Source organism: Apteryx rowi, unplaced genomic scaffold (assembly GCF_003343035.1).
Source record: "Apteryx rowi isolate R43461 unplaced genomic scaffold, aptRow1 scaffold_417, whole genome shotgun sequence".
In the NCBI taxonomy this organism is placed as follows: Eukaryota; Metazoa; Chordata; class Aves; order Apterygiformes; family Apterygidae; genus Apteryx; species Apteryx rowi.
In genome coordinates, this window is record NW_020450655.1 from 209,958 (window position 1) to 282,046 (window position 72,089).

Sequence of the window (72,089 nt, forward strand, 5' to 3'; positions counted from 1 at the left end):
CCATATGAGGTTGCAAACCACTCAGCTCTACAATAGGATTTCATTGCTCATAACCCAGCTGCAAGAGTAAAAGGATGTCTGGACTTAAAGTTCTACCAAGCCAGCTACGAGAATGCCACTCATCTTACTCAGCTTGCAGGATTACTAACTTTCAGTCAAAAGGCAGACCATACATACCATTTTAGAACAGGTAAGAGCGTTAATTCAAAACTGGAGTTCTCTTTGATGATGGCCCTTTGCTTACCCTGCTGTTATTTTTTTGCCTGTTCAAAGAAATCAAGTATTGATGGCAGTACTTGTTATCTGGTGAGAGAGAGCTGAGCTTTATGACTAAGTAATAATGAAATATTAAATTCTTGTCCATCACTATTTCAAATCTTTATAAAAGCATTTGATTTATTAATTAAGCTAAAAGACTATTTTAGTATTTATAATCTTTCTTGCATTCATACTTCTGTACTTGATGATAAAGCCTTCTTGTATAACTAGATGATCTACACCCACTCTCTTCAGGAAAGAAGATAAGGGTTTTTTTTTTTTTAATGTCAAAACATTTAATTATAAAGTTGATCATGTTGCTTAAGTAAATCTTTTAAAGGGTAAGAAAAAGATTAAAATTTATCTTGAAATTCTTACAGATAAAATAGGAAACAGACATGTAATCTAAGGAAGAAAGTAACTTGGCAGTTTGAGGTAATTAATGAATTTCTTATACTCTCTGATGATGAGAATGACTATAATATCCAGAAAAAAGAAAAAAAACCCTGTAATGTGCTAGAAAATTATGCCTGATAATGAAAGCTGATTTAAAAACATACGCAATTAATAATTTGGTTCCACTTTTGGGCATAGTTTTGCACTTCCCAACAGCTAAGAAAAACAATAAGATAAATAAAATAAATTTGCATAGCAGACCTGGACAGAAAATACTGTTATTTTCATCCATTAATTTTTTTTGGGGGGGGGGCACTAACTGCGGATAGATGACCACATAGATGTGCCACAACTGTAATTATTAATAGGGTGGAAATTGCTCTCAATGAAAGTTCTAAATAGCTTGGTTGCAATTCTGGTGTAGTAACTATGTGCAATTTTGGTGGCTTTATTAAAATTAATAGATAATTTTCATAGGAAACAATGCACAGAGACATAATTTGATACAGTATCTAGATATAATGTAGGGGAAAAGAAAGGGAAGCTAAAATCAGAGTGCAAAGTAAAGATGATATTCTGGAAGCAATCCACAAAAACAGTCAGCTAAATATGAGATCTTGTAATGAAAAATAATGCCAAACGAACAGATGTAATAATTATTAAATATCAAAACAAAGAACAAGTGTCTAGCTACTTTGTGAAAGATTGGATGAACATTGTTTTGGGCAGGAGAAAGTAAAAAAAGGAATGCTTGATCTAGATGCATTCAAAGGACTTTTTACATGGGTAAAGAATATCATTAGAGAAATGAATACTGATCTTGAGTTCATACCAGGAGGAAAGCTGTCACAGCTACAGGATTTTGATCTAGTAGTGAATAAATCCTTTAAAGACTATTGGAAGTCTTTATTCAGAACAGCTCCTGGTAGGGGACCATGGTCTAACACATATAAGGAAAATAAAGAGTCTTTGTCTGATATTTAGAGTAGCCTTCCCTTTGGGTTGAAATGGTGGTTGTTTTCTGAATCAGTGTAACATTGTCGTACATGATGTTCTGTGGGAATGGTCTCCATTGGAGCTAACACATGTGTGTACTACACCCTTTTGTTTGTTTTAGGCCTGCCACCCACTAGTATCATTTTTTCAGTCTCAGCATTTCTCCAAGAAAGCAGAGAACAAGTGTTTCTTATTCATGTTCTCCTTGTAATTCATGGTTTTATAGATCCCTTTCAGGGTATACCATAGAATATGAGTTGGAATGTTACTGTTCTGCGCTCCTTTTCTATTTCTATTATTATTATTATTATCATTATTTTATTTTGAGAAACAGATAGAATTAAACATAGGATTCACAAAGCAGGTGCACTTTAATATTTATGGTAGCATATTAGGTTTCCTATTTTGGTTTCTATTCCTTTTCTAATAATTCCTATCTCACTGTTTGTTTTTTTGAATTCTCTTATTGAGCTGAAATTTTCATAGAAGCATGTATTATAGCACTAATATCGCATTCCTGAATGGAAATACCTAGTTTGAAGACTGTCATTATGTATAAGAAGTTAGACTTTTTTCACAGTTGATCACCTTATATTTATCAACATTGAATTTTTCAGCCATTTCACAGCACGCACATGTGTTTATGGCATGAGTGGTTCCACTAATTCCAGTGAGTTTACCTTTATTAATTAAATTTAGCAAGGGCATAAATCTATGCAAACTCAGGAACCTGAGTTATACTGACATTTTCAGTCTAGCATCAGTGACATGAACATTTCTCATTAAAAAAAAAAAAGAAAACACTATACACAAGAATACTTATTCTAATATGTACCTATATTACAAAGGGTACAAAAAATCTTTTTTTTTGTATACAATTTTTGAACTTAAATGCCATTTTTCCTCAAAGCTTTCTGAAATTACTGTGACAAAAATTTTGCAAGAGAACTACTTATATTAATGATTTGTAGGTCATACCATTGTACAAGAAAGCTAATTTATTAATAAATTTTACTGCAGCTCTACTGGCTTCAGTAGAATTATGACCACCTTAAACATATCCACATTTCAAATACTTAATTTTTTAAGCAGTCATTATTAGCACTTTTACTTATTATTAGTTTAATTTTCACAACAAGAGTCCCCTCACTTGGCCTGAACAAAAGTGTTTTGATGACTCTGAAGTATTCCTCAAAAGAAAACTTTTAGAAGATTAAAAAAAGCCGTCTACTACTCATGAATTTTCCAAATGTATTTTTTTTTTTGGTAGTTTCTGACAATATACAATTTGTGAAATACCTTTTGATCTTTGTTACTGTTTCAGAAAATTATAAATGAGATTTTGTAATTATAAAATACCTTATAAAATACATTGTGTCTTAGAAAATTAATAAAAAGAGAAAAACAAAACAATAAATGGCCCTGATCTTCAGCCAGAACAAAACACCTTGTATTATAGATTATTTTTTAAAATATCAGTGTTTTCTGAACGAGGACATGTCTCATTTCACTAACTGAAACAATTGCAATAATAACTAAAAAGTAGCTCTCCATGACACACCTGTTACAAAATAGTCAACATTTGAATGTTCATGTTTAAATTAAGTTGGAATTACTGTCATGTTATGCAGAACTACCCAAGTAATTTTTAAACTAACCGGACTGGCTACAGGTATCCTTAAGACATGGCCAGTCAGATCTCAGTAAGGGATCACTGGCTGCTGAAGCTGGTTGAGTTCCACCAGCCTTAGCCTGGCAGCATGGGCATGGCACCAATTAAGGAGACAAAGACTGGTGTGATAGGAAGATTTCAGTATGTGAGCAGATCAGCTGTACTACATCAATACAATGGACTAGTCCTTTGACTGGGTGGGGGCTAGAACTCAATTCTGCTGCTAGCAGATTTTCTCAAATAATTTATATAGAAAAATGTACTGAATTTTCCCAGTCATTTCCTTACATCCCTTGTAAAAAGAGTGGCAATGTGACATAGACTATAGCATCCAGTGACTTCTTAATATTTTAAAGAATAAATAGTTTGATTAAATATTTAATCAAAGTTGGATAACTTTTGTTTAGCATAGATGAAATCCATGAAATGGTAGACTAGTACTATCTGAACTAGCAAATTATATATTGGTTTAAATTGAAGGTTGGAAAGTAAAGATAAAAAACATATATTAAATTTGTAAGGCCATTGTAAATAGCAATGGAGTAGAAATTCTTATCTTTTGGTTTTCTTTTTTCAGGTGAAGATAATAGCTCTCTTGATTAGATTTCACAATGGTCCCAGTGGTCCTTTGTTCTGAAAGACGTACAAGATCTTTCAGTGGTGTACAGGTAGAAAGACCTACAATTGTCTTACAAGGGAAGGTTAATCCAAGAACTAAGAATTTCCTTTGGTAGATGATCTTGTTTACTATCCAAAGAGTTTTCCTTTAGTTGAAGTAATCAGAATGTATGCTTTTATAGCTAAGGAACATAAGTTCAGTTCTCACTGATGGCAGTGGAGTCCACATGAGCAGTCAGAACCACAGGTAATAGTGAAGAAAAAGCTAACAGTCACCTAAATTTGTCAATATAATAATGAAAACAGAAAGAGTAGTAATAACAACCTTCACCACAAGTCTGTCACATTTATATGACACGGATGGTTAAAAGAGGATTCTTTAGCCCTGAAATCTAAGCCCAACCCAGTGACTGTCAATTATGATTTGAGCACACCAGCAATTTGGAGGTAGCTGGTATGTCTTGCTAAAGTTCATTTCTGTCATGAGATTGGTTTAGAGATTGATAATTTAATGAAAAGGATTTTAGGACATATTTGTCTTAGAGAACAGCATGAAAAAGGAGCGACTCAGAGGTTGTCTGCTCTTCAGTGTGTGAAGGCAATATTAAAGGCATTACTGCCTTTAAAGGCTCAGCCAAGTTCCAGCCATCAGGGTTACTCTGTTACTTAACTTGTTTTGTGAGTTTCTCATAAGGCAGATTAAAATTCTTTCCTCTTCTTCGCAGTATAACGGAAAGGGTGCTGTAGCGAGCAGCTTTATGCAAGAACCCAGTGGTGGATTCAGTTGCATAAACCCTGGTGTCTAGTGCTATTTGAGCTGTCATAGGGAATCTGCACGTTTGGCAGATTTGAGAGTTTGGCAGATTTTAGACCAGATTTCTGGAAAGCTATAGCTTTCTGAGGCAGTAGCTGACAGGTTCTCCCACATTTAGGAAGCTGTATATCAACCCTAACTCCTCATTGTCCTCTATCTTGCATTTTGATATATAGGGTCTTTTCATCCTTGATGCATCATATTGTTCCAGATGATGAAGCCCTGTAGGAAAGTCTGTCTACACATTGTCCTATTGCTACTAAGTACTTTCATAACAGTCCCTTCCTTCCTTCCTTCCTTCTGTCCTTTCTTCCCTCCCTCCCTCCTTCATTTTGTCATCCTCAGTATTCCAGATGCTTCAATTTACTTTAATCTCCCCAATATGTCTTTCTTTGAGCACTTGTTTACATTCTATGACATCACAGAACACTCAGTTTTCTCTTTTCTTGCATCCACAATTGCATCATAAACGTGGATTAAGGCGAAACAAATGTCCTGAACTGTTTGTCTTCTTTCTGGTATTTAGCTTACAATCATGCTGCTGACTGTTTGAGGTTTCCTGTTTTAATTAGACCATATCATAATCCATCACATTTCTCCCTTTTCTATCCACTTGTGAGTTCTTTAGTTGTTCTTCAGTTCAGTAGTGAGTAAAGAAATACTGTATGCTAACTGATCTCACATATCATTTTAATCTTCAAAAGCTGTTTCATTTTCAGTATACTTTTTCACCATCAAGAATCTGACTGCAGCCATGGAAAGACATGATAACATAGAAATGAGTCAGGTTCTACACCAACAATTCTGATGTCAGACAAAACTCTCATGCAGATTCATCATCATGCTCAGTTCTTTTGCTTTACTTCAGAATTTTCCATTAATACCTTATTTTTTTGGATTGATAAATGATGATGCCACTGGAATTCTCTCCACTACTTCTCTTATTTTCACTGAAATTTTTTACATTATTAAAAACAACAATCAATTATTATTTCTGAGGCAAAAGGACTATATATGTCACGGTCATGTCACATAGGAAAGCAGAGGATCTAGCTGAGACTTGCATCAGACTAAATAGAGTGTAAGTACACTAATGTGAAAATCTATATTGAGATCAGAATTGAGTCTTTATGTTTCTCTCATAAGCTTCAAAATTCAATCATGATATGCAGAACAGAGAATATTAACAATAAAAATGTGCTTTAAGATATGCTAGAGAACTCAAAGAGCAAAACCTTTATCCTACAAATCCAGATTTTTATCAGTCTAAACAGCAGAATATGTATCCTATTCTGTCTGTCACTCACACGGACTTTTCTTTCAGGCACAATGAAAATCTGTTTTGACACTTTTTCCTTCACTTCATGTGCAATAAATATGTATATGTACCTATATGTGTGTGCATGTGTGTGTGTGTTTCCTTCCGCAAGTATATACTTTAAGATTACATGACCACAATTTGATTTGACTAAAACTACATATACAAATAATGTTTACTCACCAGACAAATTAGGAGAAACCTAAAGCTTTTTAGAGTTTTTTATTTTTCTTGACTTTGCTCAAGTAAACATGTTTTGTGGAAATAAAATTGATTTTGACAAAGATGCTTCAAAAGCAAAAAAAAAAAAAACAGTCAAAAATGTTGACCAAATTTACACATAGGAATACACATACAGGAAGATAGATTGTGAGAAGGGTCAGCATTCAAGATCATAAAGAAACATAATTATTACTTACATTTTTCAAGATATATCAGATCTTATGTAGAGGCTTTCATTTCTTTTTTTTCCCTCATTAATTATTAATTTTTTAATTGGAAAAAAAACCTGTAACTAGACAAGGAAGAAAACTTGCACATAAATGTATTGGTTTCAATTTCTTCTTTAAATTAGCAGAAAAAACCTGTAAAAATGGATAATAAAATTAACCTTTGGAGAGATGGACCTTTTCCATTCACTAAAATAATTTAGTAATTAGTGAATTGATAAGAAAAGTTTCCAGTTTTCTTTTTGCAGAGGGAATGTGGCCAATATTCAGACTTTTCAGAGTGCTCTTTTGATTCTTCTGACTTAAAAAAAAAATGCATCTGTGAACCTCATTTACAACACTATTAATATGAATATTTAGTATGATTTATGATTATTTTTTCTTCACTGAATTATAAAAGAAAAAAAATCCTAGTTTGAATTTTCTTTCTTGGCCTACTGTTTCTTTCTGTTGCTGTAATATTTCATTCATCTACTGCCACTGCAATATGATCATCACAAACCTGTCTAACAGTGATTGCACGTTGTTTCTTCCTTCTAAGTAAAAGTCATAAAAAAAGAGAAAAGAATAGAGATATATTCACATGATTTTTGGTATTTGAAAGTCAGATGTCTCCCAGGTTAAATTGTTTTCCCATTGAAAATGGGTCAAATACTTAAGTATTTATATACATTAACATTTGCTTTTTAGAGGGAATTTTACACTGCCTAGACAAACACAGACGCTCCCAAAGGCAGAGTTAGTGATAGTAAGCATTTAACTTTAAAGTGCTCTATAATTATTTATTTGTAATTAGCCTCTACAAATTGTTTTTTGCTAACTTCAGATTCCTGATTGTTTAATTCAACTATCTATTTTTTGTGTACCATTCCACTATGTACTAATGGCTAATTAACAAATTCACTTTTTCTAAAAACATGCAGAAGAAGGTTTCTCATGTAAGAGGATCCATGTGAACTCTGTAGCAAAATAAATATCTCACTACTTTCAGCTCAGTTATTTGTATGCAGACTTCAAAAAAAAAAAAAAAAAGCATCAAGAGCTCTATTTCAGCATTTCAGTAAAGGGAATCAGGGTACTCTTAGCATCCCCCTGCCTCACAAAGTATTCAGCAATTCATAAGAAGCATGGTTTAAATTACCTTTTAAGTATACAACCCCTATCTAAAAGTGAGATTATGTTGAATAATTTATGATTCAGAAGTGATTAAGCATGTCCCCAGCAGTTTAACTCCCCTGGAAAAAATAATTATGCTTAATGCTGACAAAATAAAGTCTTCTGATCATCTTCCTGGATTTGGATCTATTTTTTTTGAAAAGTGATGACTTCCAATGGCAAGGCAAAATATTCACACTGACTACTAGTTACTGTAAAAAGAATACCTAGCCCTTTTTCTTTGTAACAAGGTGGAGTTCCCACTTTACTTCAAATAAAAGTTCCAGTCTATCACTTTTCTGTCTACCACAGAGTTTGCTGATTCTGCTCCAGTCAACATCATGCAAAGTTTCATGGCTGACTTTGATGGGAGGAAAAGTTAAACAAGCACTGAATGTGTAGTTGAATGCCACCTTTCATCTAATCATTTATATAAGTTTAAAGGGGGGTTAAAATGTTAATTTAAAACTGATAGCATTTTATGCTCATTTTCTACTACTCCAAAGGACTGCAGAGAATTGATGTACACGACATCTGAAATTCATAGTTGCTGAATATGTTCAGGATTGCTCAATTCTTGTATTTGACATTATTAACAAGACATCCAAAACAAGTATCATAAGATCTTTCCCAAGGCTGCTCCGTAATGTTTTTTGGTTTTCCCACAAAAGCTTTCCATAACATAATCAGGCACATTTTAATATCATCCACACCTATGGAGAAACAAAAAGTCTAAATCAGATATTGGTTAAAAGGGATACCTTCATAGACGTAATCTTACTTCTATAGTTTCACAAATGAAAATGGTAGAATTATTAGTAGAATAATTTACTAATATATCAGTCCTTTTCACATTTATTGCATACAGAGGATGAGAGGTGAAGAAAACCATCTGATGTGGTTAACAGTACTTTGTGGAAAGACTGAAGCCAAAGCATTTGCTTGTCCATCTCCATGTCAGCAAAAATCTCCTTCCATTTTAGGAAGACTGAGTGAAGCATGGATGCTATCATTTTTAGGAGCTGAAATGGAGGAAGCTTATCTTCCATCTTCTATCATCGGGCAAAGGAAGATACTTCACAACAGAATAACCATCTAGGGCTCAGTTTATACCCTTTTGAATAAATACCTGATTCCTAGTTACTCTGAGCAGGGCTCAATTAAATAAAATAAACATTTGTGATGCAGAGGGATAAGGACTGGTCACTTTTGAATCAATAGAAAGAAAAAGATGGCATTTCAGAGTGTACTTCTCATCTTGAAGTGGAAATCTAAATAGGTCAGATAAATGTAACTCCAGAGTTCAATTTCTCTCCACTTAATTTAAAAGGAGCTTATAGCAGTTAGCTCAGATATAGGTAATGACCCAGTACAGCATGCAAACTTTGGTGAAATTAATCACATTCTCTGACTCCAGGTTTTCATTAGACTGTCTTCTATATCCACCATCTGTTGTGCTTGAAAAACTGCTCAGCCACTGAATAAAAATACATAAACAGATTCCATTTCCATCTCCTTCACCTCCTGAACATTATGGCACTTTTCTGTGTCTCTGAGAACACTGGACTCTCTAAGAATGCTTAAAAGCTAGCTTTGGGGGATTGGGCCTTTTCACTACTAAAAAAAAATCTTTCTGATTGTGAACTGACAGGAATGTGTTAAGAATGTGTGTTATATGGCCACATGCTACTCTTGCATAGGGTAAAGGTAGACATCTATTTCTCACACTGACATTGGCTCATGATAGCAAGAGAAGCATGTGGAAGAATTACCAGTGAATGATTGAAGCTGGAAATCAGGTGCATATGAGGTGCTTTGTGAACCCAACTTAGGTTGCTATTGGAAGAAGATCAAAAGATGATAACCTCAGCTGTGGCTTTACTCCTCTTTTTTTCATCCAGATATTCTTCCTCCATTTTTTTTTTCTTGCAGCCCTTATTTATCAAAAAGTTCATAGAATAACAGAAATAAATCTTGAAGGGTCCCCAAGAGATTCTATGGACAGCCCCCTTTCCAAAAAGCAGATCAAGAATATGTTTCCTGTCGAGCATCTCATTCATACTGAAAGGTACATTTAAAAAAGAAATCTCCCATTCTGCTTTGCATATGTACAAAAAGCCAGACACATGGTACAATCTGCACAAATATATATGTATGTATATGTATAACTTTATATTGTACTCTTTCTGCATTTATTTTTTTTAAATATATATTGCCCTTCTGTAGCAGTGGTTAACCTACATCAATACTCCTAATACTGCACTGGCAAGAGCAAATAATGCTAGTGCACATAATATTTTTGCATTATAAGGCAATATTATAAGATTAAATTGTTTATACTTGTAAATATATGAGCTCATCTGAAAAGGGATATTCACAGGCATGTACATTAGATACAGGTATCAGAAACAATTTGTTCCCAGAAAATGCTGAAAACTAAATAGAAATCAAGGCTGAATATTTATTTAGATGAATTTGAGCCTTGGCACTAATGTATTTGCTGTTCTTTTATGCTGTGGAATAACCCTTGGCTGTCTTTTTTTCCTCAGCATCCAACACCTGGATGGTTCCTTTGCCAGCCAGTTGGGTGTGCTGCCTTTTCCGCCCTGTAAGGGTTGTCTTTGTGCTGCTGTCACCGCTCGCTCCAAGCCTGTTGGAACCCTTGTCTAATTCCAGATCCAAGAATTAAAACGGACAGAACAGCAGGTTGCTGCAGGAGCACCGTGCTGTGCCTTAAGTATGCACACCTCATGGCATTATAGGAACCCAGTTAATGTAGTTTTTGTTTTGAAGAGCCAGATAGATAATACCGTTTTAAATGTGCTAGTGAACGCTGAAGCGTATTGGAGAAGCTAGGAGATTCAAGAGCGATATAACTTTGGAACTCTATGCAACTTGTGGCTGGTGACATTGAATTTGTAAGCTTGTTGCAGTACCTGTTTTTCTTTAATTTCCATTATCATTATTCCCAGGGGACATGCTTGTTTCACAAGCCTCATCCACACGATAACTAATATCAGCAGCTGTGTGAAAGGTTAAGCATAGGGCAATTGGATTTCTGCATTACCATCCCAAAGACATTTAATAGGACAAAGTCTGCACAAACCAACCTCAGAGTAATCGATACTGAGTATGCAGACATTCCTATAGAGTTCATAGAATATAAATAGGAGTTCAACTGAAAAAAAAAAAAGGAAAAAAAAAGCCCTTTCCTTATTGGAATACGTTTCAAAAAAAAAAATCTTTGTTGTTTGACTGAGATTACAGTATCTGACTTCAGGCTGCCTATGAACACATCCAAGCTGCTTGCCTTAGTGAAGGTTTAACAAAACACAGAAAATGCAGCATGTTAAATATTAGCAACCTTTCCTTAAGATGTTCTTTTTATTCAACAACTATTTCCCTAAATTAAGAAAACAAAAAAAAACAAAAGAAACAACAATAAAACCCGCTTCATTTTCTAAACCATGTAAATGTTTCGTGAGAATGATTTAATTAGCACAATATGTGCAGCAATGGTTTTAAGTTTGTGAAAATGGACAGTTCACTTTCTAACTGATTATATGAATTCACGGCTATCTGATTTAGAGATATGTTTCCACGAAACTGATATGCAAATTAAATAGGCAATCACACATCTGGGGATAAAGTTATCTCATGCTTAGAGTAGTGGAAATACTGAAATAGCAATTACAGTTATGCTTGAATTATAATGGGATTGGGGGAAAGAACCTGGTCTGAGCTGTTAAAAAAGCAAAACAAAACAAAACTAAACAAAAACAGACCCCACAGCTTAACTGAACAAAAGTATTCAGGCATCCAAGAGCTTACCAAATCTCATTTTCAGTGCCTACAATAAAATTGTTATTTTAGAAAATTCAGTTTAGTTTTGAAGGCAGATAAAATCTATTAACTTCTAAGTTTTCGGTACTAGACTTCTTTAGGGCTCAAAACACTTATTTATAGGCATTCTCAAAAGTATTTAATTCATACTTACACAAAGCAGTTCAGTTTCAGCTCATACCTACAATGACAGTAAGATCTGCAGACGAAGCATTTCTTCACCTGTGTGCCCCTTGAGGCTTGATCTGGTAGTCATAATTTAGACCACATCTTAAAAAAAAACAGACTCTATACAAAATTGAATGGAAAAAAGGAACCACTTAGGTTATTTAACCAACATGTTGTGGCTAGCCTATTCACTCAGGACACAGAACAACAATTTTCTCTTAACACAGTTCATATCCATGGCACAACTCTTCTGTAAAGAGTATCATACTTTTAAAGCTATTGTGCTCTGCACAAAAAAAAAAAAAAAAAAAAAAAGGAGACAAGGGAATTCACATTCTTTCCCCATTAGCACTTCACTGTTTTAAAATTCGATATTCAGGAAAACAAGGATTTAAAACCAGGCTACAGCCCTAAAATGCAGTCTATAATCAGGTCAGGTTAAAAAAAAATGAACAAACAAACAAAAATCACAAAGATTCATATGAGCAATACAAACCAATAGGTAGAAATCATATATTGCCATTATACATTTTCTATGCTTAAATTCAAAATAATGCAAATGTTATAAAAATTGCTCTGAAGAAATAACCAGAACTTGGGGGCTTTCTATTCTGTCTCTGAACTTTGTTTACAAATACTACTTACTGGCAAACTGCCCCCGAAATAACTCTGCACTGCAATGGGAAACAGATGTGGAGCTTTGTCATTTGCTTTGCATTTCCTGAGATTGTCAGCTTGTGTGAGTTTTCTTCTTTTCCTTTGGCTCCCCCACACCATCTTTTTAAAATGTGCATTACTTATTTAGAACTTTTTAAAAATGCATGTCACTGACTTGAAAAACTGCTCCAAGTTCATAGCTGTGAAAATTCAAACCAAGGGATAAATTCTAAGCTGCAAGTGTCTTTACCAGTTTGGAGATCCTAAGCAATCTAGGGACATAAACTGATTAATGCTTTGCGCTCTATAATAACCATGGGGGGGAAAAAAAAAGAATTGATTCCCATTGTGACTACTGTGTGGATATAGGCAGATTCTGTGATAACCCTAAGTACATAGAAAGGGAAGAAAAGAGTGTGGTGAAACTGCAGATTTAATTCTTTTTCATTCTCTTTAGTCAAGTTTAGAGCAGATTGTATCTATCTGAAAGGAAGCTAAAGGTATCAGTGCTGAACTAGGTTATCTAAGTCACCCCACGGATGTTCTTCTTCACATCAGTCTTCAATGGAGAAAAGGTTTAAAACTGCAAATTATGTTTTTGGTCCTGCTTGTTTTACACGGTATGGAAATAAACGAAAATTAGGCAGAAGAATTGCAAGTGCAAAACATTGAATCGCATTGTGCAAAACAATGAAAAATGTATAGCTGAGATGGTAGGCATTTCTAAAAGCACAGGCCAAATCCTGCGAGCACTTAGGGTTCTAAAATTCTCAGTGGATATGAAAATTCAAGGACACTATGCAGGAATACACTCTTTAGCCTACTAAGATGACTGTGACACCCATCATGCATCAGGTTTCAGGCAAAAACTTTTCTGGCACATAAAATTATATGTCAGTAAATCCTCCAAATGCTCATCTGTTTATAATGCAGATTAGATCAGTAGCCATCTCCTCTGAAAAGGCATAAAATAGTTGTCCTTTCACAGAGCTTGCTGGGAATGTCCAAATTTCTAGGCAAATTTAGAGCATGCCTAGCTCTCTCAGACTACTGGGTGAGATAGTTAGATAGTAGTAAGATAGTAATCAAAGCTCAGGAAGTGTGAGACTCACAACTCTTTTGGAAGCTGAGCCACTCACTGGACTGTCAGGAACAAATCCAACAGAAAAATGGGTAAAATATAACACAACCATAATCCAGTTGTGTGTGCTTATACAGCTAGGATAGCAAATAGGTATTGGGAATAGGCAGAAGAGTATTCTATTTTTCGAAACATTGCTGGGTTTTCCTCCAGTAGCTTTTTTAATAATACAGAAAAAAGTATGCCCAGATGCCCAGTTCCTCAGGGCTGATCTTACATCTAAGTGACCATTAAAATGTGGGCATCACCCTCACTAGCTAGCATCCAGGTTTTAAATGGATGACAAGCACCTGTCTTGACTGTAAGAAATTTTTAAGAACTGTGGGAATCCTCTAATTCTTAATCTAAATTGAGTAGCTCTTCCAGTGGCAGGCAGGTCTAGAAGTTGGGTGAGATGAATTATTACCTGCATCTTGAGCTTTTAGGAATTTAAATCTATATTTAGATGAGATTTAGATCAGTAAGTTTGTGCAAAGGATAGATTTTCAGACAGAGTTTTTTTTTTTTTTTTGTCTGTTTTAGGCTTCTCTCATCAAATAATAAGCTGAGCGCTGTAAATCCCAAATTTATTATTCCTTCTTCCCAATACAGTCTGCATTAGTGGTAGAAATCTAAGTCAGCACTGGCAAAGTTTGTTTCCCAGAACTGGATAGTTCATTTTTAGCTGTTTCACTATCAAGTATCGCAGCACCTTATTCTTTTTTTGTTGGATCTGATATCTTAGACTCAGATTCAACAGAGCATTACTCCCTTTTAGTACCTAACATTTCTGAAATCTCTGGCCCATTTTTTTCTGTTTAATTCCCATTTTTTTCAGTTTTGCTTTTCATGTATAGGGGGCTTGCAGAACCTTCAGCAGAACAATGCTGTGTGTTAAGTCATTAAAATTGTAAACTGATGCCACTTATTCTCCACTCCAGCTATCTTTTATGCAGAAATCTTTTTAGTTTTTTAGCTGTTGATATCAAATATCTAGTTTTGAAAAGGGACATGTAGTACTGGCTTAGCTCTCCTTTAAAAGGCAATACTATGTTGTTCTAATTGTTTTCAGAACAACAATGACAGAATCAGTAGCAAAGGATTTTTAAAGATTCATGATTAAGAAATAAAATATGCAACATTACTTTTTCTGTAAGCACTGACTGTAACACAAATAAGAAGCCTCTCAAATATCTACAAATTAAAAACTGGACAAAAAATATAAAAAGGGGGCTGATATAGAACTGAATGTTATCTTTGGCAAAAGATTAGGTTGTAGCACTTCCCAGTACAGTATTCAAGAAAATGGTTTTCAATTGTTTTCTGTGGCAATCAGAATGAGAATAGGAGGCAACCCACAGCAATTTTTTAGTAACTGATAGGCTCTCCGTTGTAGATAAGAAGGTCTCTTGCTGAAACAGTTGAATGAAAGCAACAGAGTGCAGGAAAAAGAGCGGGTTGTGGCTACTTTGCAGTTTGATGCTACTGAACACTATTATAGTGTCATTCTAAACCCTCATAACTTGCCAGTGAATGCAGAATGAAGACTATCAGGTCTAAATGTTTCAAAATTTTAGGGCAACACTTTCGCATTAGTATTTACGTTAAACTTTTTCAACAAAAGCTGGTATAAGAGCCATATCAGTTCAAAGGAAAAGCTGAATAGGCTGTTGGAGAGTGATTAAAGAAACTGTATTCCCATCTCTAGAATTATGCAAATAAAATCTTTTTAGCATTCATTGGGTGTATAAGATGTATTTAAGTATAAAAATATGTCTTAATCCATAGAGAGTTGCTTCTGTAGAAATAACTGGCAAAAAGACATTTTTAGAATATTCTAATTTATTCAGGGTAAATCATGATTAAACTATAAAGCAAACCATGTGTAACTAAGAATGTTCTGGGAATTCTGGATAGTTTGAACACATCCAAATATTTTACTTTTTTTTTTTTTTGGTAGATAATAAAAAAGTATGATATTTAAAATTTAGAAAAAAAAAACTTGCTGAAGAACAGCAGTATTTACTTTAACTGAAGAGGGGATCTTTGTTCCTAATGTGTTCTATCATGTTTTTTTCCATGACAGGGTTGGAGATTAGTTCATCACAAAATGATGGGTTAGTGTCTGCTGTCTCAGAGGTGATGGCTCAAATGAAAACCAATACTAAACATTCTGTATTAACCTCATTAATAAAAATATATATAAATGTCAAGTTTTATGTTCTGAATGCAATGCACAGCTCAGTGTTGGAAAAAGTTGAAATGTGAAAAATGCCTAGTGAGGCAGAATGGAATGTTTTAATTTACAGTAGGTGAACATGTTGCTGATAGCTTTCTAAGGCCCAAAGGACTCTTAAGGAGGAACTGAACCATAAAAAATGACTGTTTGCCCAAACCCAGGCCTAGGGAGGTTTAGGTGGTAAAAAAGAACTGACACTGACTGTGAACCTATTATCTTGTGAACTGGATGCAAAAAGGACGAGAGACCTTATGCATCTGAATTTAAAGTATGTTGGCTAAGAAGAACATTTTTTTCAGCATTGTCATGTGTGTCTTTGTAGTCTTGTAAATATCTCAATCTCTGTAGTTTTGTAAAAAAATATATATATGCATTGCACAGGGAGAACTGGGCACTTCAGAAAGGGGATCACAATAATCCACATGCAAAGTGAAGTCACTAACAAATACTGAGGAAAATGTGTGTCTTAAAGCCTTTCTCCCCAAAGCTTAGGGGTCTAACTCTGAACTTCAGTAAATTGATTATGTTGATTTAGGATTCATAGTTCACACTTGTAGACTAAATGCTATTCCTGTGAAAAAAAGAGTGGAGATCCCTTGCTTCCATAGGACAGTAAAAAGTTGTAGATTTGAGCTAGTGTCGAATGTCTTGGGAGAGTTCTTGTACTTATTTCCTCCTTCTGACCAAAGAAATAGGTAATAATTCTCTTTAAACTGACAGCCTCAAGAAGAGTGCCTTCCTCACCCATACCTGGATCCATACTGTCTCAGACAGAGGAGAAATTTAAACTGTGCCTGGATGTCAGTCTGTTCTACTGGAGTGAGCAGACACAGAGGAACTTTTAAACTGTGAAGCCCAGAAAGGTTTTAAACATGAGCTATGCAGCAAATTTCTTTAAATGGTCAAGGATGAAGTATTACTGGATCTGCCCAGAAAGATCCCTACATATCTAGGGGACTTAATTATGCATGAGGTACTTAGGGAAAGAAGAACACATGAACTGAACAGACATTTGCGTTTGCACATTTCAGATTCACATATATAAGGCAGTATTTAGATTCTTAAGTCCTAAATAAGACTTTTTATAGATTTAAACTGTGGCCAATACACTTAGTTTCAAGTCAGGTCTCCCAGAGAGCTAGCACATATAGTACTGAAACAGCTTTCCTTTCCAGTATAGACAAGAATATTAATTATTACAGAAGACTTATTTTTGTGTGTTTTCTTTTTTTTCCTAATTGATACAAATGAATCAATAAATAGTTAAATTCCAGACAATTTTCATTCATTTATTCTTAGGCCTTGAAATTTTTCATAACAGTGTCACAGCTGATGATCTTTATGGGAGATCTTTAACATGAGATTTGAGGCCATTTCAACTTTACATATTTTAATAAAAATATGGGATTTTATATATTTCAATATCCTCTTAAAACACTAAATCATTACTGTATCCACAAAGAAATCCCGTTCAAAAAATGGATCACTGAAATGTTTAAGTGCATGAGTAGGGAAATTAAAAAAAAAAGTATTATAGGTCTGCAGTCCTCCTGCTATTTTGTGTCTTATCTGTGTTTAAATCTATGCATAGAAAATCTGATAATTAGATTTGTACCTCTATCTCACAGTAGAAAATGTTATATCTTTGATTTGTGCAAGCCTATCATATTCCACATCTTCAATTTCCCCGAAGAACCAGAAACTCATTTTTGAATTTATAGTTGAGATATAAAAAAGATATACTGTACTCGAAACTAAGTATAAATATGGAATGTCCATACATATACATACTACAGATATATTCACACATTATATACACTGCATGCCTATATCTAAAATATAAATTTATATATACTATATATTTAAAATATATCTGTATATATTTATATATATCCTATGCAGAGAATATATATATTTATGCACACACAAACATGCTTATATTACATCCATGTGTTGTATTTATGTAGTTAGCTTTATTTTACATACTTTGGAATATATGAATAAATAATTTTCTAACCTAAGGAAAACTCTTTTCTTTTAAAATATAGCCCATTTATAGATTTTTATATTTCCCTTTTCCATTATACAATGGACTTGTGGTTAGAGCTAAAAAAAAATTAGGTATGAGATTTAACAACCCCCTCAGCCATAGTACCTTCCAAATTCACAGAATGCTGTAGCCAAAGACTAGCGCCGTCATGGCCCTCTAATCTATTCTGGACTGTGCAGCAGTTGTTCGTTCTCTGTGGTTCCTGGTGAAGTTGTGTCACTGTGCATTAAAATATCTCAAAGTGAATTGGGTGCTTGGAGAAACACAAAGAAGCTTCTCCTCAGCACAGAGGACTTAAATCCTGTTTCCCTTCCAGGCTGTTTTAGTATTTAAACCAATGGCTATTTATCGTAAATAGCTGAGTAAAAGTTTTCAGGTTCATGATTTTGGATAGTACCAACATTCTGCCTTAGTTTCAGTTTTCTTTAGAATGAATTGTGTTTCCTAGAGTAAAACGTTATGTTACCTAGGATTTGAAAGTGGAATGACAATGGTGCAGTAAAGGTCAGAATTTCATCCCAATCATTTTGTCCTCTGGAAAGTTATTGCTGACAATGTGAGACTTAAAGTAGTGTTTTAAAGGTACAGTGGTCTTAAGGAAATACAGCGTAGGTCCCATCCAATGTAACACAGGAAATTACAGTTTCATTTTCAGATATGATTTTTATAATAGAATGGAAATTGGAAGTTTCATTCTCTCCTTTTTATGTTTTCCCTTTTGATGATTTTCTTCTCTAGAAAAGAAACACATATTGCATGCATATGTGTTTACCTTAAGGCCATTAAGGTAGATATATTCAAGATACTGAGTTTGCTGCCACCAAAGCAGTTTCAGAGTCGTAACCTCCTGCTGACTTCAGGTACTACTAAAAGTAGTGCATGATCATATGCAATAGAAATCCCTTTGAAGAAAGGGGTACTGCTAGCCAGATTAAAATATTTTCCTATCTTCTTTACCTTTGTACTAGGATGATAGGATAGAGTCATCAAAATAAAAGAAACGTGAAATGGTACAATTACAGTAGTACTTTTGTAGCTTAAAAGTAGTGAGAGTAGTAACAACAGCTATGTCCACACTGCTAACTAAATGCTAGCCAAACAGTGATCTCAAACAAACACTAGATCCCCGATTGCCACCCTCTGATTACTAGGTTGCTCCTTGTTTTTGCCTCAAATAGCTCTCTCCAAGAGAAAGACTGGTTAGTTCACTCCATTGCTAGCTCCCAAGTAGCTGAATAAATTAAAATGCATCCTATTTTGCTCCTTCTACCCTTAACGTACCCACCACACTGTCCAAGCAGGCTTTGAGCTTTCAGGCAGCCTGAATGCCTTCATATCATGCCCAAGGCATGTACCACGTACCCTTATTTTCATGGTATTAAAACATCATTTTAGTGGACTGAGCTCAGCTCTTGTTTCACACTCTTTGAACTGAAAGAACACACAAAATGATAATTACGTCATGGAGCTGCAGGGATTCGTACAGGGTCTAAAGTAAAACCAAGGCCAAGTCCTATATGTATGAATACATCCATTCAGCTGTGGAGGAGGTTAGCCCTGAGCAATGTGGACATATGCTGGTCCAGACAACTTGACTGCTACCTGGCTGAAGGTCTCTTTCATTAGCAATAGTGTGCAAGGTTGCATCCACATTTTCGTTTTGACTCAGAGCAGTAACGCTGTTTTGAAACAAATATCCCATTTGTCTCCACTTACCACACATCAATTCAGTTATCAGAGAGGTTTTGGTGTGCTTGAACTATGTTCTTTTAGAAGGAAATTAAAATAGAAATGTCTTTACTTCTTCTCTAAGTGCATTCTGCCTGCTAATGTAGACATCAGAGCCTGAAACAATGGCTTGTCCTTCAGATAGCTTCAAATGAAACATATGGCAGAGGCTTTTTGGCCAGACTAAATCTAGTCTGAAGTAAAAAAATATAGTATTTATGAAGAGGTCTCGGCACCAACTGCTTCAATATACTTCTCTGTACCCTGCTGAGCTGAATGACTTGTGAATGTAGAAATAGGAACAGATATTCAGAACTTGGCCAAAAATAGCAATATTTTTTTTTGCTAGGAATATTGTGGCTCCAGTCCTAGACTTCCTGCTGCTCCATAATATTCTACTTCTATTATGTAAAAATGAGATTTTTCCTTAAAATTACAGTTTCCTATCCAGCTTCTAATTCATTTGATTGAGCCATCCTCTTCTTTCACCCATTCTTTGGACATTGACCTCTAATATATCCAGCTGTTGAATGAAAAATACTTAGGGTTTGTTACATGCTGCACACAAACATCTAAGGCACCATATTCCATATCTTCCATGTCTAAAGATTGTAGCTGTTGTAAACTTGTAGTTGTTTAAAGTAAAACATGTTTCCCAACATTTAGCTAGTAAAGATATTAAATTCTCTTTCAGAGACATCATTAGTAGTAATCCCTATTATAGAAAGAATGTCCAGTTAGTTGTCTGTGCAATTTATTAGCTTTGGCTATGTAATTAGAAAGTAACTCATTTCAAAATTTGTTTTCTCAAGAAAAATATTTTGTTAATTTAGCAAGAAATTAAATTCAGAAATCACTTCTGGGGTGGTATTTTTTTTTCTTTTAAATTGAGTCATTATTGCAGCTTGACAAAATCACTATATCCTCCAAATACAAGAAACCAGGAAATATATATATTTTTTTAACTTTGATTTTCTGATATCACAAACACAAGAAGCAGAATGCAAGAGTAAAATAATTGTTTCTGTTCTGTGTTCTGAAAATCTAATATCAATGTATTACTTTTTATCAATGTTTGACTGTAACTATAGCAACAATATTGACAATAAACTAAAAACAAAACAAGAAATCCTTTATCACAGTGACAATTATCTTGCTTATCTGTCTCTTCATTGCTCTTTCAATTATCTTCCTCTTCAGTCTGTAACACATTTTCAGAGCAAACAGACTCCTGCTGAAGAGACTTTGAACTGTTACAACTTAATTCACCTTAAATTTGCAGGAAAGTTACAGTAAGCAGAATTTTCTGACATTGCCCATTACAATCTGAAGAAGAATAAATGTACATTTTTCTGGTAATAAATATTTACCCATTCCTTTAAATGATATCATTATACTTTAGTGTAGTTCAAAATCTTCTCTTATATGTAGACTTATCCCCTCAACCGCACATAATTCTGAATTAGATACTCACATAAAAGTAAATATTTTCTATTTTTAAACTAGATAAGTATACTATCTTGAACTAATCAAAGGAAATTAAACCAAGCATATCTGGGAAACCAAAACAATGCAAACTAAAAATGCAACAAAGAAGTCTTAGACAGTAACTTAGGTTTACCATTTAGTGAACTCCTATGCAAAACAAATTTGAATCTCTCCCCAAAGAACAAGGGCACAATTGGCCCTTCACAGAGTTCAATGTATCTCACATTACCATCCGTAGGCAAATATTTTGAAAATAGTTGTATTCTAGATGACTCTCTTTCATATGTTTATAACTTTATTATTCTTTTACCGGTTAGTCAATAAAACACACTGATGTCAGAAGCTGATTTGGATTTTATTTATCATGGCTAGAAACAAATAAACAAACTAAAACATTTCAAAGGCTTTGAGATTGATGAATCCGTTCACTGCAGTTCTTGCCCTTTTGTTGTGCATCTCAATCTTTGCAATGTTCTTGCAATTTTAATTTGCTACAAAATGTCTCGGCTCAAAAATGACTGTGGTGTCCCAGTATTGTCAATGGACCTTAAATGACAGGTTGCACTCAATACAGCAATCATGAACCTGAAAYATCAGGTTGCACTCAATATGACAGTCATGAATCCTATTTGATCTTTACAAGTGATTATGAGTTAACCCACATCAGAAATGGCTGTATTTCGTAGATACTATAGGGTTGACAGGTGCAGTGTGTCTTGAGAAATGTGATTGCATTTTATGTAAGAGTGATATTATTTCTATTTAACTGTGTACTTAACTGTGCATCTGTCCTTTTGTTTTTTACTGAAAAGGTAGAACTAGGGACTAAAAATATGGACTCCCCAAACACTGAACTTGTGGAAGCAACAAGAAGAAGAAAGAACATTAAAAAATGGGACTGAAAAAATAGGAGAAATAGAGAAACAGATCATAAAGGATATTTACAGAGCAAAAAGCTTATAAGGGTTGAAAATATGAGAAGGCAGACAAGGATAAATAGGACAAATGTTACATAACAGGGCACACATATAACGTGGAAGAGGAATGGTGTCATACATGATGCTGCATGCCTTCAGCAAGGACTTCTACACAATCTTCTGTAGTATCTTTATAGCTAAAATGATGAGATATGGACTGGATWAGTAGAAAATGAGTGGAAAACTGGCTTGACCATTGTGCTCTGAGAGTGGTGGTCATTAGTATAAAGTTTAACTAGCAGACAGTAAAGAGTGCTTCCCCTCATGGAACAATACTAGGGCCATTGTTGATGAATGTCTTTATTAATGACTTGAATGATGGGATGGAGAGCACTCTGAGCAAGTCTGCAGATGATACCAAATAGGGGGGGAAGAGCAATCAATATGCTGGAGGGGAGGGCTGATATTCAGGGAAACTGCAACAGGCTGGAAAAAGGGCTGTCAGTAATCTGATGAAGTTCAGCAAGGACAAATACAAAGTCCTGCACCTGGGAGGGAATAATCTCATATACCAATACAGGCTAGGGAATGACTGGCTAGAAAGCTGCTTTGGAAAAAGGACCTTGGGGCCATGCTGGACAAACTGAACATGAGCCTTTGTGGTAAAAAAAGGCTACCAGCACTCTGGTGAGTGCTCTGGAGTTGCCAGCCAGCAGGTTGAGGGAAACATCTTTTTTCCCCCTCTATTTAGCACTTGTGAGACTGCATCTGGAGTGCTGCATCCAGTTTTGGACTCACCTGTACAAGAAACATATTGTCATACTACAGCGAGTCCAACAGAAACCCAGCAAGATGTTCAGGGGACTGGAAAACATGAAGCACACAGAAAGATCTTAATGTTGAGATCTTAGTGCTGTCTGCAAATCCCTAATGGTGGAGATTAGAGAAGATGGAACCGGAGTCTCCTCAGAGGTGCACGATGACAGGGTAAGAAGCAACATACAGTAAATACAACATGGGAAATTCCGATTTGATACCGAAAAAAAAAAAGTTACTATGAGGATGGTCAAATACCAGAAAGGGTCTCTCAGAGAGGTTTGCAATCTCTGTCCCAGGTGACACTCAAAACTTGGCTATGCAAGGCTCTGAACAATTTGATGCAACTGGCCTTGTGGAGAGCAGGGGTTTGGACAAGGTGATCTCCAAAAGTCACTTCTTGACTTAAATTACTCTATGATTTTGTGAGTCTATGCTAATGGTAGGCAAATGGAAAGATGAAAGAAAGGAAATTATGTGTGGGGCAGTAATACCTATATGGCACAGGTGGAAGTAAGGGAACACGGACAAAGATGAGGACAAGGGAAAGGAACAGCGGCTCATCAAACTTTTGTCTGTATATGGGAATTCAGAAATTGTCTTGTAGTAGGAAAATGACTAAAGTACCTTTGGACTTCTATGTTTGCACTGAAATAGCATGTTTTTTAAGAACAAAACACATAAATTGGAGTATTTGCAATTGTGGTATTTGAACAATTTTGCACTGCAGTGTCAACGTAGTAAAGTTTATTTACTTGAAAGGATGGTTGACAAGACTGATTAATACATGCATAAATAAATATAGAGCTCTTTATTTCATCACTAGATACAGAACTCGATGAGAAAAAATATGTATGTTATCATTAAAATAATAGTCATTTGCTGAATTATCACAATTTTAGCGCTACAGGAGACTATAACAGCACAATGTAAATGTTTCCATAAACACCAGTATAGTAAGAAAGAAAAAAATAAAACATAAGTGAATAGGTGTCATTGCACAATAATTTCTTTTTTGAAATGGCGATATTGTGACTTGATTTTTGTAAAAAATAAATACAATCAATCTAAAATTTAAGTATTTATTTCCAAATTACACAGAAAGTATGGTTTTCATAAAGTAGGTAATAGCAGTGCTCTTTAGTTTAGCTCAAGAYATTCCATGATTCTCAATTTCAAACTGCCCTCCAGGGAAATACCCACAGAATTGTCTTCTGGGCTAGGAGTGCATTCACCACTACTGAGAACCACTTTTCATGCTTGTCATTCAGCTCTTGAAAATATACACATCCACATATTATATGTCACATACATTCCACACACTGTAAACAATCACTTCACACTTTTGGTCTGCACAAGAAAGGATGAATATTTGCAGTGCTTCACATTATGATTTAAACCGAAATAATGTCTAAACAACCTATGAGGAGCTTAGCTCTTTAAAGTACTTTAAATGTACTATGTATAGCAGTGAAATTAATTGTTCTAATCTATTTATTATAAAAAGCATAAACAGAGCAAGTCTTCTAATGTTATATTCTTATTTTATTGAGGCTATGTGCTCCCAGGAAATATTTAAGGCAGTTTTCAACATATAATATCACTGTCAAAGAAATTGTATGTTATTTGCTGAGTATGGAGGCCCTGTATAATTTGTCTAATCATATGTTAATGGGTTTGGCTTATTGAGTTTTTATTTGACAAAACTACTCTGCAAGTATTGGCTTGTACAGCTGCAATATAGAGGTATCTCATTAATTTAACTCTTAAAAAAGAATTCCCTGTATTAGAAATGGATGTCAAAAGTTGCTCAGTTTCAAGCATAGTGTTTCCTAATACTGCATTCATACTGAGAGATATGGTGAAGATCTTATTATAACCATTCAAAGAATGCAGACTAATTCTGTAACACTGGCTTTTTATAGAGACATGTCTCTTCCCCAAGGTTGCTCCATCTACCCCAAAAAGACACATTATAATTTCATCTGCACTTACTTGTAGATAACCACATCCTCATTATGTAGACAGGAGTGGTTACACTCCTTGGCTTTGTTTTGTCTAAGAGAACAGGTTTCTATTTCCCTCTTTCTCTCTTAGAAACCAAGGCACAGAGCAATGTGGTCTTGCTGTAAGTCTTGCTCTAATTTGGAGTTGAAATGGAGCTAGAATAATTATTATAAGGGCTGAAAGATCCCTCACTCCTTGCCAGCATCCTACAAGTGAACACAAAACTTTACTCAGCTACTCTTCTACACTTCTATTTCTTCCCCACTACTCTCTTCTTTTCCAAGATTTTCATGTTTTTTTGAGTTACATAAGTGAACAGATGTACTTCTCCTATGGGCCTCAGCTTCCATTTCTCATTTTTGCATATCCTCGCCTGTGCTGTTGTTCAGTCCAAACCTGTCAGTATGCAAAGTTACATTTCATGAAGCTTCAAAAAATATGCAGCAGGGGTTCACGTAGTGCCAGCTGTCTCTTTTAGTTCAACTTAAATTAAGCTCATCAGAAACTGTGGAAAATTCTAGTCAGTTAGGACTACAAAGAAGCAGGGCATGGTTAAAATATACTAATAATAATTTAGAGTAATTATTGTTGCCTCAGCATGTGTTACTCAGTTAGCAAATGGAGGAGAGTTGCATCAGTTCTTAACTTTCAACAACCTTTGCCCATTTTTGGACGCCCATTTTCCTTTTCATTTAAATGATTGTTAAACTTGATATTATTTAGTGTTTGCTGGTCTTAGGACCTGTGTTTTCATCCAGTAACTATCAATACATTTCATCTCTAAAATTATAGGGATTTATATTAACAGATTAAGAAACATCCTAGGATGTCTGATATTCTGTGGGTGAAGTGAATATAATCCTCTGTGCAGAATATGGTATAATGTAATTCCAGAATGGTGTTGCATTAGAAATGCAGAGAACTTCCATTTTCAAATGGGTATGAGCAGAGAATTACTTACAGCTATTTCATCTCAGTGCTTCATTTTTATTAGATCTTCAGCAAAAATACCCAATGGCAGTGAGGTTGGTTTCTATAGCTTTTTAAACAAGGGCTTTATTCAACACATACAGAGCCTTCCTCTAGCACTTGAGATGACCTGCGTGTTTATAAAGTATTATGACTAAAAAACCCCAACATTTCACTGAACTACTTTGTGTTTGTATTTGTAGTGAAATAAGTAAGAAATGCTAGAATTTATTATTTCTCCTAATTAAATGAAGAACTTTGCCATTTACTTCTGAAGAAGTAGAATCAAGAATAGCTATTGCAAATGCAAACATTAATCTATAATGAACAGGAATGTCTTGTTATGATGTAATTAGACAAAACTTCTATAACAACCTTTATGCTTCATCTCTTAAAGCAATCTGTAACTTTTTGACTCCAGATGGAACAAAACACAAATGTCTTCTGTGAGGTTTTTACTTTCCCTGGAACATCTGATACCAGATCACATTCAGAGGCTGGATGAGCTAGATCTTGTATCTGAGCCATTAAATCAGGTCTACTTTCTATATTTTGTGGGAGAGTGTGCATTGATGTTTTCACTGAACTTTCCAGAGATTACAAATCATATTCATATATTAATGCACTATTCTCTAGAACAACTCAAAAGAGAGACATTTAAATATTGAAAAAATGAACAACAGAGAAAAGGATTGCACAATCCCAAACTGAAAATGAAACATAAAGTTTCTGCTTATTGTTAATGAAAATGTATACCTTCGGAGAAGATTTCAGTTCTGAAATAAGAAATTCTGTTGTACAATAAGGTATCTGTTCACTGACTTCAATGTCAATGTGACCATCATTCAATCTGATTCAATCTTTTACTTTCATTTTAATTTTAACTGCATTCTAATACTCTAATGAGGTGAATGATGTTAAAAGCCAATCTTTTTTCTTTTAATTGGCATTGTTACATCCTGTAACTCATAACTGTCTTCCCTGATTCAGACCTGCTGATTTCAGTTTGTATACACTGCAGAGAGGCTTTGATAAATCATACATTTTATACACAAACATGCACACACACATACACACACACGCACACACGCACACACACACATACACAACTATTTCCTCCTTCTACCCCTCTTTCCCGGTGTATTAAAGAAAAAAAAAAAGCAGTTCACTTTTCATGTCTCCTTGAATGAGTTAACTACATTTTTTGGCTGTCTCACTTTGAGCATTTAACTGTCGTAAGGGCAGAGCAAGGGCCATTGCATACATTTTGAAATAATACATTGTCTCATTGGAGATAGCACTATCATTTGTTTTCATTTTGCCAGTATGTCGTTCTTCAGATTGAAATATATATTAAAGGGAAAAGTCCACCTTTCTGGGAAATATAACGAAACGGATGAGTTTTCTTAAACTACATTTTATCTGAAACACAATCTTTAGTATGAATAGTATGATAGATTATAAAATATATTTTGAAATTCAATACTATTTTGTTGATTAAATTATTGTAACCACAGAAAAGAACACAGGGGCAGTAGGATTCCTTGTTAATGTTTCAGCTTTATTATGCAAGCTTCTCTAGTTATATTTTATGCATTTTTCTCAGATATAGCAATGTGAAATATTTTATAGGAACACATAAAAATACAATTTTCCTCTTCCTTTTTTCTATGCTATATATTCTTGAAAAACTTGTTTTTCCCCAATGACAGAGGGAGGAAGAAGCAAACCTGCTTTTTGCTTTGTAAAGCTCAATAGTCAAAAACATAGAAAGATTTGGGTCTGACTTAATATTTGCCTGAGCGTTTGAAGGCAATTGCTGAAATATTATTCATTCTATAGACAGTGTCAGTGTCTGTATGCATGTTGGTACGTTCCTGTATATTTCACAAGTTCTCATTATCAAACTTCAGAGACCCTGACAAAGAAAAATTAGAGCCCCAAAATAGTCTTCCATACTATGGTTAGAATTAATCAGAGTCCTATGCATTCTCTTCACAGAATGCAGGGGGGAGGAATGCATGTCTGAATTGTCATCCTACCCTGTTCTTGCAGGTCCATGGGACAACAACAGGGACAAAACTGTGTTATCTCTTAATGGAGATGGTTTTTTACAAAGTATTTTCTACAAAAGTTAGTATCAGCCCTGAATCAGTTTTTTCCCACTTCTTCAGTCTATTTGGAAGTAGATATCTTGAGATTGCTTGTCAAAGTGAACTCCTTTGGAGCTACTTAAGTATGTTAATTGCCTTTGGAGGCAGAAGTCCTCAGTGCAGAACCCATGTTCTCTTAGACATCCCAGTTTATCCACCCACTGAAATTATGAGCTGTCCCTCAGGTAAAACAGAAGAGATATAGACCACTGCTTTTACTTAACATATAAGACAGGAAAAAAAAACAAGAAAAAAAAAAAACCTTGGGACAAGTACATACCAGTTGTCTTTACTTAAGCATCTGTAAGTTAAATGTCTAAGTTTGAACTAGCTATCTTGTCTCCTTTTACACTCATTGCAGAAAAATAGGCAATTCTGGGGATGAGTCATCTCATCCTAAAATATGTTTTCATCTGTAGGTGGGATGAATCTGATTCAAACTCTTTATGGATCAAATCAGTCACCCAACAGTTTCATACACAATTTTTAAAATCAAGAAGCAGAAGATACTGAAAATAAGGAGAAATAAAAATCCATAGTGAAAGTTAAAGAAACATAATCAGATAGTATCTTCTCACTCTAATCAGTGTTAGTTTTTTGCTCTTCTGAAGCATGCTATTTTATTACACGTTTAATCTAATATAACTGTATATTCTATTTTGTCTCTCTTTTTTTTTTAGATCATTCTAAGCTTCTTGGCTTCAGTCATATCTCAATGTTAAGTTTAAAAAATTTATGTTGTCTTGTGGGCAAAAATTTTTCACTTAGTTCACCAATATTTCCCTTCCAGTTTGACTGAATTCTCCTTTTTTGTCCATTCTTTGACAAAGGCTAAGTAATGATTCAAACTCTGGTTTTATTTTTCTTTATCATTTGTTTTGTTCTTTCTGTGTGCGTATATATATCTGGGTTATGTGTTTATACATACATGTACGAAATCTCATCTTTTTCTTGTTCAGCTGACAGTAATGGTACCCATATACCAACATATGCAGTACATAAAGGTAGATCATTTCTATTCTATCATCTGATCTGTAAGTTTGCTTTTATAGTAACCCTTTTTTTGTGTACCACTGCCAGCTACTGGATAAAAATATTTAAGTATTTATTATTTAGTACTCTGGCTATTCTAGCTGAGTTGTTCCTTTAGTGTACTGGCCAGAGACTAGATTTTTTTCTTTTTCAAGAACAGATTGTGAGTTTTAAAACTGGTGAACTGTCTCTCTGTCCATGTATCTGTCTATATGAGAATTAACCAAGGTTCATTCATTAAATGCAGTTACGGATCACTTGAGGTTAAGCCTGCCACAAAACCCCAAATTCTATATGTCACACATATAAAAAGCAGCGATAAGCCATTATTTTGGTATTACAACAACTAAATAGCAGTTCACAAAGTGTTTCAGTAGAACATCAGGCAAAACACTTTTGGAATCAGATTATGGAAAACTGTCAGTTTTTGTGTTTATTCTTATGCCATCTTTGAAGATATATATATTTTTTTCCTTTGGTTCAAGAAGATCTTCCAGATGTGTGTATACCCTTATCATGCTTCTACAGAGCACATAGGTCCTGCATACAGGTGGTAGTAAGAACAATAAATAAAACGTCTGTTGTTATTTTTTTAATTAAAAGAGTTATTTTTAAGGGCCATTATCCCTCTGTTTTAGTTACTCCTACCTATGCTCTCTTCTATGTATTTCTTTCCTACTTTAACTAGCTGCATCTGTTTGCCACTATTAGCTCCTCTTCTATGTCCTTAATACATATTTGCTCACAGAATTTCTAATATTACATTAGCAGTTGTTATATTCATTAGAAACTGAATAGGATGTTGACAGATTAATGTGAGACCTCTCCAAACTTTCAGACATCTTATTCAATTAGCATACCTGTGATACAATGAAAATATGTAGTAAATTAAAATGCTAAAATAAGTGAATTCCTCTGTTCCATATATATGGTTTATATATTTGCATATATACAATATACAAAAAATAACTTCATTTCTATACAGAATTTCACATGGATTTAATGCTTCATCATAGGCAGGAAGACTTACAAAAGCAGAAGAAAGGAGATTTAGATAAGTTATAAGTCAAGGATAAGGCAATTGTAAATGGCTTTGAAATCTGCACAGATCAGATTTAACTGAAACAGCCTGAAATTGCCTATCCAGGATATACGATGAGTCAATGTACACTTGGATTTCTTTGTCTTGCCCCATTGATGGCACAACACATTCTGTGTTCTCAGAGGAGAAAGGCTTTCAGGCATCTTTGCATGCCTCTGGGGGGGAAAAAAAAAAAAAGCCTGCCATTGGAATCCTACAGTTTTTATTCTTCAAGAGAAACCTGAGACAGCAGATTACATATGGGCACTTCAGTCTAGTGTGGGAAAAGCTGGAGTAAGTGACCCCTTCATTTTAACACGGTTCTGGGATACAAGTTCCCATACAGCTGAAGAGTTTTTATTATCACTGAGGATTAATAATACCAAAGAATTTTCCACAATCTTTGAAGCATCGATATTATTAATGTAATTGTGAAAAAGACAGATTACCAAAMAAACAAACAAACAAACAAACAAACAAACAAAAACTCCTAAAACTCAGACTGTTACATTAAAAAAATACTATCATTAAATATGACAAAACAGCTGTGTGGTATGATGGAACCTGACATTTCTAACATACAGTTTTTTCCTACATCTATTTTACTCCAAATAAAGAGTGAAAAGTGTATTTGAGGAAGATGGTGGTATGGAAAGGTTTTTCTTCCTAGCATGTCTGACAATCCTTTTTAAATGATTCCAACAGACTGTATTGCTAAGAATTCAGAATTACTGTAAAGCATTGTGGGAATTTTCAAAATATTTTAATGGGCAATGTTCCCTAAAACTGCTGAATGATAAAGTGGATACATTGCTAAAATGAAGAAAAAGCAGCAAACAGTAATGGGAGTAATGGGAAAATCTGATGTTGATGGACAACAAGGACATGCGTTTGGACTGAAAGTCAAAAGACAGTTAATAAAATATATGCAGAAATTATCATATCCTTTCACATGGTTTGATTATGATATTTCTGTCCTACTCCTACTTTGAGCTACATGCATTTTCCTTTTTCAAAGACATTATTTGCAGACCTATAGCATGGCAGTAAACAAGGAAGGACCTTGGGATGCTAACTACACTAAATATCACATAGAATTTCTTACAGTTGCTCAGTTTCTGGCCAGTATCTTCCCTGAATATGAAATGCATGCATATATAAAGATATGCACACATGCAAATGCACACAAGCTTCTTGAGGCATCTTAAATTAATATTTTTTTAGAATGTGATATATACCATCTATTGCAAACCAAGCATCTCAAAGATGTCCCAGCTAGAATTGTGTGAATAAATACTTTTGTAAAATAGGTGGTGAATGGAGAGAAAGAACTTTTTTTTTTTTTAATTAAAAAGAAAAATAAACCTTTTTGCCACTTTAGGCTATGAGCAATTAGAGAAAAAGGATATATTCCACCATTAGTACTTTTGTGAAAATACAGCCCTTTAATTTTTCTCCCTAACCAGCAGTGTTCTGCAAATTTATGTCAAGTTATATGATCAAAAGCACATTTTTAGGAAGGTCACCTTCCCTCACCACCCTCCCCCCTCACCAAAAAAGGAAAAAACATTTCATCAAGCTCTAATCTTAGGGGAAGCTCCCAAAAATAGGAAAAAATAAAAGGAAAAAATCCACAAAACAAAACAACTTTTCTTTCTGGAAAGGCATCATGCTCTGTCTTTGCTGATGCAGATAGTAGTCTTTCTTCCCCAAGTAACTTTAACTTTGCAATCCTAAAATCATGTTTTAACAAGCACACTAAATATCTCAGTATTGGGGAACATGGAGAGGCCCAGCCTAGACTCGGGTCGCTACGGAATATACTGCGCTAGCAACTAGAATCACCTGCAGCTGGCCAAGAGAAAAGGAGGTGAAGCTGTAATATTCCTCTCGTGTGGCTTAATTAAGTCCGTTACGTAGGCCCTTACTAATGATAGCTGGAGAGCGATGTTATCTCTGCTGTTTATAGTTCAGCATGCTTCTTCAGTGTTGGGAGAGTGCGCGCTGAAGAGTCCTTGAGCCTGGGCCTTCTTGATATCATCCGCATGGTAACCAGCAGTCCTAAGGGAACAAGGTGTATTTCGAGCCAGAATTCTTGGAACTGATTAATCAGCTTCAAACTCAAATGCTGGGAAATGGGTTACCTTAGCTAACATTTGGGCATGATACAGTTTTATATATAAAACAGGTAAAAGACTTCCTATTATCTCTGTACCTTACACCTAGAAGCAAAAGCCAAGGTCTCTAAGTTAAAGAGAAATTCAGCTTCTGTTAATGTAGAACATAATTTTAGTAAAAATTAGTTATAACATTAAGAAAACTAGCTATGTAGATCTATCACTATTATTTACATTAGGACTAGTTATACAGGTAACTGAACTGTATATGGAAAGAACAGGCATTTATTCTGAGTGCCTGCTGTAGCAAGGAAATCTAGCAGTTACTCCAGAATTACAAGGTAAACAAGTTTTGTGAACCTAAAGTGAAAGCAAAAACAAGTCATTTCCTAAAAATAGGATATAGAAAATGATTTCCTTCTGGAAATAAATCTAAGATACCTTTCTATCAATTTTATGTGTTTTTAAGGTGCTTATCACAGTAATCTGTGAACACCAGCATTACTGTTTGCATTTTATTCCCCTTCATTCTCTTTGCCTACTCCCTCATCTATTCTTCTGTTGACATAATGATAAATCCCAGAGGTACACTGTGTCTTCCATTTTGCTAGCACTGCAGACCAGGATTCAAGATGCACAGAGAAGGGAAAAGTTTTCCTACTGCTACCATTACAAAAATAGTGAAGTGCGGTGACAGAACTCTTTTTTTTTTAAAGTCCATTGTACAGCAAGGTGTATTTTTTATTGCAAGTTTTACATGGTATCTTGACTATATATTTATCTGATATTTTAATAAGCATCACCTGTCAATGCACAGCTAGCACTAGCAGAGAGCTTTTGAGATACACGCCATTTCCACAGCACAACAGCTTCTCAGAAGATAATGATGATAATTCTTTCTTAGTTATTGAATACATTTGTATCTCCAACATAAGCAATATACCTTCTTCAATTGAAAATAGAATCTGGGAAGTAGCCTTAATCTAACCTTCTATACTGAATGTTATTTTAGAAAAATAAATAAATACATAAATAAATGTCAATCTCAAATATGTATTTCAGGTAAACACAATAAATGCAGAGGTCATCCTAATTATCCCTAATTAATGACTAGGATCCTATTTTAAAGGTTAAGATGCTTGAAAGATGTTTTACAGATAGTTTACTCTTTTTCCCAGTGCACACATCTGATTATCATAATTAACTGTAATGAAAAATGAATATTGGTCAGGGTAAAGAAAATGAAGGATTAAAACCAGGGTTTGGTATACTATGGAATTAAGTAAATTAATAAAACATATAGTATTTATGAAAATAATTTTTAGAAATCTCAATATAAATCAACTGTGACATTCTTAATGTACAATGTGGAATCAAAGTATTGGTTACAACTAAGTAATCAATTTGCAACAAATCTGTTTCCACTATTTCCAGCATGGGTATTGAAGTCATTCTTTCTCATTGTTACTAGTTATGAAAATTTCCTAATTTCTTTCTTAAACTGGTGCTGATAAAACCTAGTGAAGGTGGATATATTCTGTACTTGCATGGAAGTTATGTTTCTTGTCCATTGGAATTGGCTAAATCGTGTGGTATGGTTTAAGTTTCCTGAATAGAACTCCCAGAGGATGTATTTTCATGCACAGATGTAACATTAGTTGACTAGAATTTTCTACTTTAGAAAAGGAACATAAAAGTTTGGACAGAAAGTAATATAAGTGAATTCATTAAAAAGTTACAGTCAGATCCCACAGCTAACGTAACAGTTTGGCTATTAATGTCCCAGTCTGGTGGGGGGGGGAGGGGGAAGAAGTAAAAAGCTGCTGTGATTGGCTGAATTAGATTGACATTTATTGTACCAGAAAATTATGGATAAATTAAGGTTATTAGCTGTCAGTCATTTCTGTGAATAGTTCTAAATTATCGTTACAGAAAAAGGATCTATATGGCATTATTTTTTAAAGTGAATTTCACACAAGCCACAAAAGTGTTTAGAAAGTGTTGCCATAGAAAGTCTGTTGTTTATTTCTTTTTCTTGCCTGACAGTAAGGTGAGGCATTGAGGACTACAGTATTAGTCTAAACATCCCTGTAGGGAAGTGAAAAGGAAAGAGAATTTGAGGTTCAGAAATATGGAGCAATTCAGCATTCAAACATATAATTTAAAGAGGCAATTTTTTTTCTTCCTAAAACCTGAAATTTGAAAAGGTCAAACTTATTTTTACAACCTATTTTTCTTAAGAAATAAACTGCTTTACCATCATGCTAGAAAATGTTCTTACTTGATTGTTATCTTCCTTGAGAATCCACTGCCCTGGAGATTATTTCTGTAATTTACTGAAAGAGCAGCTAGAAAAAGTGGAATGACAGAAATTCAAGCACCTATGTAGTTGGAGTCTGTGCGCTCAAAGCAAACTCCTTAAAGATCAGTTATCTAAGCTATCCCATAAACTTTACTCTACTGTTTCCCAAAGATGTGACAAACATATCCTGACAAACATTTCCATACCTTGTCACAGCTTAAGTAACTGTCTCTCACATTTTGAAAAAAAATTTTTTTTGATTTCTCTCATCAGACGTTCTCAAAGCACAACAGGAGAAAAACAAGAACTTGTATCATATTCTGAAATATATCACACAGTGAGGTTCAGAAATTAACCCACCATCACAAGCTTATCTGCTGCAGGGCTGAAAGCCAACCAAGATTTCTGAAAAACTATTCTTCATTTTAACCCTACTGTTAAGTTGACCTGAAAGGCTGCTATGTCATCTAAATAGTTAGAGGAGAAAGATAAACAAATCTATAATCCTAAAGTGAAAGATAATTTCAAAATAAATTTGACTGCTAATGCAAAATAGTTTTACACTGTGCAACCAGTTATATAATCTTTGTACGCCTTAGAGCAATTTTTAGGCAGACAAACCTAGGAACATTTATTTCAAATACATATAAATATATATAAATATATGTACTTATGAAAGTATGTCTTTACAAGGTCGCTCGTGTCTGATCATGAGTATATTATACTGGAAGGTGATGTGTTAAGCATAGCCAGCATGCAGATTGGACAGACCTATGCACTGTAAAAATCTTTCACTGCACGCTTCACATCAATTGTCAGTGCATAAACCTGTCTAATGTTGCTGAACATTGGTTGGTACAGCTCTCAATGTCTCCTTTGCCTTGCCTGCTTTTCCTGCCCAGGGGCACATGTTGTTTGTTGTTCAGAGGTACTTGTGACCCTCTTCACCTTGCTGTTCTATTGCTGCTGGTGGCTAAGAGCTCAGATGGTTGGCCCCCAAGCTGTGATAAACTTTTCATGCCTAAAAGCATTTTTGAAGCTGTTCTTTTGGGCAATCTCACTTCTTCCTTCCTCATGCCTATCTGCCCTTCAACTATCATGCTTGGCATATGCCTTTTGCCATCATAAAAGTTGTTTGCCCATTGTACTATGGACAAACTTGGTGGTCCAAGGTACTGAGGCACCTAAGTGAACAAGCATTTTGTAGACTTCAGCTGTCTCTTTTCGACATTGAAATTCTGGCCTTAGTCTAGTTGTTCTTCATATGGAAATCATTCTGTAGTTCTAATCATCCTTCTCATATACTCTTCACCTTTCCTACTTCTGTTACATACTTTTTGAGTTGAGGGATTTGAATTGCACACAGTAATGCAGGTGCTACATGAATTTGAAATAAAAGAAGTTCAGGCTCAATTTAAGGGCAAACTTTTTCACCATAAGAACAGCCAAGCACTGGAATAGGTTGCCCAGAGAGGCTTCATCCAGTCCTGAAACTTCCCTAAAATTCTGTCTACATTTCTTGAGTATCAATAAGAGTTTTAATAGAACTTTCTAGTGTAATCCAAAATATCTTATTGTTAAACACAACAGCTAGCACAAACCCCATTGTTTTATATGAAAGGTTAAGATTGTTATTTCCCATGTACATCATTTCACATTTATCTACTTTGAATTTCATCTGATATTTTATTGTCTAATTATTCAGTTTCATGGGGTCCTTTAACATTTCAGGATAAGCCCTCCTTTTTAGTAGTCAGAATAACTTAGTATCATCTGCTTTTTTATCACATCATAATCCCTGCCCTTTTTTGTGTATCATTTATGAATATGATATACAGATCCCAGCACAGACCCTTGCAAACTAGATTACATTGACCTATTTGTTTCATGTTTCCTAAGCAGCTATTTGTAATAATCTTTCTTGTTTTATATCTGCTTAGTTTTTGAAAAGTCTGTGGTGACAGATGTGTTTTCTTAAATATCTTTGCATCAGAAGTATTCAATTAACATACTCATTTTATTCTCCTCCCAAAAGTATGATACAGGTCTAAAACAGCTTTCAATTACAAAAGCTGTATTAACTCTTTCATAGTACTTTGCATTTACCTATATACTCACTGATTCTGCTTTTATTATAGTTTATTACAATTTGCTTGACATGGGTGTCATCTTACTTATCCATGACTTTCTGGACTCTGTCTAGACCTCTTTTTTAAAAATGTGTGACACTTCCCATTTTCTGTTCCTCTAGGTGTGAAACAATTTTAATGAAGAGGTTATATTCTTCTGTTGATAGTTCATCTATTTTAAAGCTGCATCCCATTAGAATTCTAGGGTGAATAACTGGCTCCCATGAAATTTCTTACACTTTTTCTGATACTTCACATTAAAACAGAACATCTAATGTTTCCTCCAAAGACAGAGTCTCTTGTTAAAAAAGGAATCTGGAATGGAAAAGCTCCTGTGAGGAATACATACCTTCTCTGAACCTTCATTTTATTCCTTGACCATCTACTAAGCCAGTAGTCATTCTGGAAAGCTTTCTCTTCCACATATGTTTGGAAAAGAATGTACTATTGTTTTTTATATCTTTTGCAATTTTTTTCAAATTCTCAGATTCTGTTCTATTCTTATTAGGCTGTTTGTATTCAAAGTGTCTCTTTTTTTCACACTTGGACAACACTAACAGTTAAGAATACAACACTAACAGTTAAGAAATAGTTTCCATAGCACTTGATATATTTTATGCTTTGATGACACTTATCCATTTCTTCATCTTCATATAACTCCTTTCTGCTGTTAATCACTATTGCAGAGGATATATTGGCCTTGTTGCTTTGCAAGGATGTTCAGCCTAAGTACTTTATCACTGTTATGAAGTGACTCTCTAATAATAATATGGTCTTCAAAGTTGTCTGTAACTGCTTACTTTCCTACCCATGCATTGTCTTCAATCACCCTCAGAATGTGCAGTGCTCTCTGCTGTGGTCTCCAAGATCTTTTTTGGTTGATTATTTGGTTGGGCAGGAAAGTAAAGGCATTTCTAGAACCTAATAAGGAAACTATTTTCCTACAGTAACTTCAGTGTATAAATTATTTTTAAGGTGTTTTAGATAGGCCTTCAGTTAAATAATCTCTGAAACAATCCATTGATTTTTGCATAGCTTTCAATGGTTATAGCTACATGACTTCAGAATTAAGTCAATCCAGACAGGAGTATAAACCGCACTTGTCTATGTCTACAAAAGATGTTGAAAAACCACTTGATACCTAATTTTCAGACTCCTGGCTCTTTTTCACTCTCCTGCAGACATAGGTAATTCAAATAAGAGGGATTTTTATCTTCTCTAAAGCAGAAACTGAGGACCATACCTACAGAGTGTTGGAGTTTTGTTTGCTTTGTTGCTTGTTTAAAGAACATGAGCATAACTCACTTTCCACTCTCTACCATACAGCTAATGCTACAGTACTTGCACAAGAAGTGGAAACCCAGACTAAAGTCACACCTCAGCCTGAGAGATTCAAAACTTGAACTCCCATTCCTCCAAGGAAAATAATCTAGCCACAACCCTGCAGAATGGATGGAAAAATTCTTTGTTCTTCCTATTGGAATTGTTCCATTCAGAAATAAGTTCATGATTCATCATGCCAACATGATAGGTTGCCAAAACTTTGGAGAAGACCTGTCTCCACAGTTCTCTTAAAGGGAGCAGGCCAGAAATACCAAAGAACTCTGGATTTCTGAAGTCACACTTAACTAGAACAAAAGCTAGAAAGAAGGTCACTTTTAAAGAGGGGACCACACCTAAAAAAACAAACCAAAACAAAACAATATACTCACACCCCCAAATCTGCTGGATAAAAAAAATTAAAATTAAAGTTGAAAACAAATAGCATACACTGATAAATACATCCCTCTCAAACCTGAGGATTTTGGTATCATTTTAAGTTAATTGTTAATGTTAATGTTAGAATGAGTTACTCCTTGATCCAAGATGGGCATTATTTGGAGTTTAGTAGGGGTTATCTAGAGCACTTTGATTTATCAGTCGACATTGTTCAAACCAGAGATGCTGGTAGAAGGGGAAATTCTCTAGGGAAAGACATCCATTAACAACTAAAGAAAATGAGAAAGCTACATCTGGCAGATATTGACCAGTACAAGAAAAAGAATACGTTTGTCTTTAAGGTTCCCTCCTCACTCCAGAATATCATGATACTGTCAGAAGACTTGTACTTTTGAAGAGCATCTGCAAGGCATAAAGGCTTTCTCTACTTCTCCTGAGAGGATCCGCTTAGGTACTAGAAGGCTATGCCTTCAGAATGGCTTAGGCTGAGGGTGCTCTACTGGAGTGATCACAGAACCTCAAAATCGTTGATGGCAGGGAGGACCCTCTGGAGATCATCTAGTCTACCCCCCTGCTCAAAGAGGATCAGGAAAAGCAGGTTGCCCAGGGTATGGTCCAATTGGGGGTTTGAATCTCCAAGCATGGAGAGTCCACAGCCACCTAGGCAAACTGGTCTAGTGTTTGATTACCTTTAAAGAAAAAAAAAAAAAAAATCTGTATTTTGTTTGTGCCCATTTCTTGGATACTGCTGAGAAGACACTGGCTCCTTTCCTTTACTTCCCTCCCATCAAGTATTTATACACACTGATAAGATCAACCCCTAAGCCTCCTCTTCTCCAGGCTGAACAATTCCAACTCTTTCAGCTTCCCCTCACATGACAGATGCTCCTGTCCCTTAATCATCTTTGTGGCTCTTAATTAGACTTGCTCCTGCATGTCCATGTCTATCTTGTACTGGGGGGGCCAGCATTTGACCTGGACCCAGCACTCCAGACGTGGTCTTGCCAGTGCTGAGTAGAGGGGATGGATCATCTCCTTCCATCTGCTGGCAATACTCTTCCGAATGCAGGCCAGAATGCTGCAGGCCTTCTTTGCCACAAGGGCACATCACTGGTTCATGTCCAATGTGCTGTCCAGTGAGACCCCCAGGTCCTTTTCTGCAAAGCTACTTTCCAGTCAGTCAGCTCCCAGCCTGTACTGCTTATTGTCCCCAGGTGCAAGACATTGCCTTTCCCTTTGTTGAACTCCATGCGGTTCCTCTCTGCCCTTTTCTCCAGCCCATCAAGGTCCCTCTGGATGGTACTACAGCTCTCTGGGGTATCAGACACTCCTCCCAGTTTTTCATCTTCTGCAAAGTTTCTGAGAGTGCATTCTGAGCCATCATCCATGTCATTAATGAAGAGGTTAAACAGTACTGGACCCAGTATCAACCCCTGGGGGACACCACTGGTGAAGGGCCTCCAATTGGACTTCATGCCACTGATCAAAGCTCTGAGCCCAGCAGTTCAGCCAGTTTTCAGTCCTCCTCCTGTCCAGTTATCAAGTCCATACTTCAATTTGTCAATGAGGATGTTATAGAAGACAGTGTCTAAAGCCTTGCTAAAGCAAAGATAAACATTGCTCTCCCCTCATCCACTGAGCTAGTCATCTCAACCTAGAAGGCTATCAGGTTGGTCAGGCAAGATTTCCCCTTCATAGATCCATGCTGAGTATTCCCAATCACCTTCTTGTCCTTCAAATGTTTTAAATGGTTTCTAGGAGGATTTGCTCCATCACCTTCACAGGGATCGAGGTGAGATCAATAGGCCTGCAGTTCCCCAAAATTTCCTTCTTGCTCTTCTTGAAGATAGGAGTGACATTTGCTTCTTCCCAGTCCTCAGGAACCTCTCCCAATCACCATAGCCTTTCAAAGATAATTGAGAGTGGCCTCACAATGACACTGACCAGCTGCCTCAGCACTCAAGGGCCCATGGACTTATGTATATCTTGTTTGTTAAATGTTCCTTAACCTTATCCTCTTCCACCAAGGGTGAGTCTTTTGTGCTCCAGTCTTTCCCACCAGTCCCAGGGGCCAGGAACTCCTGAAGGCTAGTCTTAGCAGTAAAGACTGAGGTGAAGAAGACATTGGCTACCTCTATGTTTTCTGTGTCCTTTCGCACTAGGGCCCCCACCACATTCAGCAGTGTGCCCACATTTTCCCCAGTCTTCCTTTTCCTGCTGATAGACCTTTTCCTGCTGATAGATCTAAGGAAGGCTTTTTTGTTGTTCTTCATGTCCCTTCCTAGATTCAACTCCAGATGGGCTTTGGCTTTCCTAATCCCATTCCGAGAGACATTGAGACAGTGTCTCTACATTCCTCCTGGATGATCAGACCTTGCTTCCACCTCTTGTATGATCTTTTTTTGATTGTTTGCTTGAAACAGGTCCCTGAACAAGTGAAAGTCTGCTCTCCTGAGGTCCAGGGTTGTGATTCTGCTATTTGCCTTGATCCCTTCTCTCAGGATTCTGAACTCCACCACATCATAGGCACTTCAACTAAGGCTGCTCCCTGCAACCTTCACATTGGCCCCAGCCCTCCTCCAACTAATTCTTCCTTTTTTTTAAGTCACATCCAACAGAGTGTGTCCCTTCACTGACTCCTTGATCACCTGTATCAGGAAGTTGTCATCAGCGCACTTCAGAAATCCCCTGTATTGCTTGTGTCCTGCTGTGCTGCCCCTCCAGCCGCTATTGGGGTGATTAAAGTGAATGTGAGGATTCTTCCAGTTGTATGAAGAAGGCCTCATTTTTTTCTCTCCAGGTGGTCTGTAGCAGACACCCATAACATCACCCACATTGCTCTGCACGCTGATCTTGACCTATAAGTTTTTAACTGTCTCATCATCCATCCCTTAACAAACCTCCATGTATTCCCACTGCTCTCTCACATAAATGGCAACTCCTCATCCTTGCCCTCCCAGCGGGTCCTTCCAAAAAAGCCTGTACCCACCCATTGCAGTGCTCCAGCTGTGTGAACTATTCCACCACATCTCCATGATCCCTGTTTGTTCCCAATGCTGTGTGCATTAGCCACTTCAGAGAAGAACCACCATGCTGATTTTCTGGAAAGGATATGAATGCATTCCCCATAATGATGTCCTGTAGGCACTTCCTGATTTATGTGCATATGCTTGAGGTGACCCCACTTCACCCCTGGGTGAAAAGAAGCCCAAGCCTTCTTCACCTGGGAGAGAAAAGACACTGCACAAGTCTGTAAATGTAGAAGGTAAAAAGAAAAAGAACCTTGGAAAAATATGTCTGTATCATATACACATATGACCAGAATGAAAGGAAGTTAACTTTGAGGGGAGCAAAACCATAAAGCTACTCAGATATTTGAGAACCAGATTTTACCACATTTCAGTGTGACAGCTTAAAGTCCTGAGTCAAAGAACACTGTTTTGTGTCAACCAGCTAAAGATATAGTTGAGAGAGTAAGCTACACACCTTGATTATTCTAGACTGCTTTTCCATCATTTTGTATTATGTAATTAGCTAGGAAAATATCTATAGGATCATAAGATAATTCAGGTTAGAAAGGAACACAGGAAGTCATTAGAATTTTATTTAAATACCTTTTCTGTGTTTCTGGAAGGTGCAAAAGGTGTGTTTTTACCATAAAGTTAACCTTCATTCTTATTCCAAATTATCTCTATCCTTCTAGTGTTCCTACACAAAATCCTTCTACCTGAGCTTGATATATTCAAACAAGGTTACCACATTTTGTTCTAGAATCATAGACAGTTCACTCAGAAGCTATAATTACTATCTATCTGTAGGAGTAATCTGTAGGAGTTACAGCACATGATTGCAGAAAGTTGAACTAAAGGTAAAAGAAATTTAAAGAATAGCTACCTGACTACTAGACAGTCTCTCTCATTGCAACAACAACAACAACAACAACAAAGCTATAATCATCCTAGGCTAAGACAAGTAAGAAGGATGTTAAGAAGGCCACCAAATCCAGCAGACTCAGGGATCCAGGGACTCCTCCATCCCAGCTGAAGCCCAACCCAGTGCTCTCTGAGGGGTCTCTTCGACCCAGTCTGGCGGATGTGGCTGCTACTTTTCCGTCTGCCGGCTCAGCCAGTAGCGAGGCTGAGCACAGGGAGGCACGCCTGTGCATACACACACACAGGACACTAATACAGCCAGCCACACAGACTGCCACAGGCAGAGCACTGACTTTAGCAGCACCCATGTATAACACTTCCAGAACTCTCATAAGTACGTAAGTACAGATAGCCTAATCCTGTTCATCCTCACCAGCTGTTCAGGATTGCAGTTTAACTGAAGAATGAAGTGAAAACACAAACACCATCACTCTCTAGATCACACGCAAACCCATATTCATATACTCCTTGAATATCAGCATGACCTGTAAGTGCATCCATGCCCAGAGCCTGGGCCCCCTTAGCTAGTATGCAGGTCTCCTCCTCCTCACCAGCTCATCCAGCTTGAAGTTTGTTAGCAATTTACACATGCACTCATGCCCACAGGATTAAATACACTGGGGGGGGGGAGGGGAGGGGAACACACCCGTGTCTTTCCAGATCTTTCCACCAAGTATCCCATAATACTCATGTTGGTCTTGTTTCCTCTTTCCCATCATTTACAAAGTTCAGATTAACACTTTTCAAGGCTATGCCAAAGTAGTTTCATTAACAGCCCATCAGTGGCTGAAGAGTTCTGATTTTCATTACTGTTTCTTTTATCATCTGCTTGTTAGGTTTGTGTACCTGGCTGTTTAATTTATCGCTTTCCTTTTCACTTGTTATTTCTTGTATGTTGAATAATCCTTAACCAGATAACTTAATGAATGCTTTCACATTAACAGATGCTTTCACATTCCACATATCCTTACAACAGGTTCACGCAAACCCTGAGGCCCTGCCCTGTCAGGCCTGTGGCCTTTTACTAGAAATGGCAAAACCATGTGAGCTAGGCTATAGTAGCACGCTGTGAGGCTGCTGCACAAGGGGCAACAAGCCAGGAGCTGAGGACAACCGCAGCCCTGTCCGTGCCCCCACCAACAGGTCCAGTCCCACAGGGTCTGACCACAGCAGACAGAGCTGGGTGCTGGGTCAACAGGGTCCATCAACAACCAACCCCAGGCATGGCAAGCGATGAGTCAGGGCCAGGGTCCAGCCAGGAAGTCCAGTCAGGAGCCAAAGACAAGGCTACAGCACAGGTCCAGAGCCCATCCAGGAGACAGGGCTTCAGCATACACCCATGGGGCCTCTCCGGGAGGCAAGCTACTTACAGTGAGACCTCAGGACGGGACGGGACGGGACTCTCAGACACACCCAGGTGCCCAGGYCTGAGCTTAAATGAGCCCCTGGACCATGGGCAGCAGATGGGGATCCTAGCTGAGGCTGGGCAGGACCATTGGCACCTATTAGTGCTCTCAGGAACCTGACACATGATGTCTGAATCCTGACAAACCACTCATTTGTATCAAATCTGGAGTACATGACATATCTGAGGGATCAAAATTTTAAATGTCCCCCTTTTTACCAGGTGAGATAGGAATCCAGCTTTACAAAACTAATTTTGCTATTATTTACTTACTAAACTATTCATAGTGACCAAGGTATTTATATGCACAAGTACATGAAAACAAGAAAAATTTCAGAAAATAATGTCTTTGATAAGTAATGTTCTGTATGTTCTACCATAAATATTATGTCTATAACTATAAATATTAGTCTACTGAAAATGCAATGTGCAGAATTTCAAATCCTGTTAATAATGCAGTAGCTTTCTTACCCATAGGTATAGAAGGGACACAAATCAAGCCCTCTCTAGAAATGTTATGAGCTAAAAAATTGTGGATTTAAAAATATGTGCTTTATACTTCACTGTTCACTCACTTCCATCTTGTTGCACTCGGTCATATCTATATCATTTATGGAACAATCTGGGATAGGAAGATATTCTTCGTGCTTGACTATCAAGTGTGTGATGCATTTCTCAGATGGAATACATAGTAAATGAATGTATTATAGATGGTCTGACCATCTATAGCAACATTAATCCATAGCCAGATGACTCAAATCACATTAAGATCTCCATCAGCAGCAGTATTTCTACTAACAGGCTTAAATGAAGAAAATAAAGAAAAATGTTTCTGTTCTGAAAAGCACTATTTATATAGTTGCTGTAGTTCAACTGTAGGTTGTGTAGCCTCCTCCCAGTCACCTAGCAACATCCCTGCTGGAAACTGAATGTGGCTGAAATAGTCTGCTCATGTGTATCTGCAAATGAAAGTGAGGAACTGCCTTTGTCTTTCCATTTTTATTCAGTGTATGACTGACAGGGTGGACATCAGTTTCTGGTGGAAAGTACTTGCTTTTTTTTCTGATAATCACCTATCATTAAGTATAATGACCAACGTCAAAAGATATTTTGGTATCCTGAGGCTCAACTAGAGTTACATGCTAAAATTAATCTGTTCCTACACAGAGAAGTGAAGACAAAGCAAAGCAGGAGAAAAACAAAACAAAACAAAACAAACTACAACCCAAACAAATATCATAAAAGCTGTGGAGTCTTACAAGTTATCTTTGACTTATTTCTAAGGATAACCTTTATTTATTTATTTACTTACTTACTTATTACATTATTCATTGCTGCTTGTTTCCCACAAAATGTAGTATAATATTTGTAATGAAAATTGTAAAAGTATGGTTGTTTACAAGATCATAAAAAGCTGAACGTTTAAGGTGTTATGAGGGCATTTTCCTTTTTTCCCTGTACCTTTATTGAAAATTGCTTTCAAAAAAAGTAAGTGTTGCTGAGCAATCTTTTGGAAAAAAAATAAAAGAGAATGTGATGATTTCACCTGCCCCGCCCCCAGAAGTATTACTGCTGAGAGCTCAAAACTGTGTTCCAGAAAGTCTTCAGATTTATTACCATTTTTATAGCAATATGACCTTGCAAATAAGTTCTTTTACATTAAACTTTGACAATTTCCTTAAAAAAAAAGAAAAACTCATTTTTTAAAAAAGGTAAGAATGAATCCAAACCTTTAACACTGCAGATCAACCTCATTCTTTCTTAGATGGACCTGAATTCTTCTGCGTATTCTTAATCTTAAAATCAATTCCTTATTAGCAGAATCCTACTTTATTAAATAGATCATGATATTTATCAGGCAGTAATGCAAAACACTGCAGAAATTCCAAGTATTAATCGTACTGTAGTTATAAAATAGGGGGCATTTTCTCTAGGTCTTTTGTCTGTTATAATAAAGAACAAAAACTCGCTTCTCAAAACCTCATCCAAACTTCTAGGCCATTGTTGGCTGTTGTAGTTTATTTTGTTTTTTTTTTTTCCAGTATTCTAACAGTTATTTTAGTTTTCTGTTGTTTTACTGCAATAACTTTCAAAGTAGATAAAAATCTAGATATCTGACCTAGAGAACAAATAAAGGTAAAATAGGTTGTGAATAATTTTGCAAATAACTTTTTCCCCAGGTATGCTAACATTAAAAACAAGTCTTCTCCAGCATTCCTCTTTTCTAGAATGGGGTTAAAATTAAAGACAGAAGTTACAGTTAGAAGGTGTCTGACTATCATTGCAAGCTACAGTGCAAGTTTGCAGAGTTTTTTTTATTTTTAATTACAATTTCATGCTGTTAAGTTTAGTAGAAAATTCTTACCTTGAAAGATGTTTGCTCTCTGTTCAGCAAACCATCTGGCACTAACTAACTGAAATCTATAACATTGATTCATTTTAATCCATTGCCCTTTTACTGTCAGCCTCTGAAAAGTTGTGGACTTAAATTTAATTTAAGGCCTTTTTTTGGTCTTAAACAGGTTTGGTCACTCTAATTTAGGCTCATAGAATAATAATAAAAAAATTTCCTTGTGCTATTTCCATGTCCACATGTGCTTATTTCAGGTGTTCAGAGCACAAATGGATTTGGATCCATGTAAAAGGCAGGATCAAGTCAAATTTTTCAACACAAATTGTGTATGCATAAATAGAAGCCAAATTATAACTTCTTTGCAAATAACGTCCAAAATTCTCCACAAATATCAACCAGATTATCTGCTTCAAACAGCTATGAACATTAGTTATTGCATACAGTTTTGTCAGGTTTTCCAATTTTCAATTAATTTTACAACGTATATTTTAATTAACTGCATCATATTGTTTTGTGCTTTCATTCATGTTGCATTGTTTATGTAAAACATTATCACAGACAGGATGGAACAAGGACTTAATATCTTCATGTTAATAAAATTATATATATATAAAATAATCCCTCCTCTCCATCTTTGGAGATTTCATTTATAAGAGGCAAAGTCAGTTTACATGGGAAGATCTCAGATAATGTCAAAAAAATGCCAAGGCAAATTTAAGATGACATTAAGTGGGCTTGAATATATTCATAACTCTTATAACAAGAAAATGCTGTCAATTTTGTTGCTTAAAATTTATGGACTCAATCCTAGAGAATATAAAAATTTGAGTAGCACAATCCTTAGTTACAAACTGGAAAAAAAAGTCGCTCTTTTCATTTGACTCCTAACGTAAATGCTTTTTGGGAACAATATGCTGCACACATATGATACTTGGTTCTCAGGGCCACTGCTTTTACCATCTACAGTTTATAGCAGTTATCACTGCAGCTGGAAGAAGGGTAATTGAAAGGGGGGAAAAAGATTGAAATACCCTAAAATGAAGAAGTTATTGTTTATCACAAATAACACAAATATCACTCCTCAGCTGTTGCTGGGTTGTGCAGGACTCACCCCTCAAAATAACAGATCATTTCTTTCTTCATAGCTGAGATTATTTTCAGAGAAGGATAAATTGATTATTTAATTGACGTATTTCTTCTTCATGTCCTGATGGCAAAAGAAATGTTCAATAATTAATATTGCAACCTCTTAGAATGCTATAGTGATATTGAATATGGTCATCATCAGAATTTCTTTCTATGGATAGTCTCATAAAGCATTTGTACTTTGAGACAGAAGGAATGCTTCAGTTACTTTCCATTGTAACTTATATATCTATATAGTATATACAGATATATATGTTATATATAACATATCTGTATATACTATATAGAGTTATATACACTGTATGTACTAGGTAGATATATACATACAAAGAAAGAGAGAGTTTTCAAAGTGGAAATTCTGGAAGAATATCCCAAAGGGCAGAGTGATGATTAACAACATTCAGTATATTTGCAAATCTGTTCGCATGCCTACTAAGCTAGAATGAAAATAAAGAGTGAATCAAATATTACTGCACAAACCAATCTTTCTTTCAGGTACGAGAGTATATGACAATACGTACACATGCATGTATACATTATCAGGGAAAATTAATTGATTTTGCTAAGAGATAAAGGAATAGCATATTTTCTCTCTTTTTCTTCTTTTTAATGAGCACTTTTAAAAAGCTTGTCTTTGTGTTTGAACTATTCATCTTAAAATTCCATAAAAGATTCAAATACAGACAAATAAACTCAAAAACTATTCAGGGCTGACCAGTGCAAATATCCAAATATTAATATAATCTTACAAAAAAACATAGCTATTTGCAGTAAAATACAAATATTTTTAAGGTACCCATGCCATTTCCCCTTTCTAAGGCATTAATATTAAAGCAGGTGTATAAATCATCTGCAGACAATTTAAGCCTGTGTTAAAGGCACCCTTAGACATTAGTAACATATGATTTGTGTTGATAAACTGTCATTCATATATTAGTAAGGGAAGATGTGTGTTTATTTAGCAAGTGTAAGGTACTAGTCAGCATCTAACAGATGAGACAGGAGTTTATCTGATGATAGCCTGAATTGGCAGGAACTAAAGCCAGAATTATAGATACACTAATGCCATTGAATCATGTTTACAGCAATAGATTAAAGAGAATGGAAAGAAAGGTACAGTTTGGGCATTTTATTTGAAAACAGTGGAATCTTTGCAGCATTCAACATATCGCAGATTACATTTTATGTTTACCAGAAATGTCTTTTGACATTTATACTACCTCACTATTTTTATTGTTCAGCTTTTGTATGCTTACAGCATCATGATTTATTATCTACTACCAGTTGTTCCGCAAAGAAATTCTCAATCCACTTAATTTCCTTCATTAGGTCTTACCCTTGTTTCTGTCTTTCACCTTTATCTCCCACTACCCTTTCCTTTTAATTTTCTTTTCCTCTTTAAACATTGTAGCCAAAACGTGTCCACTACAGTTTTAAGACCAAAATCCCCAGGCATTCACCTTCCCATTCTTCAGTAAAACTTTACCGGCAAGGAGTGTAACTATCTCAGCATGTTAATAGTAAGTGTTGAGAAAAAGAAATGCTGCAGTGCTAAATGGAGTCATTAAAATGCCTAGTGACAACGAGTGCTTGAGGAAGCTAGAGTTTCCTGTTTACTAGTCTAATAGCTTTGTTAGGACCATCTTTCTTTTGTGGAGAAGACAAAAGGAAAATATTCAGAATTTGCTTATTTTCATTCCTCCCATTGCACTGCTTGTGTCCTGATTTTATTCTCCTTTTGCAGCTCCATACCCACTGCTGGAAAATCATGAGGTTTGGTTCACATTCCATTTAAGTCAACAGGAGTATTAACACCAGATTCAATGAGCTGTGTATCAGGCTCTTGAAGAAGAAAGTGGTTCTCCACTGAGTAAAGTGCTCTTTGTCTCAATGAGTGTTAAGTGTACTAAGCCAATGTCTGCTTGCACATTGCACTGTTACAAAGAGATACCAAAGGTGAATCCAAACAGGCTAGTGTGGGTACCAACAGAAGAAAAAAATGCATTAGCACAGCACCCAGTATAGGCTTAATTGACCCTGATGAGAAGGAGGGTATTTTAACTTGAGCCAAGTAGAGTGCTTATTCAGCTACACTGCTTCCAGCAATTTAGTTAGCTCCTTCAGAGCTATGGCCTGTGTTATGGTATCCCACTGTGCCATGTAGATACTTGCTAAACATGAAATTAATAGCCCTCTTATTGGTTTCTAAGTGGTGTGTCAGTTTTGATGGAATATTTTGCAGTCTTGTACTGAAAATAAGTGGTGTTTTTGACAGGCTGTTTACATGTAAATGTCGTATGCAGTGAGTCACTTTTTTTCTGGGAGTTTAACCACAATCTAAGAAACATTCAAATAGACACAGAGTCCTTGTGCATGTTTTCTCCCATTGCCATGAACTTTGGAGTAATTAACAGCGTAATTTAGGTTTGATTCCCAGGCCTTCAAAGAATTCCCTGGAAACCTTTGGTTAAGGAGAGCATAGAAAGAGTTGAGATAGTATGCAAAGCTACCCACGTGCCTTTTTTTTTTTTTTTAATTGTTCAATCTGGTATATGTGAAGTATAGCAGGTGTATGCAGGGGAAGAAAATGGAGTTTTTAAGACATGTGGAGAGTTTCTTTTTTTAACATAAGTCTCTCATTTATGTACCGAAATCAACATGGAGTATATGTTTGTGCAAGTTTGAGAATTAAAAAAAAAAAATCTCATGACAAAATTCTGGTCATTGAATGTCCTGTTTGCTAGTTTAGACCTGATGTCTCCACCTCTCGCTGGACATTAATTTTAACCTTCCTGTCACACCATTTAGTTCAATTTACATTACACTAACTGACAGAATAAATATACAACATAACCTAAAGCAAGACAAGGTCTTAAGGAATTGTTAAAAAAGATGCTATTTTCTGTCATTAAGCATCTGCTATTAGGAGTGCTGCTGTAGGTCGAGCTGGTATCTCCAGACTGAACATAAAGAGCTGGCTGATAATAGTTCCATCTGTCATGAAACTAGAAGAAAAGTTGCCATATTAGAGAAATAACATGTATTGCATGAATATACTTGTTTGTTCCTTTCTGAAGCCTTAGAGAGTAAATAGGACTGTAGATGTAACTCTTTCAGCTCTAGGGATGATCCTTAGAGTTAAAATGTTGATCCTATGCTTATTGGACTCTAGCTTCAGATTGTACTGCAGCATTTTAAAGATTAAAGGTCATCTATTCTGGTTCATGTTCTGTAGCGTGCAACTGAAGGTTTTTTTGTTTTTGTTTTTGTTTTTTCATAATGACCACTCTTTTTGCTGGGTTAAGCAGGTCTTCTTTGGTAGTTTCACTAAAATTATACTTTCTTGTTTTTAGGCAAATGGCACACAGAGCACTGACACATTTATTCTTTGCATTTTTAATTTTACTGTTGATGCTTAAACGCTTATTTTGGTATAGATGATACCTGCCTAACCAGTTCCTCTCAATACCCTCTTCTGTCCATAAATTAAAAACTTTAAAACTTAGGAGAGAAAGTACAAGGTCTATGTCACTCTGCAGTCAAATCATGCAGTTTTTCAGCCATTTTTTTTCCTGCAGGGTGAGATTTTTTAATACACAGTCAGAGGTTTTTTTTTTTTTTTTAAAGCACACTCAGGGTTGACAGTCATGGATGCTTGTGCTGAAATTCATCTACCCTAACTTTAGATATCTAAAGTTAGATGTACATAAGTCTGAGCTGCTCAGCTTAGTCCCCTTTTGTCGGTCAGATGAATTGCCCCCCTGAAGGTGCCTATTTCTCTCCACTGAATATAAAGCTTAGAGATAAATCCCACCTCTGCAGTCAGAGATTAATCCTGAGCATGATCCATATATAATGTCCATCGACAAATCTATATTCCTTGTGGATGTCTCCTGTCTATGGAGGTCACCTCAGCCCTTAATGTTGGATAAAAAAAGAACACCAGTACTGTCTGCAAAAACAAGATAACACTTACCCCTTTTGAGTGAGGGCTTTGACATGTACACACAAGCAGTCTATAAGAATACAAAGTATTAATCAGTTAATTTGGATTCACTTCCTTTTTCATCTGTACTTGTTTTTTTCATTCACTTGTTCTCCTACTCAATACATTTTCCATTGTGGATAATTAAGATCTATTGGATTTTTTTTTTGTTTGGTGTTTTGTTTTTGTTTTTGTTTTTACCTGTCTTGAGATAATATATTAAAAATTCTGGTATAGACTTTTCTATTTGTATTTTTGCTGCCATAGTTTATTCCATCCCTTCTGATGAAAATAAACTACATATACACCCACGAGTGCTGAGGGAGCTGGCTGATGTCATTGCAAGGTCACTCTCAATCGTTGAAAGGTCATGGAGAACAGGAGAGGTGCCTGAGGACTGGAAGAAAGCCAATGTCACCCCAGTCTTCAAAAAGGGCAAGAAGGAGGACCCAGTTAACCTCACCTCAATCACTGGAAAGGTGATGGAGCAGTTATTCCTGGAGGCCATCTCCAGGCACATGAAGAATTAAATGATCAGGAGTAGTCAGCATGGCTTCACCAAGGGGAAATCATATTTAACCAATCTGCTAGGCTTCTCTAATGGAATGACTGGCTGGGTAGATGAGGGGAGTGTCTACCTTGACTTCAGGAAGGCTTTTGACACTATCTCCCAGAACATCCTCATAGACAAGCTCAGGAAGTGTGGGCTAGAGGAGTGGACAGTGAGGTGGATTGAGAACTGGCTGAATGGCAGAGCTCAAACAATTGTGATAAGTGGCACAAAGTCTAGTTGGAGGCCCGTAGTTAGTGGTGTCCCCCAAGGGTCAGTACTGGGTTCAGTCTTGTTCAACTTCTTCATCAATGACCTGGATGAAGGGACAGAGTGCACCTTCAGCAAGTTTGCTGATGATACAAAACCGGGAGGAGTGGCCAATACACCAGAAGGCTGTGCTGCCATTCAGAGGGACCTGGACAGGCTGGAGAGGTGGGCGGAGAGGAACCTCATGAGGTTCAACAAAGGCAAGTGCAGGGTCCTGCACCTAGGGAGGAATAACCCCATGCACCAGTACAGGTTGGGGGTTGACCTGCTGGAAAGCAGCTCTGTGGAGAAGGACCTGGGAGTGCTGGTGGTCAACAAGTTAACCATTAGCCAGCAATGTGCCCTTGTGGCCAAGAAGGCCAATGGTATCCTGGGTTGCATTAGGAAGAGCAATACCAGCAGGTCGAGGGAGGTGATCCTCCCCCTCTTCTCAGCCCTAGTGAGGCTGCATCTGGAGTCCTGTGTCCTGTTCTGGGTTCCCCAGTACAAGAGAAATATGCAGCTATTGGAGTGAGTCCAGCAAAGGGCTATTAAGATGATTAAGGGACTGGAACATCTCTCCTATGAGGAAAGGCTGAGAGAGCTGGATCTGTTCAGCCTAGAGAAGAGAAGACTGAGGGGGGGATCTTATGAATGCATTATAAATATCTGAAGGGAAGGTGTCAAGAGAATGGGGCCAGACTCTTCTCAGTGGTGCCCAGTGACAGGACGAGAGGCAACAGGCACAAACTGAAACACAGGAAGCTCCATCTGAGCATAAGGAAAAAAAATTTACTGTCAGGGTTACTAAGCACTGGAACAGGTTACCCAAAGAAGTTGTGGAGTCTCCTTCCTTGAAGATATTCAAAAGCCACCTGGACAGGGTGCTGGGCAAGGTGGTCTAGGTGATCCTGCTTGAGCAGGGGAGTTGAACTAGATGATCTCCAGAGGTCCCTTCCAACCTCAACCATTCTGTGATACAAGTGCGGAATATTCTTGATCTGTCTGTGCTTGCAAAAACTACGTTGGTCAGTCATCACACCCTGTTACTCCCCTACCTGATACAACTATGCTAAGGAAAATTTGAAGAGTAGACTTACCCTGAAGCAAAAACAAATCACTTGCGTTATTGCAATAACTAAAAGTCCCCTCCCTCCTTGTTTTCCTTTATCTTCATCTTCAGTGCTGCATAAGCCAAAGAAAAAAAATCATGCCTTCTTTCAAAATCCTGAACTAAGTTACTATATGAAGAATAAGACTACTGGCTGGATTATTTTCAAATATTATTTGTGTACTGTGTAAAATATTTCAACAAACATTTAAAACATGCTCAAACATGGATCCCTAATGCTTGGGAAAAAGTCAATAGGAAAAGAATTTATGCACCACTTAAATTCCATGTATGAACTTAAGAGGCACAGAGATAACTGTGCAGGGTTCTTCCAGATGATGTCTAGTTTTATTGAATGTGTACACATACCTGGTAAACATAAAGCCAAAATTTTGACACATTTTTTTCTATTATTTAAGTCTGACAATGGATTTTAGTTTTATTCTCTTCATTGTTAGGTAGGACATTGTTAAATTTTACTTTTAACAGGGCAGTGTACACTTCTGAGGAGGAAATCTCAAATGAATTTCATTGGAACATTTCAGCTGTATTCTCCTGATTTACTTCTTACTAGCTAGTTTACACAAAACTGGAATTCTGTGTAGCTGTGCTTCTCCTTCTCCTCATGTTAAGCTAAACTGCATGACAGTGCAACATGTACTGGACTGAAAATGAATTCCTTTCTTCAGCCATTCAGCAGGATGAATTAGCCCTTGCATATGTTTTGTCAATTATGTCAAGATCACGATTTTGCTGATTCCAGGGTTATTTAATAAGCATTCAAACAATCACTGTTTCAGAGTAAAAGATTCTACTAACAGATTAGTAGTGGCAAGATTCATAAATATATACTTCTGTTGTTTTTAGTTTATGCTCCATTTAATATTAGAAACTTTGGAGTGCATTTATTAGAAATATAGACTTCACATTTAATGAACAGAGAATCTAATTTACTCAAATTTATGATCTAGTTCTAAATAAATTGCAGAGATGGCCTATAAAGAAAGAAACAGAATTTGAATATACTAATGACATATCAAGGCTTGCTAAAGAGTGCATCTACAGATTAAAAAGTAATCAAGCGCTAAAATGTAGGAATATACATAGTTTAAAATGATTTATTTCTAATTATTTGACTGTATCTCCCAATATTTTGATGGCAGCAAATATTATTTTTATCATGTCATAAGTCACAGTTTAGTACTTACATTGGTGAATGTTGCATAAGAAGATGAATTAAACTGTAAAATCTCACAATATATTTGGCAAGGTTTCCATGAAGATGCTTATGGAAGTAATAGAAAAAAAAAATCTGAAGTTGCACATACAGGACATGTTTCAAGTATAACTATTCTGCTGTTGTTATCCTGGGAAAGATGCAGCACATACTTGGATGCCTGGAGATTTATTTAGGTGGGACAAACAATTTGGAAAGCATAGAGAGGTTCTGTAGTCAATTGACATCAGTCAATTTTTGACCACCTGCAGTGGATATTTATACATACAAGAAGGTTTTATGATGAATGAATCTTTGAAAGTTATAAATGAGCTCACCCTCTGAGGTCCACAATTTTTAATGCTGAGATGAAGGGCCAGTGTACAGAAAATACATTTGAAGTTGAGCATCCAAATTTGTACACAGGTGATATTATTTTCAGAGATGAGCATCTGTTGTTCAGTTTGCCACCACTTACAAAAAATGTATTGAAAATATGGAATTTTCATACTGAAATCTAAATTCTGAGATATAACTAAGCATTCAGCAAGTGGCTACCTCTCATTTCTTTAGCAGTAGTAGTACAATCAAACAATTGCGTGAGAAGTACCGTCGAGTTTGAGATGAATCAGGCCTAACATAACTGTCACTGGTCATTCTGAGCAGGACACAATCTGTTTAATTGAGGTGTTCATTTTACATCTAAATTTTAGGCACTTAGCAAACCCTCCTAGTGTAAGTGATTGCATAGTCAGTGGAGAGAGGCCTTGAAGCACTCTAGCAGATTTTGTTTCACTAAGTTTAGATACATATTGAGTGATACTAGTGAATATTGGCAATAATAAAGCTCTGTTTTGGAAGAAAGTTAGTGTGTCATACTTGTAGTCATAAATCAGTGCCTATGGTCGGGGGTTTGGGGAGAAACTTTACTTATATACATAATAAGGGAAGAAAAATTATAATTAATAATTTTGTCCACCTCATTCTAAAGTACCCAGCACTGAAATGTTTCAGATTGAAGATTCTGGATTTTATTAGACGTGCCTGAAAAACTTCACATGTTCTAATAAACATTACCACTATTTTTTTTCACACAAAATGTTAGCATTACTACTGTTATAAAACAGTAAATGTTTTTTCTAGTATTTTTTCAAGTGTTTCATTCACTCTGGCTGGTTGAAAGACCACATGAATTTTTCATAGCACTCTTGGAATAAATGGTCTCATTTAATAATACAATTTTAAATGTAAGATTGACTCTAGATAGATGCATATATGGCTTTTAACATTTTAATCCTTTAAATATTTTATGGTGCTGAGTATTTACATATATTTTTTGCATGCTTATTTTACAGCTGATGAAACTGAGACATTAGATAAAAAAAAGCTCATGGTAGGTAATAATTATGACACATCAGCCACCCTGTAATAACTGTCTATATTTCTCCTATAATATACCCTAGTGAATGTGAAATAATCTTTCAGAGAATGAGAAAATAGGAAAAACACCTCACAAAGGGAAAACTGTTTCACATTTACAGTGGGGTAAGAGAATTCATATGGGCAGTTACTCCAGATCAACTGATGATTTAAAGAAGAGTTACATTAAAGAGGAGTTACATTAAAGAAGAGTTACAGAAAAGCTAGGTGACTTACCAGTTCTCAGTCAGTGTCATAGTTATATTTTTATCCTACCACTTCACTACAGTGTTTTTTAATTTTCATTTAAATTCATGAAGATAAAACAAATCAAACGCTATGCCTGTGATATGACTTAAATAAAAAAGCAAAAAGTCCACATCCCATACTATATATATTTGCTGATGCTGCTTCTGCTAATATTTTCAGTAGCTTATTGTGCTCTGGTCACTTGTACAGATCATCTGTAGTGTTTTAAAAAGAGGTTACTGGTTTACTTAAATATTTCTTTGTAGTAATAAACTAATAAAAAAAATGGATTAACTACTCTAGATGAAAAAGTAAGTTTTATTCTGACTTCTTTTTAATTAACAGACATTATTTATCCAGAGCAGAGGGTAAATTGTCGCTAAGATATACAGACTTTTTGCTATTTTTGCTACTCATGGTCAAAGGCTTTTTCATTTTTGTCTCATCATTCCCATTAGTAGTAATGTTGAATAGTTTAAAAGAAAGTTCATGCATCCTGCCCATATCACTGCTACTAAGAAAAGAACTGCTTCTAAGAAAAGAACCTATATAAGAGAATATATTTGGGGATAACTCGGGAGTTTTATTTAGATTAACTAAACTAGTTAAAAATACTAGACAGTAACCAAGCCATTTCCAAGAAGATTATAAAAGTAATCACTCATATAATTTCTGGTACATTTTTAACATCCACACAATTTAAATCGTAGGCTTAAACCTTCTTGAAGATTTTTGGTTTTAATATTCACATGTAAACTATGGAAAAAAAATTTTTAAGCACTTACTTTTTAGCTAGTTTGCAGATTTTTTTTAGAAATTGTTTAGCAGCTGGTTACTGCTCATTTTGTGTATTTGTTACATAACCTCTTCCACTGACACTTCAGTTTGATGCAGATACTTTGACAAGTTCCACATACGGATGTGTTGTGAGGTGAGAACCTCTTCAAGTTCTCCCAAAATGAACACAAATGGACCTTTTCTTAACTGCTCTAGCATCATTTTTTTCTGGTTGTTCCTATTTTACCATGTCTGCCTACCTTAACCAACCACTTGCAAATCCCTGCTGAAAACCGTGTTTATTACCTTTGCTCAAAAATACAAGAGAATAATGGAACAAAGACTGCCTTACTGAGAGCATTAGATAAATTTTAGATGTTTAGCTTTAGATTAATGAGAAGGAGCTGCTTAGTTTGCCCAATATCATCACTTTTTTTGTGTTTTTATATAAGTAACCACTTTTGAAAACCCACAGAGGAGAACTACTGCATCTAACTTAGTACCTTCTTCCCTGTATTACCTCTAAAAAGAATTTATATGCTTCCAAAGGATGAGCCATGCACTCATTATTATAATCACTTCATTTTCTGGGAATATAAACACCAAATGGAGCGTGATGAAGGGTAGAGTGTGGACCCATAGCACAGCAGGGCAAACTTATCCAAGAAATCAGGATTCTGATGAACATTTTATGAATATTCTCAGCTAGTTTTCGCTGTCTTCCTAATCTCACAAGTTATGCCCTAGGAGTTACAATTTAGTTCCGAAAAAAAATCTAAAAAAATCTTATTTCCCCCCCCCATTTTCTCTTTCAAAATAATTGTTCTTAATGTAGTCTAAGAAACTGCTGGACGGTCCTTGTTTTACTGTATGGTTTTTCCAGTTATCCATTTTGAATAGTTAGAATATCCTTTTTGACCTAAACTTATGCTCTGGTGCCTCTCATCAGCTGCCTCACTCATTCAGCTCTCATTTTAGTAATTTGCAGTAGATTTCCATCATGCTAGAAGCCCTGTTATTTTCCCCTTATATCATTTCCCATGACCTTTTGGCAGGTTTAGATCTATTTACTTTCTGGACCTCAGAACAACTATTTCCAACAATATTCAATGGCTCCTCCTTTTCCATTGTTGCATCATCCTGAGCAATAAATAATTTTGTGTTTGTATTCCAGTCATGTGAAGTATCCCATTTCCATCACAATCAGTTAATAGGATTTTCAGCTCTTCTCATTTATTCAGGATGTTTCCTGGAGTAATACACAGACATCAAAGAAATTTGTGAAATCTGTCTTTTATCCTCCTTTTTGTCTTTTCAAGGACCATATTATGAATAATTCTGTTCTCCATAGGTTCAGGCCCTTTTGGAGCTTTTTGTATTTTATGTTCATCTGTGGGCTTTTCCTAACTTTTTTTTAATTATTTTTCTTAAAGCCTGTCTTCCTTAGATAGCAACGCATTACCAAAGATGTCCTCTATTTTTATTATGAGGTGGAATCTGTTCTTGTCCAAGTTCAGGAAGCCAAAATGTTTCTGGCTGAAGGAGAAAAAGTTCTCAATATTTGTCAGCCTGTTCTTCTCTGAGTAGAACCCTCAACTAGATAGTTTAAATACAGCTTAAGTTTCAGATTTATTAACGTATGTCCCTAGATTTGTATAGCAACTTTTGATTCTTTCAGGATCATTCCATGATCAATGCCCTCAGACTTAGTAGGGCCTAGAAAATAGGGCTGTCCATTTTCTGGACAACTGTTCTAATGACTGGATTACTGCAGAAAAAAATTGCATCATTATCAACACCGCTCTCAACATTATTTGCATTTCTGACCACATACAACTTTTGTCAGGGAATTTCCTGCAATTCAGGTCTGTTCCCTTCACCTTTCTCAAAAGAGATGTAAGGGGGGGGGGGAACAAAAAAAACCATTATTTTTTCCTTAGAACAGGCCCTTCTTGACATTCATGGGTAACCGAATGCAAATAGTCAGGTAAATACCAGGCTAAGCAGCATGGGGAGTGTGTGTGTGCTTGTGTGAAATAGGCACCTGCAAAATAGGTTTTAAGAAACTGTTTGAGGAATTTAGTGGATTTTGGGTGCCTAAGCCCCAGTTTATGAAGGATATAGACAGACCTCTCTGCTATTAATTTCACAAGTGACAGAAAGGATTTCCAGTCACAGGAACTCATCTGTGCTTACTATTGCAGAATTACAGAATGGTTGAGGTTGAAGAGGACCTCTGGAGATAATCTTGTCCAACCCCCCTGCTCAAAATGGGTCACCTACAGCATGTTGCACAGGATTGCGTCCAGGCAGCTTTTGAATATCTCCAAGGAAGGAGACTCCACAATCTCGCTGGGCAACCTCTTCCTGTGCTCAGTCACCCTCACAGTAAAAATGTTTTTTCCTCATATTCAGGTGGAACTTGTGCTTCAGTTTGTGCCCGTTGCCTCTCGTCCGGTCACTGGGCACCACTGAGAAGAGTCTGACCCCATCCTCTTTACGCCCTCCCTTCAGATAGTTACACACATTGATATTATCCCCCCTCAGTCTTCTCTTCTCCAGGCTGAATAGTCCCAGCTCTTTCAGCCTCTCCTTATAGGAGAGATGCTCCAGTCCCTTAATCATCTTAGTAGCCCTAAAATTGTTCTAAATAGTCCCTGGCATAGCTTTGGCTCAGGCCAGCTAAACCTTTACTAATGTCTGGGCTTGGTTTGGAAACTGGTGGTTTCCATTTTCTTTTCCCAATGGGTTATTTCATTAGATCGTGCAGTGTTGGAAGGTAAAGGAGTTTAATCATATGAAAGTGGACTGTTCCATGCCAGCTGGCCTCCATACAGAGAACAGTGCCTGGCACATTTAGTTTGCTAATATAGACATAGCCGCTACATGCTATGCTTTCTTTTAAAACTTAATTGAAGAAAGGAGTACCTTACAAAACAGTGCCACACAGAAACCGCCAACAGCACCCACACAAAGGATTTTAAAATATGGAATTAAAAAAAAAAAGTTTTTGTAATGAACAATGCTTCTGTTACTGTTGTTCTTGGGTTTTGTGCTATTTTCCTTTAAGAGAGAATGGTTAGACAAGTAGGCATGCCTCAGGAGAGAAGTTCCAGAGCCTGAAGGGAGGCAAACAACCAAAATACAATGATTGGAAAGTGTGAAGTACTCTCAGTAAGGCCAAAGAGTCTGAAGCAGTAGCAGAGCACATAGACTGAAAGAGAATAACAGGAAAAAGACACAGCCCAGCTATCAGGGAGATGGAAAATGATGCTAATGAAGGACCAGAGTCTTCTCTGGGCAGAGTTTTCAGAAGCTAGATACAGCTGAGTTTACTGAAGCCAAACCTTAAACCAGGACCCACCTTGTCAGGACACAATAGGCAGAGAAAATTTTTTATAAATATATATATATTTTTTCTGATCTAGTCTACTCAAGTTTTCTCTGATTAAAGAGTTTGGAGGTTTTTTTAAGTAAGTATGCTAATAAAACCTGATTTTTTTATTTTTATTTTGTTGGYTTTTTTGTGGTTTTTGTTTGTTTGTTTGTTTTTCATTTAAATGCCTTTTGGTCTTTTTTGAGAAATTTACTGTAAAARGAGCTAGTCAGATCCACCTCAAAAATCTAGCTGATTCAGGGTCTTTTTATTTATTCATTTATAGAAGGGCATAAAGTAAGGCTGGAAAGGAATTCAAGGAGGTCATCTAATCTATCCCCTACCTAAAGATAAGATCAACTATACCTAAACCATTTCTGACAGATTTTTTTTTTTTTAACTTACTGATAGAAATATAGAACTCACAATTTTCCTGGACAATCTATTGTAAGTTCTTAAATATCTTTATCTTTAAAATATCCTTTCTGTAAATTTACTGTAAGTCTCTTGCAAGACATTTTAACCCTATTGCTTCTCAGTCTACCCATAGACGACACAAAAAAACAGGATTTTTTGTTTGTTTGTTTTCTTTTCTTTTTACATGTATCACTTATTTGTTTGAAGGTATTTCTTGTTTCTCTTCAACCTTGTAATCTCCGCAATAACCAAAACTTGTTTTTTCCTCAGATGTCCTGCTTGTTAAACTTTTATGATCATGTTTGCTGCTCTTATTTAAAGCCTTTTCAGTTGTTATACGTGCCAGAAATGAACACAGTATTCCAGCACCAACTAATATCTTCTAAATGACAGCCTTCTGTTTATATATATATACATATGCACTCTGTGCTCACTTATATAAATTCTTTCTGCATTAGTAAACGGTGGAAATTTAAGGGCTTTTTCTTTTTCTTTTAAAGGAAAGGTAATGCTATCACTGGATCAAATTATTCCAGAAGTTGAACATTTAAGAAAGCACTAAATATTTAAGACTTCTGATTAAATTGTGAGAATGGAGAGTGTTAAATATACCAAACTAGTCCAGTAGCAGCAAAAGAAGTGCTACCCCAAGTAGATTAGCACAATACCTAATTTTAAATAAGCTGATTGCAGCAAATATTTTCTCTATGGTAAAGTTAAAAGTAGAGTCTGAAAATGTCATCAGTAAGAATTCTTATAGATGCAATAAAGAAATATTTTTGTACTAAAGACTCTTCTTTCAAATGGTCATGACACCATCACAATCCTTTAAGATGATTCCAGTGTATATGACAACAAGACAGTAAACTTGTCAAGTTAAACTTGTCAGCTTCTTTTCCAACATATTTCTGGGCAGAGACTGTTTTCCATAGGAAGCCCAACTTCAGTGAGTTGATGATAAAATGCTAGAGTAGATTTTACACTATGAAAATAAACAAGAAACAAGTTTCTGAAGGTAAAATATTTTGTTCTTCAATGGAATTTTAACTCCTTTAATCCTTTGCAATTTATTTACAGACTTAATAAAGAAAGCTAAACAGATGAGTCATGGACTGCAACACTGAATTCAGTACTGTGTTATGTTGATCAATATTATAATTTATTTAATGCAATTAAACTTCTTTTGTGATTTTTGTCTACTGCACAATGTTCCTTTAAGTTGACTTGTTGTTCATTTAATTATTGCAGGGGGATAGACATTTAAATTAAATTAAATCCAAATACTTTGAGACATGGTGGGCATTTAACAGCTGCTAATGTGAAACACTAAATTGAACTGAATCTAAGAGTCTTAGAAACCCACCCCAAATGAAATTGCTTTCATTAACGATTCTACAGCTATCTTTACTTTTCCTCCCCCAAAAGAAACTTTCAAAGGAAAAACTTCTGAGGCAGCTAGTATTCAATCTTTTGTGTCTGTGAGTGGGCAAAACGTTACCCTCCTGCGCAGAACTTTCCAATATGTTTTTTCTGCATTGTTACTATCCATATTGTTATTCTTCTTGAGGAGCATTTTACTTCATTGGGCTAGTCATACTTCAAAACAAATGCATTATATTGTGCCACAATAACTAACATTAAGAAATCTAAATTTGTTCCTAATTTCATATTTGATTAGACACATTTAGACATGTTACACACATTTATGGCCTTGCTACTACTAAAAGAATATAATGAATCTGTTTATTCAGCAAGTTCATCACAGGCAGACCTGTTTTCACACTTTCCTATTTATAATATTTGCTATTTATAACATCTCTGTATCATGAGTAGCTTATTTTCTATTAAGAATTTTCACAATATTATTGTATTTTTTTTCTGAAAATCTACAGCAGAGCTCAACATATCATGAGAAAAATTAGTCTTTTAATAAAAAAACATCTTCTGGCTTGAATTATGGCAAAGAACAGCACGAAATCACGACCCAGCTGAGTAGAACCTAAAAAGCAAAGAAAAGCAAAAACAGTTTAAAAATTATTTGAAAGAAAATCTTTTGACTTTGAGGGGCAATTAATTGCTTTTGAATGTTAGAATTGACTATATTAAATATCTGGCTGTAATCCTTCCAATTTAGAGGAATACCTTTTGGCAGCAGAAATTTTGGGGAGTATGCAGATCCCTTAATTCCCAGTGCTTCATCTACGGAGCGGGTGAACAAGATAGAAAGAAAAGCTATAGTTTATTTCAGTTTCTAAGATGATATGACAATTTAAAAGTGAAAGGGAGGATAAACTAAATAAAACAGGAAATTTATTCCTAATAATGTCTGGAAATAATCTCTAATAATTAAAAGTAATACTTAGCATCCACAATCTGTTCATGTGAAAAAAAAACCTGAAGCACCGTACTAATTACTAATGTTACATTTACCCCAATTTTTTTAACTATCTAACCATTGTAACTACTCATATAACTACCTAACTATTCCTAGTATCATCATTAATGTTTTGTGTGTATTTTTTTCAGTTTTCACTGTATTATTTTCAATATTCATAAAACAGTATGAAGTGCAGCTGTTTTTCTTTCTTAGATGGTGAAACTTGTTCCACTAATGTTAGTACTTTGATTTTTATACGGTCAAATATAATATATCTCATTAAAAAAAGAGTTAAATATTATATACACATATCACAGAGACTGCTATTTTCTAAGTAAAATATGCTTAATTTGTATGTTCTCTATCTACCAGAACAAGTACTTTATTTAGACACTGAACTGAAGCAGATTTTTAAAATAAAGAAGACATGCAATTTTCTATGGCTCCTCTGTGCCTCTTCGATATGGTTCCAACTGAAACAAATCCATAGGGACTTCACAAAATCTCAGAGCAACTTGACAGAACTGGAATACAAWTCTGATAACCTGACTTCCCTCCTTACCTCTGAACCATAATGTCAGAAATAGCTGAGCTGCGTATTAACTGTATATGCATCTTATGTTATATATCATCTCTTGATTTATTACCAAAGTTGATCTTGAACATTTTTATCGTAATGAAATTGTCAAAGGTGTGCTAACTGAATTACTCTATTACTTCAGAAAAATGTTGGAATGCAAAGTTATGCTCTTCAGTAGTTTCTCAGTCACTCTTTTTATTTATTTATTTACTTATTTTTCCATAAGTCTAACTATTAAATGTACATTTGCAAGAAGTTCTTAGTCCATATAAGTTGGTGATTTTGATCTCTGCATGAGATGACAATGATTTTTTTTTCTTTAATTTAAAGATTTGTTGCCAAAACTCTGTCAAGGTAAATTGAAAGAGTACCCTATGGTGCTTTCTTAAATTTGATTGCTGCAATTAAGAAACCATAAAACTCTCATGGTGTGTTCACTTTATTCATGTATGAAAGTGAACAGGAAACAATTCATTTCTACATTGCCTGTTATGCACAGGCAGTTGGAAAGATTTAATTATTATTTTTCTGAACAATTTTCTCATCAATAAAAACATTTAATAGGTGCACAATTTATCTTCTCATTTTAAAAAGAAGAAAAAAATCAATTACTAAGCCAGGCTAAACTTTATGATATGCTAAAGCAAACACTTAGAAAAACATCTTTAATTCCAATATCAATATTCATTAAAGTTTTATACAGTCTACCTAAGGAGTAATCATACTAGACTATGTGAAGTTTTTTCACCTCCTTCTTCCTTCTTATTTGAGCATCACAGAATATATTTTAGTGCTCTTTCAGTCAAGAAAATGGAAGTATCAGAGTAAAGAGATATACACAAACATTGCTGACAGAATGATTAAGAGATGTCCTAACCTAACAGGCAGCTCAGGCAAAACACAGGACCCGTCAGGATTGCTGCTTCCCCTCATCTACCCTTTGATTCTGGTTCTTTTGATTAAAGTGTCCTTGTCACGGAGGTCAGTTTAATTCGATCACATCCAAATATTCTAGGTAAGGTATGTCGCACATGTGCAGACTGTCTGCTCGTTTGTCACATTATTGCTTGCTGTCACTTTTGCAGGCAGGTGTCTGTTTGAAGACTATGCGGCGGCTGCAGGGTCAGGTTATTTGCACAGAGCTCTGCAAGGACCGTCTCCAGGCATGGCGTGCGGAATGCTGCTCCTGCCCATGTTTACACAAAGCATACAGGGTCCAGCTGCTGGAAATTGATGTGGTCGTGCCTGTACCTTATTTAAAATAATAATAATGGTTTAGCAATACAGTAATGAATTGAACGTGAAACTTCAATTTACCAGTCTGCTGGTTATTTCTTCCTCTCTGGCTAGAGTAGCCTTTCTCCGCTGACAGGTGCTGTTTGCCTTTTGGATCGCAAATGGATATATATTGAAGGTATTTTGGTTTCTTTTATGGTTAACCAAATAATTCTACCCTTCAAGAATGTGAAAAGTGGTGCAAAATAAAACATTGATTTAACTGCATGTAGGTATTACATGATTATTATAAAGACATGTAACTATGTAGATGAGCATGGGAGACAGTGATAGCATACTGAAGTAAAAATAAGATTATTTTGCATCTGACATGTAGAGATTAAAAAGGTATGTTTTAAACCTGGAAAAATATATATGGGAGGACAATTACCTTTAACTTGGGAAAGTGCCTGTAAAACGAAGATGCATATATTTCAAAACTTGCTCATCCTACTTAACTTCTATGACTAAAACACAAAGAAATGCCACAATTTTTGTTGTTTTGTAGTAATACACAAGCTCTTATCACGCTTTCTGCAGCTGAGAAGTATATAAACAAATATAAGCTTCCAATATATGTCCCAGTAAATATAAGACTAACTTCACGCAGAACGACATTTTTTATTCATGTCAGATGCAAAAAGAAAAATCGAGTTATTAAGCATCTATGACTTACTGTAAGTTGAGTGTCTCCATTCCATGACTGGTAGACAGAGTTTCACAAAATCTTCAAAACTAGCATTTTGTTGGCAGAATAAAGATTCAAAGGGTAAAAACTACCTGACCTTCATCACCATCATATGAAAGCTACCCCAAAAACAAATAAATAAGCTGTTTAAAGATCTTGTTGGGTGGGAAAAAAGTATTATTTCCTTTTTGTAGACATTTAAGTAGTGAATGGAAAATATTTACATGACTTATCCTGTGACAGATCATAAACCATATCTCTGGAGTTGCAAGATAATTCTTAAAAACTTTACAGTGTATTATTCCTAGACCACAGTGTTGTTTCAGGCAAAACAGTCTCAACTCAAGGCAATTTATTCAGCTGAATTTATTGCCAATTAACACCAACTTCTGATCCCTGATTTGGGTAGCGGGAAAAAAAAACATAAACCATCAAACACTTAGGCAAGGGCCTTTCTTCTCCCTTCTCCATGCTCAGCATCAGCCTGACACCTCCCCCTTTCCTCGTCTCCTTCCTCGCCACCTCTTCTTTTTGCCATGGGTTACATTTAGCTTGTCCCAATTTCCCCGCATGTCTCCTCCCCGTGCGGCCGCCGCCGTTCCCTAACCCGCGTGAGGGGGGCGCCAGGGCTGCCCGCCTGGCTCCGGCTCCGGCTCCGGCTCCGGCTCCGGCTCCGGCTCCGGCGTGGCGGCCATGGGGCTCCCAGCTGTGCCGGGGCCACTGGAACCGGCCCAGGCCGGTTCGTGGCCGCCCGCGGGCACCTGCCACTCCCCACACCCAGCCCTGACCCACACCCAGGATACGTGTGTAACAGACACTTCATTTTTCTCAGCTTATTGGTCTGTTTTCTTGTACACCTGATATGTCAATGTACCTACTCGTGACTGCACAGAAGAGCGACACACACCGTCTAGGGGCTGGCCTAGGTGCGAATGCTTTTTAATCCATGATCTTCCTGAATCGTGGATCTAAGAACAGCAGGATAGAGAAACTTCCCTAAACCATGTTTCTGAAATAATGTATCTCAGCTTCAGTTTTAAAAGGCTGCTTTGTAGAAACAAATATTGGGTTGGGTTGGGTTGGTTTCCCCCATTTGTTTCCTTGTGTTCCTTAGACTCTATAGCCATGTTCTTGTTCCCAAATTTCCTGGCCTGTGGGCATCCATCAACATGCAAAATTTCATGGAGATCAGGATCTCCGCTGCAGACGTTAAGCACGCCACAACTTGGTGGAGTGATAAAGATGAATGTTTTGTAGATTACTTCAAAACTAATTCCCCAGCTATTGCAGATCAGGAATGATCCCCAAACTACATTTTGCAATATTCTGTTCTCAAATCTTTTCAGTAAAATCTTCAGCTCCCCTTGTTGCTTAGAAGTGTTGGAGCAGAGTCAATATATCTGTTACCTTCAGGAGTTATGTAGTAATCCGAAATGTGAATACCTGAAAGATAGCTGCTTAGTATCCAAGACTAATGTTGGCCACTTCTCTCTGAAAAATAAGGAGTCTCAGGTTGTTTATATGAAATAGACCTATATGTAAGGGTGATTTCTCATTCTTCTCTTCAGCTTAAGCAGAAGGGGGGGTCACAACATGCAATCAATTTCTTCAGTTTGCTGAGGGCATTCACTGCTCAATCTTTCTGCCTCTCATTTTCTCATTCTCAGTGATGAATATAACACATCTGCTTGCCTCAGAGCCTTTATAATGAAACTCCCCTTTTCTGATATGAAACTTGAATAGTCACGTTTTGTTCAGGGAGCTCTGTGTAGAGGAAGTACTGCAGTGATACACTTATGTGCTTGTAGGTTCTCCTGAGACTTCCTTTTTATTGGACTATTGCATCTGGTTAAGGACATATTTAGTTGCTATTCCTCTTTGTATGTTTCACATATCAGGCGAGTGAGTAGAATTCTCTTCACAATGCCCTGAGAGTACACAATATATTTCATAAGTGGGACAACCCCCCCCCCAAACATTATAAATTAAACATAACTTTATGAAACCAAAAAGTAGTTCAAATGATGCATAAGGCTCAAACTGTATTCTGTGCAACTCTATTTCACAGCTACTGCTCTATAAGCTGTTAAGTAATGGTTTCAGAGAACTGTAAACTACCTTTTCCCTATTTTAATGATCATATGTAGTATATGAGAATAATTTTAACCAGTAAGAAAGTTATATTCTGTATTGGATAGTTCTGCTTCAACTTATGACTTTTTTTTTTTTTTAAAGTACATTCAACATTGTTTAGATAAAAATGGCTTCGTTTGGTCCAAGGAATAAACTATTACAAGGCTATAAAATAGAGGTGTATATTACACACACAAATGCCCAGTGCATAAGAGGAAGTTCAGCTGGCCTAATCTTGACTAATACTGAATATTAGTAAACTTACTGAATGTTTAAGCTAAGTATTAACCAAACCAATATGCTGAATGTGAATATAAGGTTGGTATCTTACAGTCACAGTCTCTGCATTCCCATGTCAGAAGCTCTCTCCAACATAGTAAATTTTTGTCCCATTAAAATGATACATATTTTTACACATAAAATGTCTCTGATTAAAAATTAAGTTCTTTTCAATTACAGTCATAGATTGTAGCAGTAAAATGTAACATGAAGGAAAATGCAATTAAAACTGTAGTGAACATTTACGTAAATCAAAAGTCTGTAGTGAAGCAAATATAATGAGCTAGTCAAACTGACTCAATCAGATTTGTTAAAGTTCTTGTAGACATATATTTGCAAGAAACTAGGCGAGAAAGTTGTTTCTTTTAATTCCTTTTTTTTTTTTTGGATCAAAAAAAAATCACTGGGATCACTTTTGAAGTACCGTAGTCAACCTGAGTTATCTGCACACAAATCTTATTTGTGCCATTTCAGCCTGTGAGAATTACAGCCTGATGGCCTTTGTACCTGGCTGTAGTAGTACAGTCACTCAACCATCAAATCACTTATCTCTAGCCTGCGAGACAGATCATCTGTATTCAAAATCTAAGCAATTAGTCACACAACAACTCTTGAGATGCTAACACTCACCTGAATTTGTACCTCACGAGTGTTGTGATCCATAAGAAAATTTCATTTTTCACAGGAAATTTAGGCTTTTAACCAAACCCAATAGATTTTACCTCTTCAAACACCAAGGGTAATTTTTTATAGCTATCTCCTGTGCTTCTATCCTCATATTTGCATGTGGATCAGAATAATTTTCATACAGAAATAGTGTTTTCATATCCTGTATTTTTTCTGTCTCTTCAGAAATTTTGAGGATTCCATAGCGTACCCTATATAGTCTTCTGCTGCATGACTTTTTCATTCTCTTCTAATATCAGTCAATGTAAAAGTTTGCGTGACTTTTGTCTTTTGTCTTTTAAAACTAGGAGTCTGAATGAATGATGTAATGTTACAGACTTGGCACTAGAATGTTTCAAGGAGAGGAAAAAATCAATGGTAATGGTGCAGTACATGCGAAAGGCAATGTGCATCATGAGAATTAATGTAGTGAAAGGAAAATGTATTTTAGATGATATCAAAACTCAAAGATTTTGATGGACTCAACTCAGTACAACTAACAATCTCCATTCCAGAGTTCAGATATAATTGAAATCATAAATATGAGCTCAGGTTTTTTTAAACCCAATTATCAAATTGGAGGCATTATTTTAACATTGCTGAACAATAGTTAGAACACTTCCATGTAAATATATTCTCTAAGGAAAGGGTGGAGGAGATAAATTAGCATAGTAAATATAGGTCAATGAATTTTCCTAGAACTCCTAGAACTGGAAAGCTTTCAAACACATGTTGAAAGAAGGAATAAAAAATAAGGAGGGAAGGGAAAAGGGAGATTGAATGTAATAAATTATCTAGGAAGCATATCTGATTGGTGTAGAACACACCAACTCTAGTGATCTATCAATACATTCAATCTGTTTGTTTAGACAAGGACAATGCGATAAAATCAAATCTATTTGGCATCTGTAAACTATTTTTTCTGTAGAGACATTTTAGATATCTATGTCTCTCTTTGATGCCAAAAGATGTATAAAACTAACAAAAAATTGGAGATAAATTAAAAGCTGTGAAATTTAACCATATAGATTTGAGTCACAAACACTGGCAATTCTTACTGTGGCAATTTTAATAATAGTGCTGCCACTGCCCATTTGGTGGAGGATACCATTACTTTGGCAAGAGCGGAAGAAGTGAATGTTTGCCTGCTCTTCAGCTTTTGTAATTCATAGGATGAATAAGCATTTAGTAGACTTTAATACTCACTTTCATCAGCTTCTTGGGCTAATACACTGCTTTAGGTACTAAATATGAACAGTATGTATTTTTACTTTCGCTCTGTAGGGTGGTAACCTGAGATAGAGGAGGAAGTGAACTGTTGGGAGCAATAATAATTTATTATTCAGCTATATTATTATACATCACAACTAAAGATCCCCAGATTTTATGTGTCAGAGTCCAGAGTTAGGTTTTGTGAAATAAAAAGCTAAAGATTCTTTTAGTTATATAACTAAGAACAGGGAAGAAGTGGGTTGCAAGCACATGAGAGAAAAGGAACAAATTACTTGGATAAATTCCCAAACAAAATGAATGCTTTCCAAATAGTCAATAGGAGCAAGAGGTTGACCACTGTGTTAAAGGCAGGATAGCTAAAGAGAAGAGACTAGAGAAAAATAAATGACCATAACTAAAGTGGAAACAAAACAAATGTAAATTTAGCATAGAGATTCGGGGGCAATTTGCTCCTGTTGCAGACTCCTGCATTCGAGGGAATTAACTTCTGTGAATCTTTATCCTATGAACAGAACCCTGTGAACAGAATAGGAAGAGCAGTTTTCATTTTAACATACCCAGAAAGAGTAGTGCTTTCCCAGGGTAATTCTTTGCGTATATGTCACTATATAATGAAGATATGAGGTTGACAAGAAACTTCTGTAGCAAGGGGAAAAGGACATCATTGAATAAGTGCAGATGACTTTTCACAGTGAACATTATTTTAAATTCAAGGCACAGAATGGTTCCCAGAGGAGTGGGGCAATAGAAGACATGGACAAATATATAGGAAAAATGCATTTTCTAGGAAAGTATAAAAAGTGCAACACTAGACTTTGGATATTTTATAGGGGCATTGGAGAGGCATAAAAACACCAATAACATATCCTTTGGAAATCATAGTAGGAATTCCTGCTAAATGCTGGAAGTTGGATTCATTGGAAAACTATAAAAATACGAATGTCTTAATTGATCAGAGGATGCCTATGAACCTCCAGAGAGGTATAGGTGTGAAAAACACAAAGATCTAAAAGTTAGGTGTTTTCAGTAAATATGAACTTTTTAATGTCATTGTACAAGCCCATGACAAAACTTCAGCTAAAGTACTTTGTACGTCTTTTGTCATACATGGTAAAGAATGATAAATTCAAACCAGAACAAATGAATTATTGTTAGGATGATGAGTGGAATGAAGATACTATTTCAAAAGAAGAGATAGAAAGATCTGGGCTTGTTCTGTCAATTAAAACAAAAACTGAGAAGGGATATGACTGCTTTCTATAAATATATCTGGGTGGTAACTTCCAAAGATGTGGAAAAGCTATTTAACTAACAGCTAATGTTGGAATAAGTACAGATGGATATAAAATAACATGAATACTTTTAGACTGGGAATCATAAGAAGGTTCCTAATTATCAAAGGAGACAGATTTGAGGACATATTACAGCTATACACAATTACAGCTAAAGGACTAAATGAACAATAATTCCAAAATGAAACTGTTTCAGCTTATTAAAGAATTCAGTTGTTATAAACCCACCACCCTATCCTATATTCCTGTCTTTCATCTCTGTCATTTTGCACTTTTTTGCAAGTCCTTCTAAAAGCCATTCATAAAGAATGCAAATCTATATATTTAGAGCATGACAATACGAAATGTCATCCTGGAAAGTAAATCATTAAAAAGGAAATATAATATTGGAATGCATGTGTTTCTGCAAATGTTTTGTATGAACAGAGAATTGTCACTTTAATTTCCATTCTCACAACATGCATCTTCTTTTCCTAGTGACAAACAGCAATGACGGGATTAATTTTACGAAGTTTAAATACTCGCTCTTGAGCTAGTCATCCTAAATTTCCTTTATAGTCAATGGAAAGGATCAGGCATTTTCTAGAGGGTGATTCATCTTATTCTAAGTAGATATCTAAAATAGGTCAGATGAATAACACACAAAAAGCACATATTTCTCTTCATTGACTATCACATGAATCCAGGGTGCCCAGCTCAGATGTAGATAATTACAGCACTGATGTGTGTACATTGAGGTGAGATTAGTTTTACACCAGATGCTTACTTTGTATCCTATTTTACAAATTTAATATATTAAACACTTGAGAAATTCTACCATAACCAGAAGTCACCACCATTGGAATTAATAAAGTTTATGGAATGCAAATTATACAAGCCGAAAAAAGCTATTTCACCACCAGCCCAGTGCAGAACTATAGTTTTCTGCTGGAGCACTGACTGTGAAATATAACACTTCTGTAATCATGACCTGTAGAAATATGGGAATCTGCTTCCAAGGAAACTTCTTAAATAAATATATTTGCATAAGCTTGATGCTTCTTGTGAAGGTGAGGAGGATATTAGAAATTCCTAACACAGGCAAACTGTCATTTTCCAAGTTTGGTTACACTGCTATCTATCTTCTGTGAATAGTTCTGCTTAGCACATAAACCTTTATGAAGAGCTGAA